Source organism: Pelodiscus sinensis, chromosome 1, assembly GCF_049634645.1.
Source record: "Pelodiscus sinensis isolate JC-2024 chromosome 1, ASM4963464v1, whole genome shotgun sequence".
Taxonomy (NCBI): Eukaryota; Metazoa; Chordata; order Testudines; family Trionychidae; genus Pelodiscus; species Pelodiscus sinensis.
This window is the reverse complement of record NC_134711.1, coordinates 15077355-15140501: the sequence shown is the minus strand read 5'-3', so window position 1 is coordinate 15140501 and position 63147 is coordinate 15077355. Positions and strand designations below refer to the sequence as shown.

The 63147-nt window shown below is 44.6% G+C and overlaps 2 protein-coding genes and 1 non-coding gene across 7 annotated transcripts; 2 read left to right on the top strand and 1 right to left on the bottom strand.

The window, feature by feature from the left end:
• Positions 1-14635: 14635 nt before the first annotated feature.
• Positions 14636-25873, bottom strand: MEIG1 (meiosis/spermiogenesis associated 1). The gene is made up of 3 exons (XM_075926117.1): positions 25740-25873; positions 21575-21746; positions 14636-17818 (listed from the first exon to the last, which is right to left on the bottom strand). Exons 2-3 carry the CDS (start codon positions 21710-21712, stop codon positions 17690-17692), a joined length of 267 nt encoding a protein of 88 aa, XP_075782232.1. The 5' UTR covers positions 21713-21746; positions 25740-25873; the 3' UTR covers positions 14636-17689.
• A 3270-nt stretch (positions 25874-29143) lies between these two features.
• Positions 29144-61141, top strand: DCLRE1C (DNA cross-link repair 1C). 5 transcript variants are annotated; one of them, XM_075926110.1, is made up of 14 exons: positions 29144-29248; positions 33461-33512; positions 35333-35417; positions 40840-40899; positions 41557-41612; positions 43846-43947; positions 45729-45801; positions 46061-46201; positions 46819-46920; positions 49708-49844; positions 50187-50241; positions 52509-52597; positions 57247-57347; positions 58701-61141. In XM_075926110.1, the coding sequence occupies exons 2-14, from the start codon at positions 33466-33468 to the stop codon at positions 59699-59701; spliced, it is 2049 nt and encodes a 682-aa protein (XP_075782225.1). In that variant the 5' UTR covers positions 29144-29248; positions 33461-33465; the 3' UTR covers positions 59702-61141. The 5 variants fall into 5 exon arrangements, with proteins under 5 accessions (XP_075782225.1, XP_014425993.2, XP_075782214.1 ...); XM_014570507.2 differs by lacking the exon at positions 29144-29248 and adding an exon at positions 31046-31228 and having other exon boundaries at positions 58701-61140; XM_075926099.1 differs by lacking the exons at positions 29144-29248; positions 33461-33512 and having other exon boundaries at positions 35333-35441; positions 40840-40894.
• On the top strand, positions 35536-35702 carry LOC112544813 (U1 spliceosomal RNA). The gene has a single exon (XR_003088146.2). It is a non-coding gene; the product is annotated as a U1 spliceosomal RNA (small nuclear RNA).
• Positions 61142-63147: the final 2006 nt, after the last annotated feature.

Sequence of the window (63147 nt, the reverse complement as noted above, 5' to 3'; positions counted from 1 at the left end):
GTGAAATTTGACCAATAGTGCTTGGGGGGGTTCTCACTGCCTTACACTAAATGTATGCCACTGCCACGCCTTTAAACTCAATGGAATTATACTGGGCTCAGTCCAGTATAACCAGTGAAAATCTGGTGCTTGGTCTCTCTGGATTGTAAATTATTATTGCCTTTGTTATATATTTGCTGGGGAGAGATACAGTTGTCGGATCACACAACTAGGAGACAAGAACCTTAACCGTTGACACTACAGTGCCAGACAATCAAAAGAGAGATGATAAAATAATTCCAAAGTCTAACCTTGGTTTGACCCTGACTGTCCCTCTGTAGCACTCAGGAAATCACTTAGGTCACAATCTTCAAACATATATTGGTGCCTTCTTATTGAAGTCAAGAAGGTAGATACCTAAATACCTGTCATAATCTTGGCCTTAGAGCCTGATTCACTGGTGCCCTGCACCTTGTTTTGTCCTCTCTCTGTGCAAGATCATGCAGCATTGGTGTGTCTGTTAAAGTCTCAGCTCTTGCAGTCAGGCATGTACTACTCTCACTGTTCAGGAGGGTTGGTTGGTTGGTTGGTTGGTTTTTAATTGTTTTTCCCTATTGTGGTTGTGAAGAAAAACTTGAAAATGTGAAACGTAAAGACTCAACAACATCAGGCAAATGAAAAGAATCCCAAACATTATTTTTTAAATCTCATGCTTTTAAGCCAATATCATAACAACATAAGAATGGCCATACTGGGTCAGACCAAAGGTCCATCTAGCCCAGTATCCAATCTTCCAACAGTGGACAATGCCCAATGTCCCAGAGCGGTAGTGAACAGAACAGATAATCATCAAGTGATCCCTGTCCTGTCATCCATTTCCAGTCTCTGACAAACAGAGGCTAGAGATACCATTCCTGGTATCTCTACCCATCCTGGCTAATAGCCATTCATGGACCTAACCTCCATGAATGTATCTAATTTTTTTTGAACTCTGTTAAAGTCCTGATCTTCAAAACATCCTCTGGCAAGGAGTTCCACAGTTGACAGGCTGGCATGAAGAAAAACTTTCTTTTGTTTGTTTTAAACCTTCTACCTATTGATTTCATTTGGTGACCCCTAGTTCTTATGTTATGGGAACAAGTACATAACTTTTTCATATTCACTTTTTCCACACCAGTTATAATTTTATAGACCTTTATCATATCCCCCCCCTTAGTCTCCTCTTTTCTAAGATGAAAAGTCCCAGTCTTTTTAATCTCTCTTCCTATGGCACCTGTTCCAAATCCCTAATAATTTTTGTTGCCCTTTTCAGGATTTTGGACCTCCTGTGCCAAAGTCAATGTAGAGGTGTATTACAGTAGAACCTCAGAGTTACAAACATCATGGGAATGGCAGTTCATGACTCTGAAATGTTTGGAACTCTGAACAAAATGCTGTGGTTGTTCTTTCAAACAACAGCTAAACATTGACTTAAAACAGCTTTGAAACTTTAATATGCAGAAGAAAAATACTGCTTTCCCTTTTTTAAAAAAAAGTAGTTTACATTTAACGCAGTACTGCACTGTTGTTGTTTTTTCTTTTGTTCTCTGCTGCTGCCTGATTGTGTAATTCCAGTTCCAAGAAATGAGGTGTGTTTTTGACCCACTTCCAAATCACTGCTCTTCTCCTACAGTCATGAACCTTTAAAAGACTTCAAGGATTTCTTGCCCATCTGGTGAATTCCACTGAACACCATCAGGTTCCTGTAAATTTTTTAAAAAATATTGCATTCTTGCAGGGACAGGAGGAAATGTGAAGGGTTAGAACTTATAGATGAGCCAGGCAATAAAAAGGCTACAAGTAGCAATCAGCTGTTACGTATCACTGTTCATTGTTGTCTCCTGATCCCCTCTCACTATGGAGTCCAGAGTGCAAGGATCCTTTAATCCACCCCTCTGCCTGCATAAAAGAATGTACAGTATACATTTAACAAGCTCTTGGACAGCCCACCTCTGTAGGTTCCACTTTTCTGGCATGATATTTCTGCTCTGGTAGTTTTGCAAGGGGAAGAAGGCTGTCAGGCAGGTATGCAATTCAGTTCATTGTTCGTAATAAGTTTCTTTGACTCAGTACAAGTGTTCTGTACATAGGAGCCACCTAGTATATTTGATCAGCATCTTGTATTAGCCACTTATATTCATTGCATTAGAACATGAAAGCGCTGTAACTTGAAAGTCAAATAACACTGGGATTAAATTCTAATGGTGCTATAAAGAAGTAATCAAACTATCTTTTACCCTGCCTCTGTTCTGATCCAAAATACAGAAAAGTCATTAACCTGGTATTCTCTTCCTTAACCTCTCAAGCACTCATACATGCAGACATTATTGTCCAGTAAAGAGTATTTCTGAGGCCAGAGGGAAACACACGTCACGCCATTTTGATTCATTTTCAAAATTGCTGGCCAGAGAAAGGGGTGCCTTGGCTGACAGATGACATGTGAAAGGTAGAGAGTGTTAGATTTCACAGCACAGGGAAGTTAAATAAAAACCTAAAATACTCTTGCAAGAAGGTTGCAGTGTAAATTATTTTATTTCTTAGACTTCAGAACCTTAGCACACAAGGACCCAAAATAGGCAGTTCCCAAAAACAGAGATTCATAATTCACCCCACCTTACTCAAAGCAGACTGTCAAAGACTGATTACATGCTTCCCTACAGAGCAGTGGTGGGCAACTTGCATTCCATGGGCTGCCCATGGCTCGTCAGGGTAAGGCACTGGTGGGATGAGAATTGTGCACAACTAGATCAGTAGGTGTTGGAATCCTTTGGGTGGTAAAGCTCCTTATTAATGTTATTGCTTCATTTGAGAAAGGGGTCCAAACTGTAAAATTTGGCTCCATACATGGATGCAGCTTCATTGCCTCCCATGAAGTTGACCAGATCACAGGTTTTACTTGGTGTGTATTATAGAATTAGGACAGAAGCAGGCTCGTATCCAAACTCGCTCTACATCTTGGGAATTGGCAACGGTGATGTCAGAAAATATAGTTGCACAGAGATTTCCTGGTGGCAAATGGAACGAGAAAGAAGAAACTCCTGATAAACCACATAAAGTGGAAGTGCTGTAAAGCTGGCTAGTCATTTCAAAGATTGTCTGGTTCATTGAAATCACCCAGTTTCCATTATAGGAAGAGCGAACCGCTTTATTCTGTAGATATGTAAATAGTTAACAGGTGAAGTGCCCAAGAATATATAGCATAGTTGCTAGGTTTTATAGAAGCAATACAACTTGTTATCATGGATATTACAAATGGCTTCTGTGCCACTCTTTACATCAGCTTCCACAGAAGTGATTTTGTGCCCACGTTTGTTTATCTTTGACATAATCTGACAAATGCTCTTTCTGTGTCTCCCCCTGCTAATCTTATTTCAGGGCTTTGGGCAACTCCAGCTATTAAGACTATACTAAGAATATTTAAATAAAAAGAAGTATGTTAACCTGCTTCTGTCTGAGTAGGATTTGCGAGAAGCTTCCTTACTCTTAGAAACCCCTGCTGATCTATGGATGAGTATTCTATCTATAAGAGAGCTCAGAGCCTCTATTTACCATAAAATCCAGATATCAGATAAGATTCTCTGAGAAAATGCCTTAGCAGTTGTCACTTTAAAAATAACCCTAACCCTGCCAACACTCTGGTCATCTGAAGAAGTGGGCTTCATACCATCTACATGTTTTGTTAGTCTTTAAAGTGCTACTAGAGTATTTGTTGTTTTTTTTAATTTTTCCTGTTACAGACTAACTTGGCTACCCCTCTGAAACACTTTAAAAGTGGCAACCAGCCTCTTGGCCAGACCTCAGCCCATTCTTGTACCCAGCCTCCCCTCTTTCAGTTTGAAACTTTAGGATCTTGTAGGGGCACATTAGAGACGGGGTCTGAAGTTGCTGGGTTTCACATGATTGGTATGAAGATCAAGCAATTTCCTTCACTCCTCCAGGCATGTGAACGTTTAGGGAATGGGACACTCCTTGAAGTCAGTGGGAGTTGTGTAATGTATTTTACCCACAGCAAGCAAAATCAAGCATTTTGCCCCCGAGGCAAAAAGCTGTTGCAGACTGCTTAAAAGTACAGCACAGCCCTCACAGAATAGACAGAGTGATGGGATCTGGTGGTCGTTTATTGTGGGGTGCTCAGCGGCCCCCCTCATCATTATTCAGGCATTCCTGCTAGAGGCCTGTCTCCATCACAACAACTCCCACTGGGCTGCTCTTTGAGCTGTCAGACTCGCTCACTGCAGAGCTGAAGATTCACACTTCCCACTCCTACCTTGTGAGGAGCTGGATGGCTGTCTGCCTCAGGGCCTGAACAGGGGCAATTCCTGGGCTGTGTATAGGGTTTGTAGGCCTCTTACCTTTCTCTGACTTGCTCTACAATGGTGTAAAAGGCCTGGAATCATTTCTGGGAGCATCAGATGGAGCTGAGGAAGGGAGCTGCAAAATGTTAGAGATGAGATGTAGACTAGGGATAGAACTGTTCAGGGATTTGAAGGGGAGGAATCTCAATGTGATAAGGAAGAAGATTGATACTTAAAGAGGGCTATGTTGTTTTCATAGTTTAATGTTCCAGATGGTATGTTACTTCTTAAATAAAACACCCTCTCTCCAATTTAAGGTCTCACATTTCACTCCTGGACCACTTGATTGTATACCAGAATGTTTTAGCAAGTGACACATTTAGTTAGTAGGTAGCAGCAGATGAAATGATGCATCTTTTGAACAGATGACACAGTGGACTCAATAGATAATAGTTTATAGCAATTGACTGGGTGAGTGATGTACTTGAATTAATACAAGTGACATCTCTTGGTCAGTGAATGATGTATCTGATTCAGTAGCTGATTCCACTTTCTCAGTAAAACATACAAATTTGGATCATTAGGTGAGACATCTGCATCTCTAGACAATCTCTTCTGCTGATACTGCATCAACTTCACCTCACTACTTAAGTGGGAGTTGGATGTACGTACCAGTATCCTATTTCACTAGTTACCGTATTTGTTTCAGTGTAATACAGCCACATTCCTTTAGAATTTTGAAATGAATGGTTCTTTGTAGTAGCAGTCCCCAGGGAAGGAAAGAAAAGGGTTTTAAGATAAAAGGAGTTTTACAGTGTTTATTGCTGAAACACTTAAAAAGGTCATTTACTTCGGTCAACACTGGAACAAGCATAGCAACGCAGAAATCCATCCATCCATCATCAATCCATTAGTATCAATAGAACTGCAACTTCAGCAGGATAATTCAATTATATTATTTTGATTGCATTTTAAATTTAATGGGATAGTCTTGGACCCAATCCTACAATCACATCTGTGTGAGCAACTGATATCAGAAAGGCTCAACACTGGTACAGTGGTCCAAGCAGTATGTACTTCTGTGTTTCCCAGATTTCTGAAATATGAGCCTCAGTCTTCAGGAAAGTGAAACCAATATGGAATCCCCTGCAGCCTACCTTGTGTTATTAAAGTGCTACTCATCTCAGTGATCCATTTCCTGCTTGTCCGCACTGATGATATTCTATATAATCTATTTTTCCTTTCTTGCTTGTTTGGATAAGCAGTATATTTAACAATACTGATGCTGACAGTCAAAGAGTCGCTACTGGCATCTAAGTTAACACCTGTGGCAGCTGTTGTTTCAGGCTTTTTGCTAACTCAGGCAGCCATCCCTATGCCAACTACAGTTTTTATGGGCTGTGCTTGCAATGACAATAGCTGAGAGGTTTATTTTAAAAAACTACAAGACATCACAGCTTTTATGCTTCTTTTGCTATTCCGTTTGGCATAATTCTTTTTAACAGTAGGAAACGTTTTGTGGATCTTTCTAACAAAAAGAATTAGGACCACAAATTTCTGAAGAATAAAATCATGACAGGTATGGAGAAAGTGAATAAGGAAAAGTTACTTGTTCCCATAACATAAGAACTAGGGGTCACCAAGAGTCTGTCTACACTGCTCCGTAGCTCGAAATTGCATATCTTATTTCAATGTTATTTTGAAATAAGCTGTTTCAAAATTTGGCACTGTCTCCACAGCACTTACTTTGAAATAAATTGCTATTCCGAAACATCCCTTATTCCTCGTGGAATGAGGTTTACAGAGACGTTAGAATAGCAAGCCCATTATATTTTGAAATAACAGGCATGCTCAAAAGACACAGAATAGCTTCAGTGTAGATGTAGCCAAATGAAATTAATAGGTAGAAGGTTTAGAACAAACAAAAGGAAGTTTTTCTTCACGTAGTTCACAGTCAGCCTGTGGAACTCCTTGTCAGAGGATGTTGTGAAGACCGGGACTTTAACAGGGTACAAAAAAGAACTAGATACATTCATGAAGGTTAGGTCCATCAATGGCTATTAGCCAGGATGGGTAGGAATGGTGTCCCTAACCTGTTTGTCAGAGGTTGGAAATGGATGACAGGAGAGGGATCACTTGATGATTAGCTGTTCTGTTCACTCCTTCTGGGGCATCTGACATTGTCCACTGTTGGAAGATTGGATACTGGGCTAGATGGACCTTTGGTCTGACGCAGTATGGCCGTTCTTATGTTCTTTTGGAGAATACAGGAGCTATTTTCTACTGCACTTTTGAGTCCAAGTGGAATGTGGCTACGACTACTCTAATCATTAACTTTTCATAACAAAAGCCCATATCATCCCTCCCTTAAGGAAATGCTATGGAGGAAGAATTCTACACGAGGCTCTCCTCACTGAGATCCCTATTTTCCCCAAAAGGGGGCAAAGTTTGCCTCTTCCTATAGAAAAGGCCATTGGCTGGTCTCCAAACATGGCAGAATCCCAGAGCTTCTAGACTGGCCCTTCCGTGCTCCTGGGACACCATGGCTCAAGACTCTCCTGGCCATAGTATCTTTTCTGACTAAACCATGTTGGACTGATAGGATATTGTGCATTTCCCCGACCCCTGCTTTGGTCATGCCTAGGGATGTAATAGTGTAGTCGATTAACCAATAAGCAAAAGCTTATAGGTTAATTCTATAGACTACATGCATTTCTCCCTCTCCCTCTCCCTTCCCCCCAGTAAATTTTTTAGCAGGCTGGCCAGCAGCTCGACTCAGTCTTGGCTTGTACTACTTCCGGGACTATCACTGCTGCATCTCTACATTTAAAGTGTATTAGGAAGTGGGTTGGCAGGCAGCCCAGCTCAGTTCCAGATTGTACTGGGTCCGGGAGCTCAGACCCACAAGGACAGGGACTGCTGCCACCCTGCACTGCTGCCTCTGTATTAGAGGCAGCAGTGCAAAGCAACACAAAGGAGCTGGTCCACAAGGGGAGCTGGTTTTTAAACTGCCCCTGATACAGAGGCAGTAGCTTGGAATGGCAGGGGGCTCCTTGGGAGTGGCCCCACCCCCAGAGACTATAGAATAGTCAACTAACCAATAAGAATTCATGAGGTTAATTGACTATTAAATTAACCGATATTTAACATCCCCAATACAGACATCTAAGATACTGATTTGATTCCCCCCTCCCTAGTTCTGTCTTATCTTTATGCCTGCTATTACAGCCCATGCTTCACCCAAATCCTGATTCTTCTCCCAGGTCTCCATGTTTTGTATTTAATTGTGGGCTTTGGTCACCGGCCTCTTTCAGACCTAGTTAAAGACCTCCTCATTAGATTAGCCAGTGTGTATATAAATATGCTCTTCCCCTTCTTCATGAGGTGGACTCCATATCTACTAAGCCTTGAAAAAGCATCCTGTGGTCAAGGAAGTCAAAGCCCTGCTGCCAATACCATCTCCTCTGCCAGGCATTCACCTCTAGGATGCATCTGTCTCTGCCTGGGTCTCTACCCTTGACCAGAAGGATCAAAGAGAACACCGCCAGCACTTTGAACTCCTTTACCTGTACTTCCAGAACCCTTTAGTCACTTCTGATCTGCTGGGGGTCGAACCTTGCAGTATCATTAGTGCCCACATGGGTGAGTAGAATGGAGTAGTAGTCAGAGGGCCAGATGATCTTCAACAGTCCCTTCTTAATGTCTCAGATATGGGCCTCTGACAGGCAACATACTTCTAGCCACCACTACTCTATGTTTCCTCCTCAGAATGGAGGCTGCAAACCTTCCAGCTTTAGTGGTACATGGCGTCTCCTCCTCAGCCTTAGGGGCTGATTCCTCATTTCTCATATCCGGGGCAGCATAACCATTCTCCAAAATCATGGTGGGTGGGTTGAGAGTAAAGATGGAGCACTATCTGCTGTCAGAAGTAACCAGTTGCCAGTGTCCTCCCTGTGACACAGCCGCCTCTCTTTCCTCTAGTGGTTAGAGTCCTCTGTAGCTGGACAGCTTTGCATGTCTTCATACAAGTACTTGCTCAAGGAATTCCTTGTGAGGATGGATGCCTAGCCACCTCTTCCTGTAGCTCGTCCACAAGCTTCTTGAGAGATTCCACCAGCAGGCACCTTTCACAGTAGACTGTTTCCCCAAGCTGGTTTTCTCTGAATGGGAAATGCAGGCCACGGTCTGCAAATCCACACCAGAATCTGGATAGAAGCATCCACAGTTAGGTTGTCTCTCTGGATACAGACACAGGTGGAGAAGTGCTAATAAAGCTGATACAGCCCTCCCTAAACCATAGCAGTTATATTGTGACTCCCTCCTATACATTCCCTTGTTTTCAGTCCCCTATTTGCTAGCTCTCCCGGTCACTTAACTTCTGGCTTTTAAGGCCTTCTCCTTCAAGCAAACTCACTCACCTCAAGATTAATACCCAGACCTTGTTTGTTCAGCAGGAATATCTCCTTCTCAAGCTCTCCTATTTCCAGTCCCCTGTTGAGGACTGCAATGAAGTCAACGGCAAGGTTAAATCCCCAAATATGAAGCATGGTCTTTCCATATCAGAAAAAGCAGTTTCACTTTTGCCATAGACAACAACCAAAAGTGAGCTATGAGAACTTCCTTGCCCCTTATTAGCACTAATATGTGTGTCAACTGGCTGGCAGAACCGAAGCTTCTTGGATTACATCTCTTCAGACCCATGTTGCCACAGCGTTTGTTCCCTAGTTTGGAGGGAGGATCATTCAAGATCTGTCTGGCTCCAATAATTTGCACACATTTAAGACAGTAGAGTAAAAATTTAAAAACACCTCAGTGATTTAGGACCCTATCTACCTTTGGGAATCACATCCTTAGGCACTCTCATTGAAAGTCAATGGTGCTTAAGTGCCTGAAATCTAGATTCCTCACTTCTGTCTCTCTTCCCATTCCCCAGCTCAGACTGCTTGCAAGCACTCACCATTCCCTCTGGTAATTAGATGCTATTATAAACTGAGTTTCAAATATACTGCTGTAATGACAAATGTCAGAAAGTGAAAAGCCAGTTTTCTCTAGTCATTAAAATCTTATTTACACTGGGAAAGCTATTGTCCTGTGGGGATTACTTACACAATTACCACATGAAAAACAGCTTCTTTCCTTGTTTCCCCTGTGCAGTATCAGACAGAGGATGCCACGAAGGCCAAACTTTTAAAAAATGGATGTGTAAAGTTAGGCCCCATAATCTATATTTAGACACCTAAATAAATGTCTTTATTTACAGAAGTGCTGATTTCAGTGGGAGCTGCTGGGCACGCAGTCATATATTAAGAAATGGATCCAGGTCATGAGGGAGATGGTGGACAGCAAAGAAACAGAGAGTAATTCCATCACATGAGAGCTGGACTATAAACTGTTCAGAGCAGGATGTGTGTTTTTCTAGGGTGTTTGTACCACAACTAACACAACAGAGCTCTATTCCTAACTGAGGACTTTCGGGTACTACTCTAATATAAATGCTAAATAATAAATAGCTTGATTAAGTCCTAAACTAGTAAAAGTGTTCATAGTCTAATTCAGGAGTGGGGAACCTAAGGCTTGGGGGGCCGGATGAGGCTTGCTTGGATCTGGCCCCAAAGGCTCAGTGCTCTCCACCTACCATTGGGAAGCCCACACTAGCACTCCAATCCCACCAGCCCTCTTGGAACTGGAGCACACAAAATATACTAGACTGGGCCTCCATAGACTCTGGCATACAAGGAAAATGTGGGGAGTGTCTTTCTGCTTCTCAGTAGGGAGCCACGTCAATGAGAGGTGTTTTTTTGTTTGTTTTTTGCTTCTCACTCGTGTGGACCCGAGTGATTTTTCTATGGGCCTATAGTCCCTGACCCAAAAAAGGTTCCTCACTACTGGTCTAATTAAATATAACATCTTTGTAGCAAGAAACCCACCACAGTAGCATTTAACTTCAAAAAGAGGAAATACACAAAAATGATGAAGCTACTAGTTAAATGGAAATTAAAAGGAACAGTCAAAAGAGTGAAATGCTGGCAATGCACATGAAAGCTTTTTAAAAACACCACAACAGAGGTGTACCCTACTTATATATCCCAATTTTTTTTAAAAAGAGTAAGAGGAACAAAAAAAGAAAATTAAAGCCACAATAACTAAATAGCGTAAAGGAGGTGAATAGAGACAAAAAGTCATCCTTTAAAAATTGGGAGTTAAAATCCTTCTGAGGAAAATAGAAAGGAGTATAAACTCTGGCAAGTTGAGTATAAGTATAAGTATAATTAGACAGGCTAAAATAGAAATCAAAGAGTAACTATCAAAAGACACAAAAATAAAAGCAATTTTTAAAGACCATCAGAAGCAGGAAGCAAGCCAAACAATCACTGGATGATCCAGACTGAGGCCACTGGATGATCCAGGTGCCAAAGGAGCATGCAAGAAGACAGGGCTGTTGCAGAGAAGCTAAAAAAATCTTTACATCAGCCTTCACTGGGGAAGAGAGGAAGCTTCCTACATCTGAATTATTCTTTTGAGTTGACAAATCAGAGGAACTCTATAAGACTGAGTTGTCAACAAAGGAGATTTTAGAACAAATCAATAAATTTAACAGTACAAAATGGTATTTACGTAAGAGTTCTCAAGGTACTCAAATATGAAATTGCAGAACTACTAACTGTGGTGTGGAACCTCTCTCTTAAAACAGCCTCTGTACCAGATGACTGGGGGATAGCTGGACAATTTTTTTAAAAGGCCCCAGAGGTGATCCTGGGAATTACAGGTGGTGAGTCTAACCAATACCAGGCAAAATAGATGAAACTACTCTAGTAAGAACAGAAATACAAGACACACTGATGGACATGTGTTAGGAAAGAGTTAATATGGCTTTCGGAAATCATGCCTCGCCAATCTATTTGAATTCTTTGAAGGAGTCAAGAAACATGTGGAGTAGTGTGATCCAGTGGATATAGTTAATACCCTTCCAAATTCACAATCCATTTTGGTCATTTCAGAGTCATAGGATTTTATGATTTCAGATATGTGAAATTTCACAATATTGTTATTATTTAGATCCTGCCCCAAAAGGAAGCTGTGGGGTAGGAGGAGTACAAAGTTATTGTCGGGGGCCACTGTATTGTCAGCCTTACTTCTTGGCAGCTGCTGGGAGCAGCACTGCCTACAGAGCTGAACGGCTGGAGTGTGCAGCTGCTGGCTGGGAGCCCAGCTCTGAACACCACTGTCAGTAGGAGCACAAAAGAAAGGATGGTAGAGTATGGTATTGCTAGCCTATAGTATTGCTACCCTTACTTCTATGCTGATGCCTTCAGAACTGGGCCCTTAGCTAGCAGCCACATCTTTTCAGCTGCGCAGAAGTAAAGGTGACATGGTATGGTAGTGCCTCCCTTGCTACTGCACTGCTGCTGGTGACACACTGCCTTCAGAGATGGGTACTTGGCTATGATCCCCCTCATCGTAACTGATATTGCAACCCCCCTAAACTCTTTTTGGGTCAGCCCAACTCATGTCTCTCTTTCTCCCCTCCCCGTCTGAGGAAATGCTGGTGCCCCTCCCCCTATGAAATATGCATAGTATGAGAAAAAGTACAAAAAGACCGTATTTCACAGGGCACCGGATTTCAGGAGCTTTTCACAGCTGTGAATTTGGTAGGTCCCTAGCCACTTGGACTTTCAGAAAACCTTTGAGAAGGTCCCTCATCAACAGGGGCAGCGAGTTCTCTGGGCACATGGTGCCTGGGGTTGAGGAATATTCCTGACCCAGGAGCCTGGCTTCAGAAGAGTTTGGAGTTGGGTCTCTCTCCCGATCTCTGCATGCCTCCCCCAGTATATCCCCTAGTCTGTATCTATCACCGTAGGCAATTTAAAAGGGCTCGAGGGCCTCCACCACTGCCACCGGCTGTGAAGACGTGCTAGAGTGGCTTCTTTCCTGCTTGCTCTGAATGACTGCTGGCATGTCCCTGTAGCCCTGGGGAAGTGCCCCAGCCTAAAGCCCTCCTATGGTGAATGGGAGCTGTGAGGTGATGCTTGTGGGAGCGACACATGGAAACTCCCCGGTCTGGCTGCCTAGGAGCTGCTGCCAGAGAGGGGTGCCCCAGGTAAATGCAGCACTCTCCTTCCCTCCCCCACACTTCTCTCCCAGAGCCTATACTCCCTCTACCCCTTCCAAACTCCCTCCCAGAGCCTGCACCCCTCACTCCACTCCTGTACTCCCAACCCCTGCCCCAGCCCAGAGTGTGCACCTACCACCAACTCCGTCCCAGAGCCTGCACCCCAGACTTCCTCCCACATCCAAACTTCCTGGCAGAGCCTGACTCCTCATCCCTCCTGTATCCAAACTCCCTTCCAGAGCCTGCATCCCAGGCCCCTTCTCCCACTCAAACTCCCTCCCAAAGCCTTAGAAACTGGGAGAATTTAGGTGATGGAGGAGTGTGGGGTCTGAGCACTACCAAAATTTCAATAAACCTGCCACTCCTGCTCCTCAAAGGCATTTAAGAAAAGTAAGGAGTCATGAGATGAGAAGGAAGGGCCTCTCATGGATAACTAACTTGTTAAAATATAGGCAACAAAGGGTAGCAATAAACAGTTTTCAGAGTAAAGAGAGTTAAATAGCAGGTCCCCGCCCCAAAGATCTGTGGTGGTACAAGTTCTGTTCAACATATTCATAAATGATTTGGAAAAAGAGGTGAACAGTGAAGTGACAAAACTTGAAGGCTACGTCTACACTGGCCCCTTTTCCGGAAGGGGCATGTTAATTTCAGAAGCCGTAATAGGGAAATCCGCGGGGAATTTAAATATCCCCCGCGGCATTTAAATAAAAATGTCCGCCGCTTTTTTCCGGCTTTTAAAAGTAGGAAGTAGGAATAAGATCCTCCGGAAAAGGGCGCTTTTTCCGGAGGATCGGGGCCAGTGTAGACGCTCTTTTCCGGCTTTTTTAAAAGCCGGAAAAAAGCGGCGGACATTTTTATTTAAATGCCGCGGGGGATATTTAAATCCCCCGCGGATTTCCCTATTACGGCTTCTGAAATTAACATGTCCCTTCCGGAAAAGGGGCCAGTGTAGACGTAGCCGAAGATTATACAAAATTACTCAAGTTAAAAGCTGACTGCAAAGAGTTAGAAATGGATCTCACAAAACTGGCAGACAGAGCAACAAAATGGCCAATGAAATTCAATGCTGATAAATAAAATGAAAGGCATATTGAAAAACAATCCCCAAACTATACAAAAAATGATTTGGTCTTAAATTAGCTGTTACCACACAAGAAAGATCTTGGAGCCAAACTATTGAGAAAGGGATGGATAATAACAAAAAATATCAGAATATCATTATATAAATATTGTAAATAGTGTGTGCAGTTGGGGACACCCCATCTCAAAATATATAGAATTGTAAAAAGCATAGAGAAGGGCAAAAAAAAATTATCAGAGGTCTAGAAAAGCCTCCATGAGAGATTAACAAGAATGAAATTGTTCAGCAGGGAAAAGAGATGACTAGGAAGGATATGACAGAGGTCTATAAAAATCAAGAATGGTATGGAGAAAGCGAATAGGGAAGAGTTATTTACTCCTTCACAGAACAGCTGAATCAAGGGTCACTCAATGAAATTAATAGACAGCGGGTTTGAAACTAACATAAGGAAGTACTTCTCCACACAATGCACAATCCGTGGAACATGTTGCCAGGGGATGCTGTAAAGGACAAAAGTATAATTGGTTCACAAAAGAACTAGATAAGTTCATGGAGGATAGGTCCATCAAAGGCTATTAGCCAAGACAATAAGGGACATAATCCTTTGTTCTGTATGTCCCTAATCACCTGGTACTGGATGAAGAGGATAGATTATGAGACAAATTATATTGTTAACTGCAACTTTAACTGTAATCAGAAATGTTCAAGGGCACAATTTACTTCTCTCTCCAACCTTGTGTTATTTCCCTCTAATGTCACATTCTCATTCAACTGCTTATGGCATAGCTCAACATTGGTGCCAGCCTCTCAAAATTCAACAGAAGATCAATGAATACCAACAGTATGTTTTTTTCTCATGCTACTCAATTGCTACAATGAGGAATGTCTGAGCAACACTATTTCTTTTTTCCAAAAAAGTTGACAGTAAATTTAAGGTACCATAGGCCCAATTCTAACCTCATTTACACAGCTTAACTCCAGCAGGATTCCAGTGAAATCAGATACATTGATAGAAATGAGACCAGAATCTGGCCTTGTGATTTATGAACACATTATGGAAAATGAAGAAAGAATACACTAAAAATAGGAACACATTTTATATGTGGAAAAAGAAATAAATAAATCCCCACCTTTGTTTATTAACAGTCTTTAATTTTCACAAACAAAACTAATACTGTTAATTAAATACAAAAGACAAAATAAAGGATAGGAACACACATGTAATGCATTAAAGAAGAAAAACACATACTGAAAGCCATTAGAGTTCACAATTCATATATAAGCTTGATGTTTAGGTATAGTCAAAAAAGGGCTATATATAAGCAGCATTTTCTTACTCAACAGATGTGTTCTCTATATGTCCTCCAAATCCAATATTTTTACTTTTCTGACAACAAGACATGCTGTGTTTTTAATGAGGAGCTCTGCTTAAAAACTGATGGCATTATATAGTCCCCAAATAAGTTTTTACTCCTTTTTACTCTTGGTAGTACTGTAGTCACTACATTTATAGGAGTGGAGCTGGATTCTGTTCTGGCTTTCACATCACCAGGGCAATAATTATAGAACCTTTATTGATAACTAGAGAGTTAATAAATAATAATGCTTGTCTGTCATACAGATAAGGACACTCAGGCATGGGGAAGGTCAATGACTTGAGTCTCTGGAAGAGCAGGAAACAGGAGCCAAGGATGTAATCCTTGATCAATTAAGACAATAGCAAAGCATGCTTTAATGTCAATGGGGCCAGGAATTCACTCCAAGATTTTTGAGTCCTAGTTATATGCTCTGTCTAATGGATCACACCTGTATCTGTAACAAAATTCACTTCAGTTAGATGATAATGTGGGAACCAGAAAGAACCCAGAGTGACTCTGCCAGCTGAGACTGCACTTCATGTGGGTTTGGCAGTTCAGCTTTTGTCTGGTAAACTGAGCATATTTGATATAGAATAAATTTGAGATGGACTTCAAAATGCCATTTTGACAGTTATTTTGCAGGTAGACTCCTGCAATGGAAGATAAGGAGCTACAGTATATAGTACTAACAACTGGAGTATTATTTAATTCACATCAATTAATTGCTTTTGTTGCACAGACACCAAACCAAGCAAGATAGTTCAAAAAGATGGATTATACTACAGACCACTACATTTAGAATTCTGAGGTTTGAGCACCATTACCAGCAAATTGAGCAACACTGGAATCTATAGTTTCATTCATTTTTGTGATCTTCAAATGGATACAGCATTGTCAAAAATGTCATTTTTTTAATCCCATAGTAAACGCTCTTAAATTGTCAGGGTAAAAGACAGGCACTTCTGTGCTTCTATTTTTAATATCACACCATAGAGACACAAATCTCTCTCTTTTATTCAAAGCTTTAGGCTGCGTCTAGACTGGCAAGATTTTGCTGCCTGTCTACACTGGCCATGAGTATTTGCGCAAGAACACTGACTTTGTACTGTACAAAATCAGTGGTTCTTGCGCAAATACTCCAACGCTCCCGCTCAGGGATAAGCCCTCTTGTGCAAGTATTCTTGCGCAAGAGGGCCAGTGTAGACAGCTAAGTTAATTTCTTGCGCAAGAAAGCCCGATGGCTTAAATGGCCATCGGAGCTTTCTTGCACAAGAGAGCATCTACATTGGCACGGATGCTTTTGCGCAAAATATGTCTTTTGCGCAAAAGCATCCGTGCCAGTATAGACGCTCTCTTGCGCAAATACTTTTAACGGAAAAACTTTTCCATTAAAAGTATTTGTGCAAAATCTTGCCAGTCTAGACGCAGCCTTAGTGTGTAAGTCTGGAAAAATATTAATCCATTGACTCTTTTAAATAAATCTCCCTCCATGTAGCTGCTACCAACATTATCCCATCCACCAGACGGATATTCCAGGTTCACTATAGATGTTTCCTTAGAATGACCAATTAGATGGGTTATCCTAATTACAGTAATTGGTTCAATCATCCTAATTGCTTGTTATGAGTACAGAATATCACCGCAGTTTAACTAAACTCAAACCCCATTCATTTTAAAAGAGAAACTATGACTTGAAAGTTTTCAATAATGTTATACCATTCTTTTCCATTAAAATAACTCATTATTTTATATGTTCATGTGTTCTATACAATTTTTATACTGCCCTCATCATTCTGACATCCAAGTGCCTTCCAGTATAGCATTACATTTCAATTTTAGATTGTTTTTCCTATCTATGAGCATTACCTTACTCATCAAGTCAGATTTTATTTGACACTTTGCTGCCCAATACCCCCTTTTTCCCCACCATGTGTTTAACTCCTCACAATCCACTTTAGTTTTTACTGTCAAATATCCTATATCATTGGCTAATGTCACCAATTTGTTAAATACATTCTCCTTAATGTCATTAATACTTAAATTCTAACCCCCCCACAGATCTGTGGAATACCTCACTATTTTCTCCTCTTTGCTAAGAGAGAAAGACATTTATTGTGATCATTTCCCATCACATAAGCAATTTTTAATCCACAGCATGGCTTTGGCCCCTCCTACTAGGTCGTTTGATTTCCTTTAACAAATACTAATACTGGTTCTGACATAGACTTCCTCATGACCTTACAGATGTAACTTAACTTTTCTACCTCCGTTTTCTTATTTGTAAACTGATTATAATAAATGTTATTTATCTCCTAAGATTGTGGTTAGAATTAATTAGCTACTGCCAGTAAAGTATATTAAATATTTAATGCACTGAACCAGAGGCTTTCAAACTTTGGGTCACTTCAAGGTAAGCCACTAGCAGCCAGGAGATGCTTTGTTTACCCGAGCATCCACAGGCATGACCACTCACAGCTCCCATTGGCTGGGAACAGCAAACCATGAGCAGCTGTGCCTCTGGACCCTCAGGTACACAAAGTGTATTGTGGCATGCCAGTGGCTTACCCTGACAAGCCACAATGCAAGGGTTGAAAATAATGCACTAAATAATGATTAGCACTTCTAATTATTCAGATCTCATCAAAAGCTCTGTGAAAATCCAGTACTGACAATAGATTATTATTCCTCCCAAAAATACCACTTTTGCTCTATTTAGAAATGGACAAATTAGTTAAGAAACCTTGTTTAATTCCTTACATTTTATAAATATATAGATTAAAGCAACATACTTACAGCAAAATAAAAAAGTGTAATTGGGATATAACAATTAATAAGCATAAACTTTCACTTTATGGACTTCTTTGTCTTCGCATTCTCTTTGCTTATTGTAATAATAAAAAGTATTGTCTCTTCTCTGAAGTTTTTTCACAAATCCTGTTTCTGGCCAACGATCCACCTGAAAACAGAATGAGGAGAATATACACTCATCTTCTAAATATGCTGACACTGAGAGAAAACATCCATGAAGATATTGTTATATGCATCGCATTCTGATGAATAAATTGGTTTGCAGTTGACTAGTGCTTTATGATTAAATTCAAGTATCAGAGGGGTAGCTGTGTTAGTCTGAATCTGCAAGAGCGGCGTGGAGTCCTGTGGCACCTTATAGACTAACTGAAGTGTTGGAGCATAAGCTTTCGTGGACAAAGACCCACTTCGTCAGGTTCCTTTATGATTAAATTGCTTCCCAAAAAACCACAAAACATTAGAAAACCGGTTTCTAGCCAAAATTCAGTATGGCACAAAAAACACACAAACAAAAAAACCAGCAATACAGGGAGTCCCCGAGTTACGCTTTCTCGCCCCGGAGCTCGCAGGCAGCGGGACCGCCCAGAGCGCAGTGGTCCCGCCACCTCGACCTCTGGGGTGAGGAAAGCTGCTCCCGGTGCCCTGGTCTGCTAGGGATCGTCTCCAGCAGACCAGGGGCACCGGGAGCAAAGCCTCAGAGGCGCGGCACCCCGCTGCCACTGCGGCTTTGCTCCCCGTGTCCCTGGTCTGCTGGGGGGGGGGGCGCGGTTAGTGCACCCCTCCCCCAGCAGACCAGGCTTTTGTTGTGGACCCTGGGGCAGAGCAGCTGGGGCGCTGCCGGTTGGTCCCGCAGCGCCGCTCTGGGCACTACTGGACCAACCCGGCAGCACCCCAGCTGCTCTGCCCCAGGCGTCCCCAAGTCAGCCGCTGCTGAAACTGACCAGCGCTGACTACAGGAAGCCCGAGGCACAGTTGTTCTTCCCGGGGCTTCCTGGAATCAGCCGCTGATCAGTTTCAGCAGCGGCTGACTTGGGGACGCTTGGGGTTCTTAAGTTGAATCTGTATGTAAGTCAGAACTGGCGGTCAGTTTCAGCAGCGGCTGAATCTGGATGCCAGTTCCGACTTACATACAGATTCAACTTAAGAACAAACCTACAGTCCCTATCTTTTACGTAACCTGGGGACTGCCTGTACTTCACTATGTCAGAAGAATGGTCCAAAAGGGATGTGATGGAAGCTGCAGCACTTACGTCATCTAAAACTGGGATGGACAAAGCTGTTAGGAAATATGGTGCAAGGAAAACAGAAACAACCCTTCTCTGGTGCAGTGGAGTATATTAGACCTAATCCAATAGGTCTTTTCCATCTCTAATGTCTAGGACTCTCCTTTAGTAGCCAATGGATACTAGAGCCTTCCTTCTACTGTATAAACAAGAGTCAGTGATTAAAAAATGTGAATGGCTGAAAGATTCCACTAGTTATGGAAGAATTATGTGCATATAAAAGGTTCTTCAGCACCTTTTTAACCATGAAAAATATTTCATCAGCATTTTCAAAGAAACAAATGAGCCATTATGTAAAATAAGAAAAGTTAGTGTCAGTGGACCCAATCCTGCAAGGTATCGAGCACCATCACCTATGGCTTTCAATTCAGTACCTCAGATGATATTTATTACCTTGTAAAAAGTGCAGACATTCAATTATTGTAATTAAAGAGCTTTTGGGAGCTCCCATAGCATTAGATAAGCATATGCAGCATGAACAACAGAAGTATTTCCTATTGTCTTGAAGCCTAAATATTAATTTCTCACTACTGATTTACAATTATGGATGCCATTAGGGATGTCAAATCAGATCACGTTCAAATTATGTCTCATAAATGGTAATTTTATTACTCAGCTTGGTACTTAAATATACAGCTGTGCCGGCTGCTTGGGTTATTTGTCTAAATGGAAGTACTATATAATATTTCTTGTCTCTCTACTCTTGGATCTTGTAGCCTCCATAATAAAGTAAAAGGAAGCCATATTTCAAAATATAATTAGTTACAATATAACTGATGCTAATTCTAAGGAAATCTGATATAAAGAGAGCTCCGCATAGTTTTTAAGTTGAAATGTCCCTCTGCCAATGAAATCATAGTTGTATTGTTTTGTGGCTTGTACCCAGTAGCAGTCTTGTAGTTTGTACAATTTATTAACTAAAGAGATCCTACCATTCTCATGGACTTCTGTGTAGGCACTTATACTACACTCTTCACCATAGTATCTGAGCTCAGTATCTTCTTTCACACTTCCATTTTAAATAGGGTATAATTAAAATATGCATTTTAAAAAAAAATTGCCTAGTAGTAACTTTTCAAAGACCACATTTACATGTTTACAGTACTGATGAAGGTAAAAAAAGCAGTTGGTTCACCAATTTCAAAGGCTTGAACGTGCATATCATATTGATTTAAAACACGAAATTTGGTGAGATTGAACACCAATACATTTTAATCTGTTTCTAATATTTTGAAAATGCTTCAAACGGTTGATTTTTAAATAATGGAAGGTGGCTACAAGGCATGAGAAGTACCAATTATTTTCTTTAATGCAAACTGTATATTTCAAAATAATTATATGTTAGATCTGAGCAGGTTTTTAAAAAGAATTATGAGGTACTACATAATTTAAGAGATTAATAATGAAATACAGAGCCTATCACCTGTTGGTTTGCTGGTTGGAATCCAGAGTAGATTAGTAGTGGTCTGGCATCTGGTGACTAATTGGTAGTTTATGTAATATACATCAAAGTTTTCAATTACTTGTGTACAGGATTGACTCATTGATGGTCAATAGAGTAGAGGTCAGTAGAGGGGTATCTGTATTGTAAACACCTTCACTACACCAAGCATTCACTTTCTCCACTGTTGACATTTTCAGCAGAGATGCTAAGTATTGCATGTACAGGGAATATGATCCAACTCCTACACAATTTAGGGATGTAAGCGAGTAGTCGAATAGTTGACTTATCGGACAATCGAGTCAACTACTCAACTACTTGGATTCCCCCTAAACTTTGCTGTCTCTGTATCAGAGGCAGCGGGGGGAGGGGACAGGGGCTGCTCCGCATCCCGCAGACAGAGGTTGTTTGCCGGAGCAGCCTCTGTTCACAGCCAGCCCCAGCTGCCGTGGACAGGGGCTGCTTCGCAGCAGCAGTCCCTATCTGCAGGGGATCCCAGGTTGGCTGCAAATGCAGGCTGCTCTGGTAGTAGCTTCTGTCTGTGGGGGGTCCTAGCTCTCCACCTACGAGCCCAGCTTTTACTACACTTAAACTACAGATCCACAGCAGGGGTAGCTCCTGGACCTGGTGTAAGCCAAGACTGAGCGCCTTCCCTTATCGACTAATTATGTAGTCAATACAATTTGTATCAACTACACGATTAGCCAATTACCCGCCTATTAACATCCTTAATGCAATTCAGTGGTAAACCTGCCACTGATTTCAGGGATGCTGGATTGAACCCAAGGAAACTGTACCATCTTCTCATCCTTAAAAAGTGATATACTACATCAAGGGGTGTGCCCATTGGCAAACTAGTGTGTGGAAGCCAGCTGTGAGCTATATACCTTTCACCAGCATTAATGAAAAAAAAACCTCCATTATCTAACAAACGCTCTGAAACGTTTAAGTATGTAACTGATGGAGAGGCAGCACACTGCAGGCCAAGTAAATTAAATTTATCTGAAAACCGGTTATTCTACACTTCTAAAGCTATCTAAAGAAATAACATTGAATTTGACTAAAACCAAAAGCAAATGAAATGACATACACTGTGTGCCTCCTTTTTATTTCACTATTTAATAGGTAATAGGAAATAGAAAATTAAATTATATAGCCCCTGCACAGTTATAAATCTTACCATATCAACTTGCTTCACTTGTTTATATTCAATTTCATCCCTGTATCCAGCTTGCTGAAATCTGTATAGATTCTCTACCTCATCTGACCATTTTTTGGCACGACTTATAGATTTTGGTTTGATGTCAGCGCTAGCCATGGCTCCGGGAATTTCACCAGATATTTTGCTGAAACTAGGTTTTAAATATGATACATATAAAAATTGGAGCAAGCATATTGTTAAAGTTCTATAGAGAATGGGCAGAACAAAATTGGTTAACATAGCAAAAAAGTTATATATAGGAAAATAAAGAAAATCCAAACACCCCAAACCCTTGAAGTAAAAACTAGCATATTAAAAATGTCCAGAATCACATTAAATACACAGTGTTCTCTGGCATAAATCCATATAAACCGTATTTTAGTTTTGGGGTATGTAAACTATCATAATGCCATTTTCCAGAGTATGCTCAAATTACTGATGATGGTGCTCCCTGGAATTCACCTGACCAAACTGATCTTACACTAACTCCACTGACATATCAGGGGGTAGCCATGTTAATCTATAACTTCAAAAACAACAAGCCGTCTTGTGACACCTTAGAGACTAACAAATGTGGCATTTTAGAGACTAACAAACCCACTTCACCTGATAAACTGGAGTGGAAATTATAGAATCCAGGATGCATATAACAGCACAAGTAGTTACATGGCAATTGCAGGACCAGTGTTAATGACACTAATTGAGTCAGGCTAGATGTGTCCCCTATATAGTTTATGATGTGTGAATGTGAATATTAAAGGTGGAGGAAATAGCCATTGTAGTGTGCTAATCAGTTAATATCTTTATTCAAGCCCAAGTTGATAGTGTCAAACTTGTAAATGAATATGATATTGATAAGGATAAAAATTATTTTGGGTCACGTGTCCCCTGACTTTTCAGAGCAGCAACTGACTACAAAACCTGCCTAAAAATCATATGCACAACTGACTCCTTATTCACTGTGTGGTTCAATTCAGAAGTCAGTCCTCCCAAATAACTACAGAAAAGACATTGGCAGCAGTTATTTTGGAGTGGCTGTGGTCTGCATGTGTATCTGCCATAGTAATTTACAGTGGATTCTTTGTACAGTAAGGCCATCAGCAAACAAGGAAAGGGTTATAATGTCAGTTTGCATGGGGTTTAGCCCTTTTCTAAAGATGCTGTCATGTACGCCACAATTATTAGGTCTCTTTAAATGCCAATTGTTAGTTACTACCAAGAATTTCTTCTCCTTGCACTATGGGATTCCAAAATACAAATTAACATGCTTGCCATATGTTGGTAGCTGAGCTGTGGAGATATGTCTTTTGATTGCACTTTTTTACTACATAAGGAAACGTAACCCAGTGGGAACTAATAAGCATTTTAGAATGCTTCTGGAAGATGTATAAATTGTAAGTTACAAAATAGAACTGTTACACTTCTGCTAACCAACTGAGCATGCAGATAGACAGACTGAAGCAATGCTGGCAAATGAAGTATAAGATTGGATCTTAATGGGGGCAATAATACTAAAGATCTATTATAACTACTGAAGTGTCACTAGGTTTAGCTGTTTTCTGAATGATATACCAACTTCATGTAACAAATGCCTTTGTCCAAGAGAAGGGCAAGTGGACATATGTTCCACATTCTGACCAGTGTTCCCTCTAAGCTGCACAGCAGTACAGCTTCACAGATGATTAATCAGACCCATGCAGGGAGCCTGGAGCCTGAGTCTCTGACTGGACAGGGCTGATTAATCACCTATGAAGCTGTGCTGCCTCTGCAGCTTAGAGGAAACACTGATTTTGATGATCAATTAATTCAGGTGAATTTTCCACAAAAGCTGTGAAAACACAAGCCATGCATATACATAAAGGCTCATATCCTCACAGGTATATAGGCTTCTAACTTCTTGATTTCAATAGAAGTTAGGAGCAGGAATACCTTTGAGGATCTGGGCCAAAGTACCAAGTCAGTGCATGAATTTTCAAGCAGAAATGGTTACCAAGGTTTGCAAAGTTTGTAAAACAGCCTATCTTCTGAGATTTTATAATTCTGTCTTATGTTTTGAACATATTCAGGGCACCAACACCCTGTAGGAACGTCCTTTAAAAAACAAAAACAACCCTGATATCTATTAGGGATGTCAATGTATAGTCAACTGAACTATTAACCTGGTCTTATTGGTTAATCCTGTTGACTACACGCACCCTCCCCCCCCCCCCCCACCTTGCTGCCTCTGTATCAGAGGCAGCAAGGTGGGGGGAGGCTGGAGCATGGTATCCTGTGGAGCCGCCTGCCCCCCAGCCCCTGCACTGCTGCCACTGATAGAGAGGCAGCCTCATGGAGGATGAGGGGGGAAGCCAGGAGCCAGTACACACAGGAAGTCGGCTTTCAAGCCAGCTCTCCATGCATATCGGCTCACATAAACCCTCCTGCCACCCTGTGCTGCTATCAGAGGCACCAGTGTGGGGGGAAAAGGCAGGTGGGAACCAATACATGTGGGGAGCCGGCTTTTAAGACAGCTCTCCACGCATACTAGCTCCGTGGACCCTCCTATTCCTCTCACAGAGGCGGCGGCGGGAAGAGCAGGAACCAGTGATCTGCGGGAGCTGGCTTTAAAAACTGGCTTCTCGCATGCACTGGCTCCATGGATCCACCTTCCCCACACCTCCACTCTCCTGCCTCTATCACAGGCTGCTCCATGGGATGCCAGCATAGTTTGTCAGTGGGGAGCTTGGGCTCCCCACAGACAGGGGCTACTGCCACCCCACACTGTTGCCTCCATATCAGATGCAGCAGTATGGGGTGGCAGGGAGCTCCCTGGGAGTGGGGCAGAGAGCACATTGGCTACTGGCCCTGCCTCCGGGGACTATTAAATAGTAGTGTAATGGCTAACATTTGATGAGGTTACACAGTTATTCAATTCATCATCTAACATCCCTACTACTTATTAATTTCACTTGGTGACCCATAGTTCCTGTGTTATGGGAGCAAGTAAATAACTTTCCCTTAGACTCCTCCTTTTTTCTAGACTGAAAAGTCCCAGTTTCATTACTGGAGGCCCCCGACTTGCGCAATTGGTTCCAGGGGAAGCATCGCACATTGGGGGCGTCGTAACTCAAACCCTCATTTACGATCGGTGCTGTGCGCAGTCGTAAATGTGGGCCAAGGACGTAAGTCGGGAGGTTATTGGCCCCTTCCACACTTACAAAAATGGTTGTAAGTGCGGGGGGTCAGAACTCGGGCAGTCACAAGTCAGGGGCCTCCTGTAATCTTCCCTAATATGGCAGCTGTTTCATGCCCTTAATCATTTCTGTTACCCACTTCTGAACTTTTTCCAATGCCAAGATGTCTTTTTTTAAGATGGGGCAACCACATCTGCATGCAATATTCATGATATGGGCGTATCATGGATTTATATATAGGCAATAAAATATCCTCTGTTTTATTCTCTACCACCTTTTTAATGATTCCTAAAATTCGGTTTGCTTTTTTGACTGCTGCTGCACACTGAGTGGATGTTTTCCAGGAACTAGCCCCAATGACTCCAAGATCTCTCTCGGGTGGTAAAAGCTAATTTAGTCCCCATCATTTTATACCGCTAGTTGGGATTATGTTTCCTAATATGCATGACTTTGCATTTATCAACTTTAAAATTAATCTGCCACTTGTGTTGCCTAGTCACCTAGTTTTGTGAGATCCTTTTGAAGTTCTTCACAGTCTGCTTTGGATTTAACTACCTTGGGCAGTTTGGTATCAGCGGCACCTGTTTACCCCATTCTCGAGATCATTTATGAAGAAGTTGTATAGGCTTGGTCCCCCTGGTTACCCCTCCCCAGGCTGAAAACTGACTGCGTAGTTCTGCCCTTTGTTTCCTATAGTTTAAGCAGTTACCAATCCCTACGAGAACCTTAACGCAGGGGCTTTACATTGAATCCTCCCCCGCAGCCCCAGGAGCTTTCTGGAGAATCCCCCCTGTCAGGGCTCCAGGCGCCGGGGCCTTTTAAGGAACCCCCAGGCTGCGGGAGGAGGGTTCAGCCGAGGCCCGGCTGCTAGCGGCTACCGCCTGCGCGCCCCCTGTTCCCCTCAGAGCTCCCGGGAAGCCGGGCGGGCTCCACCTGCGGCGAGGAGCAGGGGCCCCCGCGCGGCCACTCACCCGCGGCCTCGCTGGCTGGCTCCCTCCCTGGGGCCGGGCGCCGCCTCTTCGGCTCTCGCGGCGGCGCTTGTGCGGGCGCCTAGCAACCGCCGGGGCCGCTCCCGGGATGGCGGCGGAGCCGGGGCCAACCGGCGGCGAACCCGGGCGCCGCAAGCCGCGCGCCCCCTGTTCCCCTCAGAGCTCCCGGGAAGCCGGGCGGGCTCTACCTGCGGCGAGGAGCAGGGGCCCCCGCGCGGCCACTCACCCGCGGCCTCGCTGGCTGGCTCCCTCCCTGGGGCCGGGCGCCGCCTCTTCGGCTCTCGCGGCGGCGCTTGTGCGGGCGCCTAGCAACCGCCGGGGCCGCTCCCGGGATGGCGGCGGAGCCGGGGCCAACCGGCGGCGAACCCGGGCGCCGCAAGCCGCGCGCCCCCAGCGGGCCAGCGCCGCAGCGCGGGAGGAGGCGGCGGTGGCGGCGCCGGGGGTCGCGCGCGGCGGACCAGTGTCTCACGCCGGACACGGGTCAGGCGGCGGGGTGGGGACCGTCCCTGGGCGGGTGGCCATGAGCTGAAATGGCAAGTCAGGCTCATGCCTAGCCCTTCCAGCCGTGCGCCCCAAAGCCCGAGGGCAGGACCTCTCCCCCGAAAAGGGGTACAGCCTGCTCGGCCCTGGAGACCTTGGCTAAAGGGCTGCCTCCTTTAGAAAATCAGGAGTGGTGTGAAGAAGGTGAAGAAGGAAAAGTTATGTACGTGTTTCCCCCGCATATAAGAACTAGGGGCCACCAAATTAAACGAATGGGCAGCAGGTTTAAAACAAATAAAAGGAAGTTCTTCTTCACGCTGTGCCTAGTTAATCTGTGGAACTCCTTGCCTCAGTGAAGGCTAGGACTATAAAAGGGTTTAAAAGAGAACTAGATACATTCATGGGCTACATCTACACTGGCACCCTTTTCCGGAAATGCTTAAAACGGAACAGTTTTCTGTTATAAGTATTTCCGGAAAAAGCGTGTCTACATTGGCAGGATGCTTTTCTGGAAAAGCACTTTTTCCAGAAAAGCGTCCGTGCCAATGTAGACACGCTTTTCTGCAAAAAAGCCCCGATCGTCATTTTCGCGATCGGGGCTTTTTTGCGGAAAACTACTGTGCTGTCTACACTGGCCCTTTTCCGGAACAGTTTTCCGGAAAAAGGACTTTTGCCCGAACGGGAGCAGCATAGTATTTCCGGAAAAGCGGCTGATTTCTTACAGTAGATCGTCAGTGCTTTTCCGGAAATTCAAGGGGCCAGTGTAGCCAGCTGGCAAGTTAGTCTGGAAAAGCGGCTTTTTTTCCGGAATAAGTGGCCAGTGTAAACACAGCCATGGAGGTTAAGTCCATTCATGGCTTTATTAGACAGCATGGGTAAGGAATGGTGTCCCTAACTTCTGTTTTTCAGAGGGTGGAGATGGACGGCAGGAGAGAGATTGCTTGATCGGTACCTGTTCAGTTCACTCCCTCTGGGACACCTGGCATTGGCCACTGTTGGCAGACAGGGTACTGGGCTGGATGGACCTTTGGTCTGACCGAGTATGACCGTTCCTATGTTCTTATGTTCTCCATTTTTAAGTGTTCTCCTGCAGACATTTAATTTCGGTCTTGAGTGGGGTAGGCCAAAGTTTGTGACCTCTACCCTCTTGGGTCACTTCTGAAAAAGGGAGTAAATGACTTGACCAAAGTTACACCATGAACCAAAGGTAGAGTTGGGGAAATAATTCAGGTTCCCTGACTTCCTGTCCTCTTCATTAATTCCTCCCTATGTGATATAAAATACCATGTGATGACAGCTGCATAAATATCTAAAAGATTAGTGATTAACAATAATTAAATTTTTCTTCACTTTCAACAGGGGACTGAACATGCTGTAAATAGAGAGAAAAGCCCAGATCCTCAAAGGCATTCCTCCACCTTGTCCAAGAAGCCTGGCAAGTCTGTCAGAACCCCTGTTAGTGACACTTTAGGATTTTAATTGCTGGGTGATCAAGTCAACAACCTGTCAATGGTTTTGTCTTGCCTGTGAACCCAAACTGTGGTTGGTCCTACAAAGACTTGTGCCCAAACCAACTGATACTGTAGCTGCAGCTCTGCGCCAAGGCCACAGCATGGCAGCCTCAGCTTTCCCCTCGCTGGCTGCCAGGGAGGGCTAGGCCAAGGCTGCCATGGCCCTCTCCCTCCCAGCCACCAGGAAAGGCCATGGCTGTGGTGCGGCAGCCCTAGCTCTCCTTTTGGCCACTGGGGAAAGCCTGGCCGAGGCCGTGGTGTAGCATGGCAGTCCTGGTTCTTTCCCAGGCCACCTGGGAGGACCGGGCAGGGGGTTGGGTAGGGTATGGCTCCAGGGGTGGGACCTCAGGTGGAAGGGGCACGGCTGGTGCTTCTCTTCCCTGTGCCTTCATCCCCAGCCTGTGGATGCAGATGACATGATGACTTAATTCTGTCAGCCCACAGGAAAAATATATATCAAGAGAAAGAGAGAGAAAAATAATTTTGTGTATTATCAATCCTAGTGTAAATAATTGTTATCTGTATGGGCGAGCAACAACTGTGCATATTTTTCATTGATAAAGAGGGTGATGTTATAAGCATTCTCTGGCTACGTCTACACTACGAGTTTTCTCGGCAAAATATGCTAATGAGGGACTCATTTGCATGAGTTGTGATCTTATTTGCATATTTTCTGCCGATCCATTTTTGCGCTGGGGTTTTTGCGCAAAAACAAGCAGTGTGGACAGGGTTTTTTTTGCGCAAGCCCCCCTTTTTCCACAAGATCGATATGCCTCCTTTTTTGGGGCATAAGGATCTTGCGGAAAAAGGGGTTTTGCACAACATGCGAAAAAGTCCCAGAGCAAAAACGGATTGGCAGAAATAGGCAAATGAAATAGTGACTCATTCAAATGAGTCCCTCGTTAACATATTTTTTGCCAAGAAAACTCGTAGTATAGATGTAGCTTCTGTGTAAAACTTTTATACATAGTAGGCAGATTTATTTGGAGTTTCAGGAGGTAGCCGAGTTAGTCTGTTACAGAAAAAAAAAATGGTCTGGTAGCACTTTATAAACTAACAAAATATGTAGCTTTCGTGGGCACAGCCGGTCATCTGAAGAAGTGGGCTGTGCCCACGAAAGCTCATGATACCATTTACATGTTTTGTTAGTCTATAAAGTGCTACCAGACCATTTGTAGATTTATTTAGAGTTTTGGTCCCCTTTGAGAGCTAGGGTAGCCAGATCGTTTCAACGAAAATACCGGACACACTTAACATTACATCACAATCTACATTACATCTGTCATGATTATGAGGGTTACCCAGCAGCCTTGGGATTAAGGGGTTAACTACACCTAGCCAGGTGGAGTGACCAGTAGGAATCTAGGTAGGACTTTCAAACTGGGACAAAGGAATTTGGCTTTTTTCCTTTCTCCTTTTGTCTCTCTGTGGGAGTCCTCTGCAGCTACAGAGAGGGACAAGCATGTCTTTCTCTCTCCAAGACACCATTCTTCATTTTCTGTAAGTAGGGTAAAGTTTAGGTAGTTTCATTAGGCTTTATTGTTTTAAGGATTGGGTATGGGATCTGAGATTTGGCACTGTTTAAAAGATGTTTTGGCTTTTCTTTGTAACTAAGTTCTAGGCCCATGGAGTTTCTCCATGGCTACGTCTAGACTGGCCCCTTCTCCGGAAGAGGCATGCAAAGCAGGCAAGTCAGAATAGGGAAATCCGCAGGGGATTTAAATATCCCCCGCGGGATTTAAATAAACATGGCTGCCGCTTTTTTTCCTGCTTGGGGAAAAGCCGGAAAAGAGCGTCTAGACTGGCGCGATCCTCCGGAATAAAGCCCTTTTCCGGAGGATCTCTTATTCCTACTTGCCCATGAGTATATTTTGTTACCTTCCTATCTAGTCATTATACTTGCAACAGGAATATTGTTGTAATAATAAAAGTTCTTTCTTTTCTTTTTATTAAGCTGGCAGTGGTTAATGGTGTGCCTTGATTTTTATTTTAGGGGTGAGATTTCCCAAATGATCTTTCCCCTGATTTCTTTATCAACATTTGGGTGGTGTCAGCGGAAGTTTTATTCCCAAGATCTAGGTTTTTAAGATTTTGGGGGAAGTTTTATACCAAAGCCTGGTAGATAAGGCTTTGGGGTACACTTGCTGGCCCCCCCTTCTGCATTTATCATGCCAGAGTGGGGAAGGAGCCATGACAACATCTTATTTAGAAAATACCAGACATTTATATTTTCTCATTTATATTTTCTCAATTTGCTTCCCGAACAGAAAGCTCAAATACTGGAGTGTCTGGTTCAAAACCAGACACCTGGCAACCCTGTGGGGAGCTGTGTTCTTGGATGTTGTCAAAGGCCGTACAGTTGAGTCCTCCTGGAGCCGAGCTTGTTCAGCATACATGTTGCTTTGCTGGGGGGCAGTAATCCCTACTCTGTGCGTTGGCTAGGGGAGACCAGAGCTTCTGGCTCAGAAGGACAAGGTGGTGGAGCCCCAGAGGGCAGGAAGGCAGTGGCTTGATCAGCACACTGGGTGACAACCCGGGGACTTCTGTGATCCAATCAGTTTTGAGAATTCAGTAGTTTGCCCCTCATCCACAAAATAAACTAGTGTCATAACAACAAACCAATTACTAAGATAACTTACTTATAATTTGCAATTACTGAATTAGTTATAAATACAACCAATCACTAATGGACTAACCAATTCACGATTGCCTCTAAGGTGTTAGTCTCCAAGGTGATGTAGGACCATTTGTTGTTTTTTAATTTTTTTCAAATTCATGTCCGTGCAGTGTTTGATGCTTTGTAACTGCAGAAGGTGGGGAATGAATTCATCATTTGTAATTATCCATGCTTAATACGATTCCCTTACTAAGAGTCATTATTAATGATGTTGATGCTAATGGAATCAGTTATTAATTTCCTTAATTCCTTATGGATAAATCACTGGGCTTGGGAGCGAGCAGACTTGAAGTCGGGGGGGGGGGGAGGGGGAGGGAACCAGATAGCAAGCATGAAAAATCAGAATAGGTGTGTGTGGGGGGGTGATATGTGCCTATAAAAAAAGTTCCGAATATCCGGACTGTCCCTATAATGCCAGGCCATCTGGTCACCCTGCTTGAGTCTGGTGCATGCCTCCCCAGCACGCCGGACGGTGGAGAGCCCGTCAGCCCGCGTGTTCACACACAGCAGCGACTCCCAACCCGCGGGCGTAGAACAGCCTGAGTGTGACTGGCCCTTTAAGAAAAGGCTCCGCCCCGGCCGTTGCCTTGTTGGGTTGCAGCGGCGGCGCTTGTGATTGGTCCGGGTGGCAGCCAATGGGGCGGGGGGCCGAGGACCGGCGGGGAGCGACGTGCGGAGCAGGCCGCGCCGCGCCATGAGCAGCTTCGGGGGCCGGATGCGGGAGTATCCGTGGCTCTCCATAGACCGCTTCGACCGAGAGAACCTGCGCGCGCGGGCCTACTTCCTGTCCCACTGCCACAAGGGTGAGCGCCTCCCCTCCCCCCCCCCCCCCCCCCCCGCCCTCGGGACCCCGCGGCCTGGAGCGGCGCCGCCTGGCGTCTCTCTTCGTCAGTTAACCGCATCAGCCTGAGGGGCCCTGCTGTGTTAACCCGCTCGCTGCGTCCCTGGCCGCCGGGATGGGCAGGGAGGGGGGGTCCCGCGATAATGGCTCTGGGCACCTGGCATGGCCCACGCGGGCTAGACGGACCTTTGGTCGGACCCAGTAGGGCCGCTCGTGTCTCCCCCTTATTGTTTCCGTGCGGCATGTCTGCGGTGACCATCTCGTCCAAACCAAAAACCAGGACTCATCATCTGACCCAGGATTTTTTTTTCTGATTTATGAATGTATTTATACCCAGTCATAGAACTGGAAGGGATCTGAGAAGTTATTGAGTCCAGTCCCCTCCCTGCCCTCATGGCAGCAGCACACACGCACCGTCTTCATCCCTGACAGGTGTCTGTCTAACCTGCTGTTCAATATCTCCCGCAAGGGAAATTCCGCAGCCTCCGCAGGCAATTTATTCCAGTGTTTAACCACCCCGACAAGAAGTTTTTCCTACTCTAACCTAAACCTCCCTTTCTGCAATTTAAGCCAATTGCGTCTTGTCCGATCCTCAGAGGCTAAGAAGAATTTTTCTCCCTTCTCCTTATAATGCCCTTTTAGATACCTGAAAACTGCTCTCATGTCTCCTCTCAGTCTTCTCTATTCTAAACTAAACAAGCCCAATTCTTTCAGTCTTCCCTCTTAGAAGACTGAAAGAATTTAAAGGTTTAAAATCTAGACCTTTAATCATTTTTGTTGCTTTATGCTGGACCTTCTCCAATTTTTCCACATCTTTTTTGAAATGTGGTGCCCAGAACTGGACACAATACTTCAATTGAGGCCTAATCAGCACAGAGTAGAGCGGAAGAATAACTTCTTGTGCCTTGCTCACAACACTCTTGTTAATGCATCCCAGAATCATGTTTGCTTTTTTTTGCAAGTGTCATACTATTGACTCATTTTTAACTTGTGGTCCACTATGACCCCTAGATCCCTTTCTGCAGTATTCATTTCTAGACAATCACTTCCCGTTCTGAATGTGTGAAAAGTCTTACAAAAGTATAAACATTAAATCATAGGGTGGTGAGTGAGTGGACTGGGAGTGCAGAGTCTTAGCAGGGCAGTGAGTGAATGGGCTGGAGGTGCAGGGTCTGAGCATTAGGGAGAAGGGGGGCTGCTTTCTTGTGGCTCCCAACACCGTGCCCTGGGTACCACCTCCCGCTGCTTCTATTGGCCAGGTTCCGGAGCAGCAGGAAAAGCCTCCAAGAAGCGCATCCCTGTGCTGCTTTTCCCCTAGCTGGAGGAGGGGGAGTGGTAGCAGGCACATCTGCTTCTAGCTGTGCTTTTTTGGATCCAGTGGGGAGCCTCGCAGCTTTCTCTACCCCCACTGAAATATTTGTAGAAATACTGGAATTTCTGGGATGTTTCAATGGTTTATGGCAGGGGTGGGGAACTGCCTCCAGCTTGCCTGGATCTGGCCCCTGAGGCTCAGGGCTCCCCTCCTAGCCTGCTCCTGCACTTTTCCTCTTACCCAGACTCCACTCCCTAAGACTGCTTTTCCTCACCCCCCCTCCTACACACTGAACCCCTCATTTTGGCCCCAGCCTAGAAGGGCCCACAAAGTCTACTAGCCTGGGACCCCCTACGCTCTTGTGTGCAAGAGGAATATGGGGATTGTTTTTCTCCTCTTAGTCAGAGGCCACATCAGGGAGGCTTTTTATTTTGTTTTTGCTCTTCTCACTTTTGTGCAGTCCCTGACTGATTTCTCTGGGTTAGCGGACCCTGGCCCAAAAAAAGGTTCTCCACCCCTGGTATATGGAGACAATGGGACAGAATATTTTAAAATCAAGACTGTCTGGAAAATCCAGGTGGTATGGTTGGCGTAGGCATGTCTGTTTTGGGACTTTGTCATGCAAACTTGCGTGAGGGCTACTGGAGAATTGAATGAGCTCGCAGCTGGCACAGTAGTCAGCCTGCCTGGAGCTCATTGTAAGATCAGGGCCTGAGATTGTAAACACTTCACCGGGCAGGAATCAGAATTTCTTATTTTACCATATAGGATTATGCTATAAATAATGTCACTAATTTTTTTTATTACTCTTAAATATAAAAACTGTGATGTTTTGTAAGTTCTTAAAATAAAGTAATTCTAGACTTCATATCTTACTCTTAGATCACATGAAAGGGCTGAGAGCACCATCCTTGAAAAGAAGACTGGAGTGCAGGTAATGACACGCAAGTAATACGATAGGAACCTATCTCTTAAGTATGGATATTAGATATAGTGTAATTGAATAGATGTGTCACTGCACAAAATATTATCCGTTACATGACTATTTGATAGTGCCCAGGAGCAGGGCCAGCAGCCAGTGAGTTCCTGGGGTGCCCCCTGCCACCCTGCACTGGCAGGTGGAACCAGTCCATGAAGGACCCTTGTAGACTGGCTGCCTGCCACTCTATGCTGCTGACCTGTCCATGGGGGACCCAGGCTCAGACAGAGTCCGTGGGATGCGGAGCAGCCTCTGTTAGCAGGGAGCTTGGACTCCCTGTGGACAAGGGCTGCTTCGAAGGAGCCTCCCCTGCCCCACCTCCCAGCTGCTGCCACTTGTGATAGAGGCAACAGCGCGGTGGTGACGGGTAGCAGGTGGCACCATGGAGCCAGTGCTGGAGGAAGTGGCTTTTAAGCTGACTCCCTCCTGCACCTGCCTACCCCACCACTGTAGAGGCAGAAAGAGCATGGCCTACACATTGACATCCATACTCTTATGGGCTGGGGAAATTCAAGTCTACATACTTTCCTTGAAAGGTGACTTGGACCTAGAGACAACCCCACTGCAGTGATCTTTTCCTTTTTCCTTTTTCCTTTTTCCTTTTTCCTTTTTCCTTTTTCCTTTTTCCTTTTTCCTTTTTCCTTTTTCCTTTTTCCTTTTTCCTTTTTCCTTTTTCCTTTTTCCTTTTCTTTTCTTCCAATGCTTGCATTTGCACTATGATTCTTCCACTTTGTTTCTATGCCAAAACCTCCCCCCCCCCGGTCAAGCAGCATTACATTAATTTTCACAGTATGTACAAAAGCTGTGTTTCTACTTTTCTAATAAGAGTGTAAAAGTTCAGATATTGCACATTGTGTTATAATTGGAAAGAAAAGTTTATTACATATTACACTAGTCTAGAAGCTTTAGTCAGGATGGAGGGGATCCCATTGTGTAATGTGCTGTGCAAACACATAGAATATACAACTTAATTTAATACAAATAGATATAGCAATGTCAAGGAGTGAGATAAGAGAGGTAATGGTACAGGGCTACAGATGTTTCTGTAGGCTAGTTTTGCACGCAACTTGCTATTTTTGTAGATTTTTTTTAAAAAGGAGCTGTGGACTTTGTAGTGATGCAATATGAAAGTCTTATCAACCTGAGTTTGGATTGGCTTCCACGCAAATCATCCCATTTGAATGCCAGTTAAATATCATATAGTTGGTATATGGCACAATTTCTGGAATAGAAATGCTATCCCAAATGCTTATGGGATAGTCGACAAGATAGTCAGAGGCAGCAAGTGTGGGGAGAAGAGGTGGGTACTTAAAAGTGGCAGCACTGCTCGGAGCCCGATGTCAGCTGGGGACTCCCATGGCTCAGTGCGGAGTGCTAGCTTTGAAATGTACAAGACTCTCCAGCGGGGGCTCTTGTGCACTTCCCGCTGGCCCTGCTGGGGCTCTTGTACATTTCAAAGGCAGAATGTGGAAGTGCTTATCGACTAGTTGATGGAAATTCCATCGATTACTCAACTAGTAAATTAATCGCTAGTTAACATCCTTAGTTTGTACTTTGTATTACTTTGCATATAAAGGTAGGAGTGTTGGCTACTGCAAGCCCTACAGTATCATATTCACAGAGGGAAATAATTTGTAATATGATATAAATAGCATTTTTATATTCTAACTAAAAATGGAATGACTTCTATGGTTTGGTAAAAGTGAGTGCTGGACGCCTTGATTGTTCCATGTTTTCTGTTTTGAAAGCCTTACTGATCTATTTTCTTCTCTCAGTTTGAAAGTTCACTTGTACTGTTCACCGGTAACCAAGGAGTTGCTGCTGACAAGTCCAAAATACAAGTTTTGGGAGAATCGTATTGTAAGTTAACTTTTGCATGTTAATGTGAGTGTCATTAATTGTTAATCAATCAGACTTTGTACTTTTCAAAATGATGACTTGGAGGAGGAAGAACTTTTACTTCAAATTGTCCAAAGCAAAATTTACCTGGCAGGGAAGGAGATACCATGATCATGAGGGTGGTTTTCCCAGGGCCCAGTTCATCCATTGCACTTTAGATGTGCCGACCACTATGATTTATCCAAATGCAGGAAACTCAACTGTGTAATTTGTGGTAGTGGGGAATTGCATTCGCACTTTCCCCTGGAGGGGAAAAAAAAAGCCAGTCTCAGCGGTGATGCTGGCATCCAGTTCTGTGTTCTGTCTGTTTAGTTTCCACACCACCCCATCCCATTCTTTCACAGGTTATGGCTGCACCACAGATTACTTTGGTATGATTTATCACACTCAAGGATATAAGTCTCACCCCTTCCCCAGAGTCTGATGTAAGTTCCACTGACCTAAACTCTGGTATAGACCATACTACATCAGTGGGAGAGCTTCTCTTGCCGACATAGTTACCATTTCTCACAGAGGCAGGAGTTATTAATCTGGTCGGAGAGCTCTCTCTAATCAGCTAGAGAGTCTTCACCAGAAGTGTTACAGCAGTGCAGCTGCACCACTGTAACTGATGTAGTACATTGGGTCCCTGCTGTATGTCAGGATTGTGTTCTTGGAAAGGATGTCTGATACCAAAAGGATGTGTACTGGGGACCCGTAGTGCAGCAGTGGTGTAGGCAGCGGGAAACACTTGTAGGAGTGGGCAGTGACGGAGGGTTAGGAGTGATCTGGTTGCTCCTTCCCCCACCCTTCAGCTAGTTTTGCGGGGGAGGAGGAGAGGACAGATGCTCTTGCCAGGGGATCCCAGAAAAATGAGGGGGCTCCATAAAAATGTGTGCCCCCCCCCTCAACTTGGTGTTCAGGACTTGCCCCGCTCTGCCTAGCACTCCATCTGTGGCATGGGGGCTTGGGAGCTCTTGAGCTTCAGCCTTGCTTGCTCAGCAGAAGGGCTGGCTGAGCAGAGGGGGCCCAAACCCATAACCCTGCTCTGACTAGAGTACTGGTGCTGGGCAAACCCCTATGCCTCGACCCCACCCCCCAGCTAGAGTGCCGATCAGGTGGTGTGGGGCAAGCACTGAAGCAGGAGAAGAGCTGGGACCAAGGAGGTGGGGTAGGACATTAAGTGGCCCACCCGTGGCTATGCATGTCTGTCCATCATCAGAGCACGTTCCCCTATTGATTCATCTCCATCCCAATCTGTCACTTGCAATTTACAGTACTGCTTGGGCAGATTGGGACTGACATGAATCAGAATCCGTTCCCCGAGGATGAGCAACAGATATGCAGAACAATAGATACGAAACTTACAATGGAGAGACTTATACTGTGGACCCACTGTATAGACATTACCTCAGTGTCTGTTGTGTGCTCTTTGGAACTGCACATTTATTTCTATTCAGCTAGTAGTTCTGTCTTTCTCATCACAAACTTATCAGTTCTCTTGATTTTTTTCTCTTTTAATCTCCTCTAATCATGATGCTGTGATAGTTGGGAGGAATGCTGGCCAGCACTTGGTGACTACAGGGTTAAACTCAGGTACCTCGGGGGTGTTGTCAGGAAGCCAGAAGAACCAATGGGATCCAGTGCTGAAATGTGTATTGTAAAGATTACGTGCTTTATGTTTCTCTTTGTGTGAGTTTTAAGCCAGGAGTTGGGGAAAAACAGGATGATTTAAATCCAGGCAGAGCTACCATGTCTCCAAGGAGTACAGGGCATGGAAGTGAACTGGGCTGTGAAGGGATTGTGAGTAAATGGGGGAAACTGGTATATTTAGTCTGTCAGGTTATTTCCTTTGTTTCATTAAGCTTCTCTGTGTGATATCCATGTGCCATGCCTTCCCTTCCCCAGTCACTGTGTCCAAGCTGCAGCCCGAAGAGACTGTTTCTTTGTGTTTTATTCTGTTCCTTTCTCAGCTGTTTTGTAACACCCACCAACCAAGTATGCTTTATTAAGTATATCTTTTTGTTTTGTTACTAAAATCACCTTTTTTAAGGTGATGATTTGATTCTTGTGTCCTGAATACTAACAGGAGATCTGTGTATGTCTCTGCTTAGACTCCGCCGCCGCTGCAGCTTTGCTCCCGGTGTCCCTGGTCTGCTGGAGACGGTTCCCAGCAGACCAGAGGCACCGGGAGCAAAGTGGCAGCGGCGGCGGAGTCCCGCGCCTCTGAGGCTTCTGCCGCTGCCGCTTTGCTCCCGGTGCCTCTGGTCTGCTGGGGACCGTCTCCAGCAGACCAGGGACACCTGGAGCAAAGCTGGGAGGTGGAGGGGTCCTGCACCTCTGAGGCTTTGCCAGAGCAAAGCCTCAGAGGCGCGGCACCCTGCCGCCGCTGCGGCTTTGCTCCCTGTGTACCTAGTCTGCTGGGGGGAGGGTGCAGCTAGTGGCCCCCCCCCCCAGCAGACCAGGGAGACGTGGAGCAAAGCCCCGGGCCTGTGGTAGAGTAGGTGGGGCGCTGCCGGTTGGTCCTGCAGCACCGCTCCTTGGCACTACTGGACCAACCCAGCAGCACCCCAGCTGCTCTGCCCCAGGAGTCCTGATTCAGCCGCTGCTGATCAGTTTCAGAAGCGGCTGAATCAGGACACCTGGGGCAGAGCAGCTGGGGTGCTGCTGGGTTGGTCCTGTAGCACCAAGGAGCGGCAGCGCTACTGGACCAACCCAGCAGCACCCCAGCTGCTCTGCCCCAGGCGTCCCCAAGTCAGCCGCTGCTGAAACTGACCAGTGGCTGACTACAGGAAGCCCCTGCCCCGGGGCTTCCTGGAATCAGCTGCTGATCAGTTTCAGCAGCAGCTGACTTGGGGATGCCTGGGGTTCTTAAGTTGAATCTGTATGTAAGTCAGAACTGGCGTCCAGATTCAGCCGCTGTTGAAACTGATCAGTTTCAGCAGCGGCTGAATCTGGACGCCAGTTCTGACTTACATACAGATTCAACTTAAGAACAAACCTACAGTCCCTATCTTGTACGTAACCCGGGGACTGCCTGTATATATATATCTATATCCTTGCCTCTGTGATTTTCGATCAACACATCTGACACAGTGGTTTTGACCCACAAAACTTTATGCCAAATAAATCTGTTAGTCTGTAAAGTGCCACAGGACTTGTTGTTTTTACAGATACATACTAACGTGGCCACCACTCTGAGAAATATTATATAGTTTTTAAATCTTTTGATAGTTCAAGGTGTTATGAATTTTGCCACTTGTGGTGTTAATACTACTAAAGTGACATACGTTCTTTACATGTCAGCTCCTTGCATTTTTGGCATGCATTTTGTGGCTAGGTAATGTACAGTTTTAATACACGTCTATGTATTTTGTTTAATCTTGGCTGGCTAGCTCAGAAATCCACCATGTAGCTTTGAAATTGTTCACTCACCATACGCCATAGATGTCTTACGGTTTTATGTTTAATGGTTTGTGTGTATCAATAATACAGACCACGATGAGACAATTTTAGTTCTGTTTAGCTTAATAAAGGCAAGGCGGGGGTGACTTGATTACAGTCCATAAGTATGTACATGGGAAACTAGTAAGTACAGTCTAGTGGAGAAAGATATAGCATAATCCACTGGCTGAAGGTAAAGCTAGACAAAAGTGTACACCTTATTGCCAGTCTGAATTTAACAGTGAAAATAATTAACCTGTGGAACTATTTACCAAGAATCATGGTAAATTGTTCATCACTGACCATTTTTAAATCAAGATTGGATGTTTCTAGGAATTATTTTGGGGCAGTTCTATGCCTGTGTAATACAGGAAGTCAGAATGGCGCCTTTTGATCTTTGAATCTGTTGTTATAACAAGCCTAGAATGCTGTGCAGGTTGGTTGCTTAGCTAAGAAACTGGGTTATCAAGTGTTGCAGCTTGCTCTTGGGGGGATGATGACTCTCTCTCTCTCTGTTTCTTCCCAGTATTGGATTTTTAACCTCTGGAGATCCTCTCTGCTTTTTGGCCTGGAAATATTTGGGAATTGAATACTGGCCAGAATTGAATAGGGTTGTAAGTGACTAGTCAACTATCCAATAAGCATATGCTTATCAGAGAGAGGCGGGAGGAGGGGAGCAGGAGCTGGTGCTGGGAGGAGCCAGCTTAAAAACCAGTTCCCCCCAACATTATCTCTGCTGGGGGTGGGGAAGGTAGAGGCACAACAGGAAACGGTGCAAGCGGGGAATGAAGCAGTCTCCACTCAGGCTGGTTCTGCTGCAATTCTGCTTTTGAAATGTATAAGAGCCCCAGTGGAGCTCTTGTAAATTTCAAAGTGAAGCCCCCGGTAGCCTGCACTCCCTGAGGGGATTCTGCTTTTGAAATGTACAAGAGCCTGGCAGGGCTCTTGCTACAGTTCAAAGGCGGAAATGTCCTTATTGACTAATTAATTGAATAGTCAATGGGATTTCCATTGACTGTTCAATTAATCTAAATTTAACAATCCTAGAACTGAACAGAAAACTTGAGAGCAGCAGAGGGGGAGTCTAATTAGCATCCTCTTTCTCCTTATCAGTAGTTCAGAGGGTTTCTGTACGGTATGTTTGTTTGAGGCACCGAGGGTATTTGGAAAGAGGATGGGGCAGAATAAGCGGGTAAACTATCTCCATGTTAATATGTAGAAATTCTAACAGCTTGATTTCCGAAAAACTGCTTTGTGGCTTCTTCCTTCAGAGGCGAGAGGATAGAGTTCAAGAGTCAATGGGAAGATAAAAGAAGCTGTGCTGAGGTGGCAGACTTAAAACTCCAGAGTTCTCAGAGTAACATGTTGGTGCCTTCTGGATTTTCTCTTTTGGGTCCTTAATGCAGAAAACCAAGAAGCTGCTCTCTGATCCAACTCTTGTGGGACTTGTGATCAAATCATGACAGTTCATATTGAAGCCCCAGCCCTGGAGTTGTGTTGCTTTATGAGAAGTGGCCTATCTCATGTTTTTGGGCTTTTTTGGGCAGAGGGGTAGAGTGTGTGGCAAAAAGAATCTGACTTAAGGCTGCCTGTTTATGTCGTTTTTTTTAAACACTTGGGGCTGGTGGCATTGCCAAAAAGCAAGCCATATAATACAAAGAAAGTCAACATAGCTTCTTTAAAAATTTCGGATGTCAGCTGTAACAGTCTCTTGATCCAGATGTGCTCAGCTTAATCAGAATCCATCCATTACATTTACAGTTGTCAGAATATATTTTTTCCATTGAAATTGAAAATACAAGTGTTTTGAGCGGGTTTATTTGTTATCGTTTCTCTGCAGACTTGGATTCCCTCTCCTGGGAATGTAGAAGTTTAAGATGTCTATGGAATATCAGCCTCCATAAACATACATTAGACACAATGTGTACAGCATTTTGAGGCATTTTTCTGTTTGTTGTAGGTTACCCTTGAAGTTGAAACGCCGACTCAGATTTCTTTACTTGACGAAGCATCTGGTGAGGTAACCATTTTAAAACAAGTATTTTAAACAATCAGTTTCAAGTTTTAAATAAATTAAAGTTGATATTTAAAAATCATAGATGTAGCTTTTTTTGCTCCCTTTAAATGGATAGAAATGAGATTTCCCGCTGCTACACCCTGTGGTTAGCCACTTAGATTTCCTTCCTCCATGTTTAGATCACTTATTTTTATCCTCTGCTTAGTGTTCTGTCTTTCTCCTATATCTGTGTTCTCGAACCTATTCTTTCGTCTCTCGTGATTTTTCCATTCATGAGTCTTAGGTTTAGCTCATTTCAAGGCTCGTTGAACTATATGCTCATGTGCACAGCATTTTGTCCTGCACATCCTGTCCAGGGACAGAAAAATGTGTTTTGAGATTGGTCCCTCAGTAAACAGGTTTGAAGGCACAGGAGAGAAGAGGAGTATGATTTGTCTTTGAGTTTCTGTGGGAGCTTTTATCAGTTGCTAGCAGATGACAGGAAAATCGCTGCCATCCAGGGTCTAAGACCAAGAAGCAGGAAGAATACACCTTTCCTTTTCCAAGAGCACTTGAAGTGACTATATAAACCAGTACACTTTTATCACTGCTGCTTCCAGTGTTACAGGTATCATCCCACAGCACTAACAGTAACCTGTTAAAATATTTCTTGATTTCTAGAAAGAAGATATAGTGGTGACACTCCTACCAGCTGGTCACTGCCCAGGATCGGTCATGTATGTGCTGTCAATAGATTCCTTATATTTTTTAATATATAGAAATTTTTTTTGTACGACTGAGATCACTAATTTCTTTTAGTTAGAAAAGTGGAAGATTAAGTCTCGTTTTGAATAGTAGCATGCAGTTATAGCAGCTCAGTCATCTTGGTCTGGAGCACAGATGGGCATGACAGCCTCTGTGGACTGGATCTGGCTCACCGCCGCCCAGCCGCTCCCCTGTCCCCAGGCTAGTTGAGACCTAGGGACAGGGGAGTGCGCAGTCTCCTCCCCTGCCAGCAATGCATGGCACAAGAGGGAACAGTCAGCTGTTTTGAAACAGCCAGGGTTCTTCCTAGCCGCTGTGCGCCCCTGGCAGGGCAGAGGGCAAGGCACTTTGCGCACTCCACCTGCCCCCAGACCCTGATTGACCTGGGGGCAGGGGGAGTGTGCAAAGTGTCCTCCCAATGCAGCGCCTAGAGGGAACCGCCAGCAGTTTTAAAACAGCTGGTGTTTCTCTCTAGGCAGTGGGGGGGAGAGGTGAAGGGCAAGACTTCATGTTCCCCCCACCCCCAGGCCAACCAGAGTCTGTGGGCGGGGAAAGCACGAGACATCTCCTGGCCCTGTCCCCTCTTGACCCCGCCCCCTCCAGGACAGCCCAAGACCACTTTAGAAATTTATGAAGTGGCCCCCTTTTAAAAATGATTGCCCACACCTGGTCTGGAGACAAGTGGTAGAACAGTAATTTGTTCTGAGTGGAGGAGTTAGGAAAACAATGCAAAATTAGGAATCATCATACATCAGTTTGACATGGCTTGGGAATTCTGCTGTTGACTTCATTGGGAACAGCATTGGGTCTTAAGAACTCAGCCCTGAGAAGGTACCAAGCACTTGAGCTCCCTGCGATTTCAATGAGAGTTGGAGGATTTAGCACCTTGCACGGAAGCCAAAATCTTTTTAGATTTTAAGTAGGGATGTGAATGGTTAATTGGTTAACTGGCCAGGCAACCTGTGGAGTGATGTAACTGGCCTGCTCTCGTGGGGAAATAGTACTGGTTGAACATAACCGTTAACTGATTAAACGGGAGTTTACTTCTCCAGTTTTAAGGCCAGAAGAAACAATTATGATCATATAGTCTGACTCCTGCATAACACAGACCACGGAATTCCACCCAGTAGTTCTGCACCAGGCCCAGTAACTAACTGAGCTAGCGTTTCTTTCAGAAAGACTTCCCATCTTCATTTTTAAAGAGGTAAAGTGATGCAGAAGCTATTGCATACCCAGGTGAATTGTTCCAGTAGTTAATTACTTTCATTGTTAAAAATCTGGCTTGTTTTGTTTGAATTTGTGTAGCTTCAGTTTACATAACTAGATTAAGTGTCTGGGTTTGTTTTATATCAAATAATACTCCAACGTCAGATATAGTTTCCCTGTCTTATATTAAGCTGCTTAAATCTTACTGTAATTCACAGTTGACATGAGAGGTGTTTTGCTTGGAAAAGAATGAGATATTCTAACTGACATTAAAAGAAAGAAACAATCCTTTTAAACTGTTTGGGGGGGGAGGGAGGGAGGGTGTGTGTGTTCTCAGTTTTTCCTTGTTACAAGATTCTTTGTTAGTCTTAGTGAGACATAACATACTTTTCCCCACTCCAGCAATTAAGTAACTTTTAGATAATGCAAGAACTTAGTAAAATAAAGCATCCTCTGCTCCAGTAAGATATTATAGTGAACTTGTTTAATTTTAAGTCTAGCTTTACAGGAAACCCCCAAGTTGCGACCTCCCTCTTCCTCCTCCCCCGCACTTACAACCATTTTTGTAAGTGCGGAAGGAGCCAAAAAACCCCAACTTACGTCAGCCCGCATTTATGATGGCACATGACGCCTATTGTAAATGAGGGTTTGAGTTACAACACCCCCGGCTTGTGACGCTTCCCCAGGAACCGCCTGTAATAGTACATTTTTGGGACTAGTGGCTACAATATACATATGGGCCCAAATTCAACCTTTGCTAATACCCATCCAAACTCCACCATCTGCAGTGAGGTTGGACAGGTGTGAAAGCAGACTTTGATTTACTGGGCCAAATCTAGTATTTCTGTAATTCAATTTTAGTGAAATTACTCCCAGGATACATCTGGCCAATTATGTTTACTGCATTGTGAGCTTTCTCTGAAACCGCATTTGCACAGATGTCACCAAATAAAATAAAAGTCCAACAACTGCAGTACTTTGTGTTGCTTTCATTTCTAGGTTTCTATTTCAAGGCCAAAATGGCACTGTCCTTTATACTGGAGATTTCAGACTAGCAAAAGGAGAAGCAGCCAGAATGGAGCTCTTGCATTCAGGGACCAGGTATAAAACTCATAAAAATCTTAAATTGATTTATTTTGGTGTGAGTTCATCTGGATGTGAAATTTAGACAGACTTAGGCTCTCTAGTCATGGATGTTCATGATTTATGCCCTCTTTTCCTTGCAACTCCCAGGTAATTTATGATTTTTTTTTAAAATGTAGTTCTTAGTGTGGTAGTTCTATAACTGACTCAGAAATATTTCCTAATAACTCCATGTTCCTCTTGATAAGGAGGCTGCTTTTCACAGATTTGTAAACTGCTGCCATGGAAGCTAGTTTAAAAAGCTCACTATGTTAGTACTATAAGAGTCTACAGAAAAATCTGAAATAAGACACAAATCTAACTTTAATGTGGTGTAAAATGTACTACTACATTTACCAGTGTTGCAATCTGAATTACAGGCAGTCCCCGGGTTACGTACAAGATAGGGACTGTAGGTTTGTTCTTAAGTTGAATCTGTATGTAAGTCGGAACTGGCGTCCAGATTCAGCCGTGCTGAAACTGATCAGTTTCAACAGCGGCTGAATCTGGACGCCAGTTCTGACTTACATACAGATTCAACTTAAGAACCCCAGGCATCCCCAAGTCAGCTGCTGCTGAAACTGATCAGCAGCTGATTCCAGGAAGCCCCGGGGCAGGGGCTTCCTGTAGTCAGCCACTGGTCAGTTTCAGCAGCGGCTGACTTGGGGACGCCTGGGGCAGAGCAGCTGGGGTGCTGCTGGGTTGGTCCAATAGCGCTGCCGCTCCTCGGCGCTACTGGAGCAACCCAGCAGCACCCAAGCTGCTCTGCCCCAGGCATCCTGATTCAGCCGCTGCTGAAACTGACCAGCAGTGGCTGAATCAGGACATCTGGGGCAGAGCAGCTGGGGTGCTGCCGGGTTGGTCCAGTAGCGCCCAGAGCGGCGCTACGGGACCAACCGGCAGCGCCCCAGCTGCTGTACCACAGGCGTCCGGAGCAAAGCCACGGAGCACGGGGGCAGCTGGAAAGCCCAGACGCGCCGTGGCTGTCCTGCTGCCCTTGGGCTCCGCGGCTTTGCTCTGCTTTGCTCCCCGTCTCCCTGGTCTGCAGACCAGGGGGACGGGGAGCAAAGCAGCGGAACACGCGGGCAGCGGACAGCCCAGACGCGTCTGGGCTGTCCGCTGCCTGCGTGCTCCGCCGCTTTGCTCCCCATCCCCCTGGTCTGCTGGAGACCAGGGAGATGGGTCCCGTTCGTAACTGCGGATCCGACATAAGTCGGATCCACGTAACTCGGGGACTGCCTGTATTTACACTTTCTTCCATTGACTTTATATATCAAACCTCTGAATCTGTGGTTTTGATAACAGCAGTGTTAATGACAGTTTTGCATGTATTAAAGAAAACATTGGAAATCCCTGAATTTCATAAATCACGGTATCTTGAAAATCACTGATAGACTTGTTTCTTCATTTGTAGTCTGTATGTTCATATTCACTTACAGGCTGAGAATATCAGTTTGCACAATGACATAAATACCATCATAAGTAATAGTACTAAATAAGATCTATGTATTGCACGGCTATTCTAATATCTATTTTATCTGGAGTTTAAACTAAAATATTGAATTGCTTGTACTTTTGCCTAACATGTAGGGAAATTGACTTGTTACTGTAATCAGTTTAGAGTTTGGCCTTTTGACTGACGATTTTCCAGAATGGAATTAACCCCCCTATAAATATTTCTGACTAGATCAGTCTGTGGAGCACACCTTGGTATCCTGATACAGTATTTGATATGACAATATCTCAATTCTCTCTTTCAGAGTGAAAGACATTCAGAGTGTATATTTAGACACCACTTTCTGTGATCCCAGATTTTATCAGATACCAAGCAGAGTAAGTGCATTCACACATTAGCTGGAGGCACATAAAGCCATTGATGTAATTTATTGGTGTTTTGTTTTTGTATAATTCTGAAAGGCAGCAATTATTTTTAACACCTTATCTAAAACAGTGTTTCTCAACCTTTTTTGTGCTGGTGATACTCTTTGGACTTAAAAAAAAAAAAAAAAAAAAAAAAATTTCCCTCCTTCCCTGAAATCTAGTTAACTTGGCTACACCTGCAGAGTTAAACAAACTTTTCTAATCTTTTTAGGAGGAATGTTTAAATGGGATATTAGAGTTAGTGCGAAGCTGGATCACTCTGAGTCGCTATCATGTTGTATGGCTAAATTGCAAAGCTGCCTATGGATATGAATATTTATTCACAAACCTCAGTGAAGAACTTGGAGTCAAGGTAACACTTTCATAATAACTGCTTTATAAACAACCTCAGTGCTGATTGTGAGCAGTATACTGAACTGGAAAATGCCCATTCAGAGGATTTCTACAGTACGGGAAAGGTTGCGTGCTTTCACTATACTAATGGTAACCTGGTAAAGGAGTTTTTGTGGTGCATAGTAACAGTGCCAACTAATAAAACACTTTTGACTCTGGAATTCAGAAGTCAAAGTAGATAGCAGCCACTGAAGTTAATCTTGACTTTTCAAGAGACTTATTCTACCTTTTACCCTATGGCAGTCCTGTGATGCCCTGTAAGGAACTCTCTAAGCTGCATATGAGTAGTAAGATCCTGGGATAGGTGGGTAGTGAATGTCACTGAGTGTGTTCAGGGAATTCCTATCTTTCCTAGAATACGTCTGCCTGTTGTAGACGTTGGCCAGCAATGTACCAAATCCTTACCTCTACTTCTCTTACTGATAATATCTGAATAATTGCCCATTCTCTTTTTCTTGATTTCTGCTAGTATTTCTGATAGCATATTTACTCCTGATGAGCAGTTATTTGGTGTATTCTAACTCCAGATTGTTAAATGCATGAAGCCACTTACAAGACTAAATACATTGTATGTAGGTCCATGTGAACAAACTGGATATGTTCAGAAACATGCCGGAAATCCTCTACCATGTTACCACAGATCGACACACTCAGATTCATGCATGTCGACATCCACGGGTGCGTATCATTTTGTAAATGAACTGCAAACTTTCTTTTTTAAAACAAGTGACTGTGGACACTAATATTAACAGTCTCGAGCAGAGATCCCCTCGAGGAAGCTCAGACAAATTGAAAGCTCAATCCTGAGGGGAGTAAGAAGTTGAGCCAGTAGTTAATTGACCAAAGTAAAGGAAATGTTAATTAGACAACAAAAGAATTTAGTCTCGTATTTAAAACCTAGTTATGACACTTTGAGAGGGTACCCAGGGCTTGAAGCACTTCAGAAACCACCTGCTCTTAGTGTGAGGAAGTCTGGTTTATGCTTGCTATTGATCTGCTCCATTGGCAACACAAACACTTCCTTCATAGCCTATTACACAGGCCAGACCATGTTCTCTTTCTACAAGTTAGCAATAGGCAGATCCTGATCCACTGTAGTATTCATGAATTTGCAGTTTCCATAGAAACCGTACACCGGAGTGGGCAAGATACAGCCCACAGGGCAGGTGCAGCCCACCAAGCCTTTCAATCCAGCCCTGGTCCCCCAATCCCTCTCACACCCTAGCCTCCTGCCCCAGGTCACTACCTAAGTCCTCTGCATCCTCTCCCGTCGTGCCCCCAGGTCACAACTCCCTCCAGTCCCGGCACCCGCTCCTACTTTCCTCTGACCAAAATCCTCTCCTGCACCCCAATCCCCTGCCTCATGTCACAACTCCCTCCACGCAAACTCCCTCTGAGACCCCACAGCCTCTCCTGCATCCCAGTCCCCTGCCCTGAGCTCCCTTCTACATCCAACCTGCATCCCAGACCCTCTCTAGAAAAGTGCAGCTCTTGATCACTTACAAAAATATTGATCACCCATCAAAAATGACTGCCTACCCCTGAACGAATTCCACTCAGATCACCACTGAACTTGCCACACAACATTTAGATGTGTTTATAGTGAAATTCACTAGAAATTTTATATAACAAGCCACAGAGATTCAATTCATAGCTGGTAGAAGTAATTAGAAATGGTTCCATATCTGTATATTTTAGAAATGTCTATCAGTTTGTGAGTCCATTTGTTCAGAACTCCTAAATGGTAGGAGCTAAGATCACTCTATTAGGAATGCAACTTCCTCTTATCCTAACTTAAAGCAAGGTCAGGGTTTGGTTCTGCCAAAAAGGAAGCATCAGGAATTGGGCTGTTTTCTAAAACAAGAGAGAGGAGGGCTGCAAATAGGAGGGGCACAGAAGAGGCTTTACTATCTTGCCTGCCACCTGACCAGCCCCAAGCCCTTTTTTCCCCTTCTGGCTCGTGGCCGCAGTTCCAGAGGTGGGATGGAAGGCCCTGGGGAGCGGGGAGGTGGAGAGACAGAAGGCCCTTGGCAACTGGGTTTCAGGGAGAAAGAACCCTGCTGGATAGGACCCCTGCTCTGAGTCCCTCCTTATTCTCCCCCCCCCCCCCCCCAACCCTCACTTTCGCACCTCCCACACTGCCATCTCCCTGCCCTGAAGGATCCTGGCAATGCCCAGTAAGTCTTGGAGTAAAATGATTTTTATTTTTATAACCTAGACTTAAATAACTAGGTTCCATTACATCTTGTGTAATGCTTGCCCAAAGTCCTTTTGGTGTTCTATAGCCAGGCTGGATTTGACCTTCTTTCATAAGACAAACACGCGGTTAGCTTGTCTCCTTGGTGAAGGTTCCAGAGTGTCTCTGATATTCCTAGACTTATCAGAAAAATCCTTTGTCCTTATTCCTAAAACAGGACATCCTTTGCTGATTTTTTTTCCTTATCATGGCTTTCCTTTCTTGTTGATTTGTTAATCTCTTGATTAGCTTCAGCTCAGTGTAGACATGTGATGAGGCAGGACAGTAAACACATGATCTGACAGGGAGATAGACGTCTGTTACCAACTGCCTGAAAGGCATGTTCCTGAGGTATGTCACCTCCTGGGCACCTGCCTTAATCCCAAATCTTTACCATCACTTTCCGTATAGATGCATAACGTCTTAAATATTATCTGTACGTACATTTTGCAATGATTATGACCAGTGGGCTACAGACCTTACATGCCATTCTTTGGTGAACTAACATGCATGTATTGGACCCAGGGGATCCCTGTAATAAAACCCTCTGTATGCCCTTTGCCCTCTGCCAGTTAGTACCAATAGGTTCCAGGTTTCACTAGTATCCAAAGTAAAAATCTCTTTCTCAAGAAGGAAAAACAAATTCAGATTAAATGGGGCATGTGAGGTGGCCAGGAGGGACCACAAGATCATCTAGTATGAGCCACCTAGTATATAAGGCCACCAACATCACCTAACAGCCCCACACTAAAGCCAACAATGGAAATGACCAAATTAATCTCACAGGAGACTAAACTATTGTAAGGTAATGCACATAAAGCAGAATACTGTAAAGTGATTATTTGCCCTGTTGCCAATAGGTGTACAAGTGCACTCCATCACGAAGCTCATGACCCTCAGGCCAGAGTACAAAATCTTGAAGCTGAAGTTCTGAGCTGGAGGAGGATAGATGGAATTAGCTTACAGGGTCATTGCAGGCAGGGCCCAATAGCACATCTGAGGAAGCCAGTCTGATAATGGGAAGGGACCAAGATGGGACGGAGGGGACATGGTCTTTCAAATCTCTCTTTCTGGTAGAAGAGGAGGAGGGTTAGTTGAAAGGTTGGTCTGGTCAAATATAGTATTTCTAATGTTCCCGTTCAAATGGTTCATTAAGACCTAATTTAATTACATAGGGATCGAAAGGGCACAATTGCATTGCCTCTGTTTCATTTGACACTGTCTGATAGGATGACGACTATCTTCGAGGGAATAGGTTGCCTTGTGGAATGACTTCCCAGAATGGAACCCCATTACGTATAATAAGTGTCAAGCCTTCAACAATGTGGTTTGGAGAGAGGACAAGAAAAACCAATATTATAGTAAGGTGAGCAAAATATTACCCAGGCATTTGGGCTATGAATAAAACCATTATTTGGATGCTCACTGTACAGCTATTTAGTCATCTCTGGAATTTGAAATAATTCCAAAAGTCCACTTATACTGCAACTGAAATAAGTTTGGCAATTTCGAGTTTATTGTAGTAAAATATGTTTACATAACAGTTAACTGCTGAGTGCTCAAAGAAGTGTAATTGAGGGTGTATGTTTTATTAGTCCACATTTATTTCTCTCTCTCTCTTTTTTTTTTTTTTTAATAGAGAAACAAATGACAAGTAACCTGCAACTGCTAACTGAAAGTAGTATTAATTTTGCCGTGTCTGTTTTAGGACTGGGGAGAGTTCATACAGAGCTTGCTTCTCTTTTCACTCCTCGTTCAGTGAGGTACGTACAATGGTGTTTGCTTCAGAAATGTATGTTAGAAGTCATTTTGAACACTTTAGAATAGGGGATTTTTCATTCTAACTTGTCAACTGAAAAAAAAAAAAGTGGCACAAGCTGCCTAGGGTTGAGAAGGACAGCATGTTGAAAAGGTAGGAATCAAGGTACTGTAAAAACAACCATGCTCCAACATCATTTCTCTAGCAGTTATGTATGTTACAGAATATAAGACAAAACTGTTGCATTACTAATGAGGATATAAAAATTTAAAAAACCTAAACACTAACCATGTAAAACCGATTGAAATTCAGTTGGTTACATGGTTAAATGTTCTGCAGGCTGCTGGGAGTTTAAGGGTGTATATATACACTACGGGATAAAATCGAATTAAGATACGCAACTTCAGCTATGTTAATTGCGTAGCTGAAGTCGAAGTACCTGACCTTGACTTTTGGTGCTGTCCACTCTGCAGGAAGTCAAAGGGAGCACACACTCTCCCTTCAACTTCCCTTACTCCTCTTGGAAGCAGGACTACTGGCATCGACCGAAGTGCACCCTCAGTTCGAATTAGCGTGTCTTCACTAGGCACTAATTCGAACCCTGGAATACTGATAGCGGCAGCTTTGATCTTCTCCGTAGTGTAGATATACCCAATTGGCAAGCTTAACCTAATCAGTTAACCTCTTACATCCCTAATTTCTAATGAGAAACATCTAGGTACTGCATTTGGCTTGTTCTTTTCAGTTGCTGGGGGAAAGAACAGAACATGCAGCTTTGCCATATATTGGCTGTCAGTGTTGATCTAAATTGTTCCATTGGGACAATTCCACCTCTTTGTTATCATCGCACTTTGTACAGGACCATGAATCTTAATTTTAAAGAATTATGCAAATGTTTCTTCCACAATTTAAAACAAAATCAAGTTAATGCTGACCAATAACTATCTAATCATGAATCAATATATATGCTATGGAAGACAATTCACTTCGCTAGGGAAGTATATTTCAGTTTTAAAATACCAGTGACGTGATTTTAATACTGCAAGGGAAGGGGCAGGGAGACTTTAATTGGAAAACAAAACCCTAAGAAAAATTTTCTGTGTGTCTTATATAAACAGTAGTCGTCCATTTTGACAGGGTTCTAGAATGTGAGCTGTACTGATTGGTCAGCTTTTGATGCTGTTGGCAGTGCACATCCTGTGATTTATGTGCCATGGAGGTAGTCTTACAAATACAGGCAGTCCCCGGGTTACGTACAAGATAGGGACTGTAGGTTTGTTCTTAAGTTGAATCTGTATGTAAGTCAGAACTGGCGTCAGCCGCTGCTGAAACTGATCAGTTTCAACCGCAGCTGAATCTGCATGCCAGTTCTGACTTACATACAGATTCAACTTAAGAAACCCAGGCGTCCCCAAGTCAGCTGCTGCTGAAACTGATCAGCGGCTGATTCCAGGAAGCCTGGGGCAGAGCAACTCTGCCTCGGGCTTCCTGTAGTCAGCCGCTGGTCAGTTTCAGCAGCGGCTGACTTGGGGACTCCTGGGGCAGAGCAGCTGGGGTGCTGCTGGGTTGGTCCAGTAGCGCGGCTCCTCGGCGCTACTGGAGCAACCCAGCAGCACCCCAGCTGCTCTGCCCCAGGCGTCCTGATTCAGCCGCTGCTTGGGCGCGCTTGGGCTGTCCCGCTGCGGGTGTGCTCCGCGGCTTTGCTCTCCGTCTCCCTGGTCTGCTGGGGGGGTCCAGCAAAGCCGCTACACCCCCCCAGCAGACCAGGGACACCAGAGCAAAGCCGCCGCCTGGGCGGCTTTGTTCGTTTGCCCGGGAGCAAAGCCGCCCAGGCGGCAGCTTTGCTCGGGTGTCCCTGGTCTGCTGGGGGAGTCCAGTGGCTTTGCTGGACCCCCCCAGCAGACCAGGGGGACAGGAGCAAAGCCGCCCAGGCGGCGGGAGTCCCGCTGCCTGGGCGGCTTTGCTCCGGGGCAAACGAGCAAAGCCGCCCAGGCAGCGGGACTCCCGCCGCCTGGGCGGCTTTGCTCGGGAGTCCCTGGTCTGCTGGGGCGGTCCAGTGGCTTTGCTGGACCCCCCCAGCAGACCAGGGAGACCGGGAGAAGCTTTTCTCGCCCCAGAGGACACGGGTGGCGACCCGCCGCCCGTGAGCTCCGGGGTGAGAAAAGCCCCGTTCGTAAGTGCGGATCCGACATAAGTCGGATCCGCGTAAGTCGGGGACTGCCTGTATACATATTTCAGTGTATGTAATAAGCTGCTTTCTTCCTTGTTTAGATTAAGGATTTCTTGAGTTATATATGCCCCGTGAATGTGTATCCCAACGTAGTTCCGGTAGGTTCAACAACAGATGAAGTTATAAAAATGTAAGTATGTGGTTTGGCTGGCTGCTGTCAGCAACTATATTGGTGGTGGTTGAATTTGATTTTTATAAAGCAGCAAATAGCAAGCCACATTGTGCTTTGGCCAGAAAATCTTCCATGGTAGCCATCAGCTTTGGTTTCCTTTTCCTCCCATCTATTCATACTCTTCATCTTCTGTACTCTGCACCCTCATCCTGTTTAGGTTTCAAGGAGCTGTTGTGTACATTCTGCTCTGTTACTATTCTTAAGCTTGAAGTGTGGAATCTCGCCTACTACTTACATATTTTAAATTGCCTATGCTCCTTTTTAGACATCATCTTTGATGCTTTTATACTAGTTGTATTTGGGATATCCCTGTTCGCTGAACACAACTCCATATTTTGTCTCACCCCCTCTTAATAATCCGGCATTAGGAAAACTCAGGGGAACACTTCCTCTTTAAAAAATAAAATCTCCACAGAGACATGAACTCCTAGATTCTCTGTATGAAGTTCCAGTGTTTCTAATCCTGCTCCTTCAGTTGAGCAAATGATATGGAGGAGCTGTTGCAATATTAGCACAGAAAGCTGTAATGACAGAGGGAAAGGGGTAAGATTGAGGCGCTTGATCTCTGCTACAGAGGCTCTGTTACAAAGAGAAATGTTTTACTCATCAGTATAGAGTTTCTTCAAGGTCCAGCTTCAATCCCCATCTTCTTTTCCTCCAGCCTCATTTGATGAACAGAGGAGTAAAGGGCATTTAATTTGATAGCATCAGGAGTGCTGCCCTGTGATCCTGCTAAACCATATGCAGCCTATCAGGAAAGCTACACACTTTACCTTAGCCTCTAAAGTCACCAATAACTTCAGCACTTTTATTTTAGTAGCTAGCATGAAAGTCACAAAGCAGTGGTGTTGAAAGAATTAGCCAATTTATTGTTGCTTCTGAATTACTTAGGGTATGTCTACACAGCAAAGTTATTTCAAAATAACTTTACTAGCATCTACACAGCCAAACCGCTATTTCAAAATTAATTTGAAATAGTGAAGTGCTTATTTTGAATTTGGTAAACCTCATTCTACGGGGAATAATGCCAAATTCGAAATAGCTATTTCAAAATAAGTGCTGTGTAGACACTTATTTCGAAATAGGGGGCCTCCAGCCCTCCCAGGGTGCCCTGGTGGCCACTCCAGCCTCAACCAAGAACACTCCACTCCTTCCCCCCTCCCTGGAGACCTTAAAGGGGTTGCCTCTGGCCACAGTGCCTGTGCCAGCTCCAAGCCTACCAGCCCAGAGCCAGCAGTCACTGCCTCGACCCAGTGGCTCCAAAACATGAGCCAGCAAGCCACTGGCAGCCAGCCCTCCACCGCTCCCCAGGAGCAGTCTGCCAGCTCCCAGGAGCCTGTCAGGGCCCAGAGAAGGCAGGCGCCTTCCTGGTCCAGGGTGGAGATCATGGACCTTATTCAGGTTTGGGGGGGGGAAGGGGATGTCCCCAACATCCATGATCTCTTCACTAAACAGAGGAACGCAGCCATCTATGGCAGGATAGCTGCCAGCCTGGCCACCAAAGGCCACATGTGAACCCAGGAGCAGGTTTGCATGACAATCAAGTTGGTCCGGGGAGACCCCCACCCTGAGTCCTGAGCTTTCCCTCCTCCCATGTTTCCCCCTCCCTCCTCTCTCCCAACCTCTCTCTTCTCCTCTCCTGTCTCCTTTCCCCAGTCTCACCAGAGTTTCATTCCTGCCCGCCACCCCCCAGTTTTGTTAAATAAAGAGAGTTTGTGATCATGAAAATACATGTATTTTATTTGACATTAGGAAGGGGGGTTAGGGAGGGGTAAGTGGAAGGATGTGAGGGAAGAATGAGGCACAAGCCCTCAGTGGGGCAGACCAGGGAGGCTCTTAGTGCTCCTCAGGGTGGAAGCTCTCCCGCAGGGCCTCCTGGATACTGACAGCCCCCCGATGGACCTCCCAGATGGCAGCCTGTAGAAAGTGCAGCCAGGCTTGCAGCAACGTGTCCAAGAGAAGCTCCAGAGTGCCCAGGGGCAGCTCTGGCTCCATGTTGCAAAGTGCTGTGGTGTCCCAAGTGAGGGCAACCAGAGCACACAGAGACAAAATGCTTTGCTGTCCCTCATCGAGGTAGACAAACAAGCAGGGAAACCTGAGAACTGGCTGACCAGGGGGTGTCCCTTTAAGCACAGACCTCAGGCAGCAGCCCCACACAGTAAGTCCTGACCTGGTGCCCTGCCGGAACTGGTTCCGGCCGGCCTTAAATTCAATTCAGAGTCCACTCAGTGTGGACGTGCTATTTTGAAATAGCAAAATGCTATTTCGAAATGCATTTTGTGTGTAGACACATTATTTCAATTTCGAAATAAGATATTTTGAAATAACACTGTAGTGTAGACATATCCCACACTGGCTTAGCCACGAGATCTTGCATGATCTAAAAATAAAAAAGGAGTTATATTAAAAAATGGAAAGTAGGACAAATTACAAAGGATGAATATAGGCAAACAGCACAGGAATGCAGGGGCAAGATTAGAAAGGCAAAGGCACAGACTGAACTCAAGCTAGCTACGGGAATAAAGGGAAACAAGAAGACTTTTTATAAATACATTAGAAGCAAGAGGAAGACCAAGGGGAAGGTAGGCCCACTGGTCAGCGAGGAGGGAGAAACAAAATGTTCAATGACTTCTTTGTTTCGGTCTTCACCAAGAAGTCTGTAGGAATGCCTAACATGGTGAATGCTAGTGGGAAGGGGGTAGTTTTAGAAGGTAAAATTTAAAAAAGAACAATTTAAAAATCACCTAGAAAAGTTAGATGCCTGCAAGTCACCAGGACCTGATGAAATGCATCCTAGAATACTCAAGGAGCTGATAGAGGAGGTATCTGAGCCTCTAGCTATCATCTTTGGAAAATCATGGGAGACAGGAAAGATTTCAGAGGACTGGAAAAGGGCAAATATAGTGCCCATCTATAAAAAGGGAAATAAGAACAATCCAGGAAACTACAGACCAGTTAGTTTGCCTTCTGTGCCAGGGAAGATAATGGAGCAAGTAATTAAGGAAATCCTCTGTAAACACTTGGAAGGTGGCAAGGTGATAGGGAACAGCCAGCATGGATTTGTAAAGAACAAATCATGTCAAACCAATCTGATAGCTTTCTTTAATAGGATAATGAGACTTGTGAATAAGGGGAAAGCAGTGGATGTGGTATACCTAGACTTTAGTAAGGCATTTGATACAGTCTCGCATGATATTCTTATCAATAAACTAGGTAAATGCGACTTAGATGGGCTACTATAAGGTGGGTGCATAACTGGCTGGATAACCGTACTCAGAGAGTAGTTGTTATGCCTTTCCAGCAGGATTGTGAACCATTAATAAGTGGGGTTCTGCAGGGGTCTGTTTTGGGACCAGCTCTGTTCAATATCTTCATCAATGATTTAGATATTGGTATAGAAAGTACACTTATTAAGTTTGCAGATGATACCAACCTGGGAGGGGTTGCGACTAATCTGGAGGATAGGGTCATAATTCAAAATGACCTGGACAAATTGGAGAAATGGTCTGAAGTAAATAGGATGAAGTTTAATATAGACAAATGCAAAGTGCTCCACTTAGGAAGGAACAATCAGTTTCATACATACAGAATGGGAAGAGACTGTCTGGGAAGGAGTACGGCAGAAAGGGATCTAGGGGTTATAGTGGACCACAAGTTGAATATGAGTCAGCAGTGTGATGCTGTTGCAAAGAAAGCAAACATGATTCTGGGATGCATTAACAGGTGTGTTGTGAACAAGACACGAGAAGTCATTCTTCCATTCTGCTCTGCTCTGGTTAGGCCTCAGTTGGAGTATTGTGTCCAGTTCTGGGCACCGCATTTCAAGAAAGATGTGGAGAAATTGGAGAGGGTCCAGAGAAGAGCAACAAGAATGATTAAAGGTCTAGAGAACATGACCTATGAGGGAAGGCTGAAGGTATTGGGTTTGTTTAGTTTAGAAAAGAGAAGATTGAGGGGGGACATGATAGCAGTTTTCAGATATCTAAAAGGGTGTCATAAGGAGGAGGGAGAAAATTTGTTCATCTTGGCCTCTGAGGATAGAAGAAGAAGCAATGGGCTTAAACTGCAGCAAGGGAGGTTTAGGTTGGAGATTAGGAACTTTTTCCTAACTGTCAGGGTAGTCAAACACTGGAATAAATTGCCCAGGGAGGTTGTGGAATCTCCATCTCTGGAGATATTTAAGAGTAGGTTAGATAAATGTCTATCAGGGATGGTCTAGGCCAGTGGTCCTCAACCTTTGGAGGTTGTCGGGCGCCAGGGAGCGTGGCCGTTCGCCCGCCGGGCGACAGAGGGCGGGGACACTTGCGCCCCGGGGGCGGCCCCCCCCATAGCCGTGCGCCCGGGGCCGGCGCTCCCCCCGCCCAGCGCCTGGTGCCAAGCCAGCCCCGAGCACCTGGCGGGCGCATGGAAATGCCCCCGCGGGCTCCATGGCGCCCGCGGGCACCGTGTTGGGGACCACGGGTCTAGGCAGTATTTGGTCCTGCCATGAGGGCAGGGGACTGGACTCGATGACCTCTCGAGGTCCCTTCCAGTCCTAGTATTCTATGATTCTGTGATATTTTGCCATGTCTGAAGAATTCTGAAGAATTTTTCCTTGTTCTTCTCAGCTTAAAGCCACTATGCAAGTCATACAGTATAAATAGCGAGCCCCAATATAAACCACTTGGAACACTGAAGAGATCCAGAACAATGGACTTAACAGACGTAGGTATGGAAAGAGGACCCTCCGAGGATGGATGGCTATGGCAAAGGAGACAGGTTTGAGTCAGAAGCCTGCGTGAACCTGTTACTGTAATTCCAGTGTCAGTGGAAGTGAGATATTTCTGGCCACCTCCATCTGATCAAGCACAGGTAGCAACAAGCACTGAAATAGATAGGAAACTCTGTTTTTGTTGACTCTTTAGCATTTAGCTCCTTCTGATGGGTGGTTTATAAATGCTCATGGGCAGGGAAATATAGATTCAAATGAAGTTGGGCTTGAGCTAATGCCAGTTCAATAGAGGACAGAATCTTTGTAAAATAGAAAATTCTGTGATTGAGGGTAAACTTGCCTGGGCACTCAAGTACTGCTGCAGGTGTCTGGCCACATGAGCTAATACATCAAGACAGAAGTTAAAAATAATTCCAATAGTATTTGAATTGTGATGACCTACTGATTTACCATTTTCAAAACCACACTCAATTTAGTAACATAGCTGCAGCTCTTTGATCCATACTTATCATCCTTAGTACTTGTGAAATCAAGAACAGCAGCAGCTTTTACAGAACAATATTGTATCTCATCCAAGTTTTCCAAGTTAGAGTTCCATTCTACTTGCATGCAAAATTGACCAAACTTGTGTCATCGCTCATTACAAGATTGTGCCGTTCTTTTACATAAGGGGTAGATTGGTGGGATGAGTAATATTTTTTTCCTTCTGGGTGCACTCAAGCAAAATTTACTTTTAGTTAGTGCATGGAACACCGGTTCCCTTGAAACTACTGTGAGACTGTGATTTTGTAACCCACACACCTTCTGCGTGTGGTGCAGTATCCCACCTAGTGGTACTTAGACCACTTACAGAGAGAGGTGGATGAGTTTGCTCTACAGCCTTAGCTAAGTGCCAGTTAGTTCTCAGGTCAGGTGGTAGAGGCTCATGCACGAAGCTCCAGAGGTCCCAGGTTCAGTTCTGCTTGCAAGTGTTACAGTTGCTTGTTCTGTGCCACAACACAGCTGATTCTGCAAATTTTGTCAAAGTATACTCCATGCAATCTCACTAAAGTGTGTGAAGTCTTATCCATTAAAATGCTACAACTTAGCACAAAGAATCAATTATTCCCCTTGACCAGTAAGGCTATGGTGACAGCTGTGATAAGGGTTTCTTTACTACATTTTAGAATTGATACAGATCTTCATAGTCTTCCCCAGGCATGATAAACTGACTCATGGTTCCTGTCTATAGACAGAACTGCTTAAGTAATGGAATTTGTGTATAAATATTTGACAGCATTTGAGAAGTCCCTATAAATCTCCTTGCTAAAGTCTGCTCATTGTGATCTTTTTTTGTTCTTGTCCGGTCAGATGAGGGCAGTGACCTCTTCGATGCAGAATTGACTCCTATAAGGCATAAGATTCCAAAACAGCAAGTAGAGACAATGCTGCCAGAGACAAGAGCTTCATCTGAAAACTCCGAAGGAAACCCTAGTGAAAACAGGAGACCTTACAAAGCAACCATTATGCCTATGTCTTTGCAGGTAGACTTCATAGACTGTGAGGAATCAAATGGTGAAGATGATGATGATGAAGAATCTGAAAAATGTACAGTTTGGGCTCAAGCTGTAGCCCATAATCCAGACTCCACTGCAGTGCTGGGAAATCCAAATGAAGAAGCCCATTCAGACTTGAACTGTGCATTGACTAGTGGTCAGCAGGAATCTAATGCAGATATGCCACAGTGGGATGTTTTCTTTAAACGAGATATTAAAACTATAGATGATAGTTCTGAAAACGAGGACCATCTCCCGTCTTCCACAGATGTGGGTAGGTCCCAGTCACCAAACTTGTTCAGTGATTCAGATAGCTTGAGTGATTCTACCCATATCTCCTCACAAAATTCTTCTCAGTCCACCCACATATCTGAGCAGGGGAGCCAGGGCTGGGACAGCCAAGCAGACACAGTGCTCATCACCTCACAACAGACAAAAGGTGCAGATTTCAGCTTTTTGAACAAAGGTGGGAGCACAGCAACAGTTTCTGTGTCACATTTCATGGCCATGGATAATCAAACTGAGTCCTATAGGTGGAAGCTGTTGGACCAAAATACACCTGGCTCAGGTAATATTGGCTCTGATTTGAAAGGGAAAAACCAAGAGACGAATGAAGACACTAGTGCTGCTCAAACACACCATACACTAATTGAAGTAAATAATGAGAAATCTAAGACTCCTAATACAGAGTTAGAAAGAGACTCTCAGAGCTCCTCTGACTTTGATATTCCTTCAACCCCTGATGCTGAGTTACCAAGACCAGATAAGCTGTACAGTCTGTACAAAAAGCTAGCAGCAGGTGAAACAATACACTGACAAGTGAATTTCCTGACCTTAGGAGCTTCCCTTTAAAATATAGACGTGGGGTGGCCAATAATCTTTGATTGCGCAGGGATGGGGGGGAGGGTCAGGCCATGACTTTGGTATGTGGCTGTACTTTTCTATCAAGGAGGAGTGGGATCTGGAATGAAGGTTGGATCCAGAAGAGAACTGGAGTATGGGAGGGAGTTTGAGTGGAAGGAGTTATGACCTGTGGCAGAGGATGGGCGTGCAAGGCCTGGGAGGGGGGTGTCAGTGCAGGAGAGGATTCTGATCTGGGGGAAGGATGTAGCAGGGGTGCAGGTCTGGGAGGGAGTGGTCCTGGAGGGGTGCAGAGGATGTGGTGGTGAGCTGGGGCAGGGAGATGGGGTGCCAGATAAGTGACTCCTGGCCAGCAACTCAGTGGAACCTTCAGGGAGGCTCCTTGCCTACCACAATCCTGGAGGGGATGGGTAGGAATGCTTAACGTGCTGCCCCTGCCTCAAGCACAATCCCCACTGCTCTCTTTGGGAAAGACTTATTGGCTACGTCTAGACTACATCCCTTTTTCGTAAAAGGGATGTAAATTAGACATATCGCAATTGCTAATGAAGCGGGGATTTAAATCCCTCCTGCTTCATTAGCATAAAAATGGCTGCTGCTTTTTTTCGGCACGGAGCTTTGCTGGAAAAAAGCGCCAGTCTAGACGCTGATCTTGCGGAAAATAAAGTCTAGACGTAGCCATTGTATTTCCTTAGAAATCTCTTACCAGATTTAAGCAACACTAACGCTGTGTCTCCATTGGCGCGATCTTGCGCCAAAGCGGTCGCTTTTGCACAAAAACTTGCTGTCTGTCTACAGTGGCCGCGAGTTCTTGCGCAAGAACACGGACGTTCTAATGTGTGAAATCAGGGCTTCTTGCACAAGAACTGTGATGCTCCTGCTCAGGAATAAGCCCTTTTGCGCAACTGTTCTTGCACAAGAGGCCAGTGTAGACAGGCAACATGAATTTCTTGCGCAAGAAAGCCCTATGGCTAAAATGGCCATAAGAGCTTTCTTGCGCAAGAGAGCATCTACACTGGCATAGATGCTCTTGTGCAAAGGCACATGCCAGTGTAGATGCTCTCTTCTGGAAGAGTTTTTGCAAAAGAACTCATCCGCAAAAGAGTTATTGTGCAAAATCATGCCAGTGTAGACGTAGCCTTAGATACGCAGTTAACAACAACAAAAGTGGACAGGGCATCTTAGATTTGTGAGACTTGCAGCAATACAGTGGATGGAGAAGGAAACAAGAAATAAACCAAAGGAAGTTGACATGAGCACTATATGAAGTTTAGTTGAGCATTACCAAGTTGTCTCCAAGGATACGTCTAGACTACATGCCTCTGTCACCAGAGGCATGTAGATTAGGCTACCAGGCATAGGAAAATGAAGCGGAGATTTAAATAATCACAGCTTCATTTAAATTTACATGGCTGCCGCACTGAGCCGACAAACAGCTAATCAGCTGTTTGTCGGCTCAGCGCTGTAGTCTGGATGCGCGGGTGTCGCTATCAAAGGCATTTGTCGACCACCCAGGTAAACCTCATCCCAGGAGGCATACCTGGGTGGTCGACAAATGCCTTTGATGTCGACACCCGCGCGTCCAGACTACAGCGCTGAGCCGACAAACAGCTGATCAGCTGTTTGTCCGCTCAGGGCGGCAGCCATGTAAATTTAAATCGCTGCTTCATTTTCCTATGCCTGGTAACCTAATCTACATGCCTCTGGCGACAGAGGCATGTAGTCTAGACATACCCCAAGTGTTGGCAGGTAGCTAACCAGGTCTTTGAATCTGTAAATGTTTATAAAGATTCTTTGATATGAACAATTTTAATAAACTCTTTTTTATAAAACTCTGCATATAAAGAGAGTGATTTCTTTCCGATATAAAAGGAGTTCTATTTGTTACTCCACAGTCCAGAGCAGGAAAGAAGTCTTAAAAATATACTGTTTTTTGCATACTTTCAAAAGACCTATGGATGCATTCACAACATCTGCTACATGTTTCTGGCTACATCTAGACTGCACGCTTCTTTTGAGAGAGAGTGTCTACACAGCAAAAGCACATAGAAAAATCAGTGTAGATGCTATCTCGCATAAGGCCACCCAGAACCTGTTCAGGCAGGGCATTAGGTCACCAGTTGCTTCCAAGTGCTGTTGCCTAAGCCTAGCTGAGAGACGTGCTTAAAGGGACACCCTAGACAGCTGTTTCTCTGCTTCTGCCGCTTGCTTGCCTACCTCTCCGAGGGACAGCAAAGCTTTAGTGAGTGCGTGCTCTGGTTGCCTAGCTTTTGGATGCCACAGCATTTTTTTTTTTTTTGGCCATGGAGCCGGAGCTGTCCCACATGGCCATGCTGCAGTTTCTGCAGGCTGCCTTCATGGCTTTCCACAACCTCAACACTGAGCTCATTCCTGAGACCCTCTTCCTGTGTGTGGGAGCAAGACCCTTGCAACCGGACCCCACAGTGGAGAGATACTTTGGAGGCTGGACACCACTTCCAACTGGTGAGCGCCTGATCGTGGAGCGGTGGGACGAGCAGCAGTGGCTCCAAGACTTCTGCATGCAGAAGGCAACCTTTTTGGAGCTATGTGCTGGGCTTGCTACTGCCCTCCGAAGACACAACACCCACCTGTGGCTTGCCATCCCCGTGTGGCCCGCCATCCCCTTGGAGAAGCGGGTTGCAATCACTGTCTGGAAGCTTGCCATCCCAGATAGCTACTGATTGGTGGGCAACCAGTTCGGCATGGGAAAGTCCACCATTGGGGCCCACCCATGGAGGTAAGGCAGTCTAGGGGAGGCCTGGAAAGGGGGACCCTAGGGAAAGGGAGGCTGGGAGTGGGGGGGTAAGCCCCATCTTGGGGGGGGTTGTGCCATCCCACCCTCATACAGTCCTGCTGCTGGGGGAGGGGGTGGCTCTTTGAGTGGGGGGGGGGGAGGAAAGGGGGTGGGCACCTCCCAAGGGCTCAGGCACTCCCTCTCTTTCTGTTCTGTGTGTGTGTGTGTGTTTGTCTCCTCTTGCAGGTTATGAGGGCAATCAATTCAGTCCTGCTAAGCAGGTTTATTCGCCTGGGAGGCCTGGACCTGATTGTCGCAGGATTTGCTGCCCTGAACCGCTGTGGAGCCATAGATGAAACCCATGTTCCAATCTGCACCAAGTCATCGAGCAGCCGAATATATTAAAAAGAAAGGCTACTTCTCCATGGGGCTGCAGGCCCTGGTTGACCACTGGGGACAGTTCAGACATTTTTGTCGGATGGTCAGGCAGGGCACAAAACGCCCGTGTATTTTGCAATTCGAGCCTCTACGGGAAGCTGGAGGTGGGCACATTCTTCCTCCCAGCATGACTTTGCAGTTGGGGATATGCAGCTACCACTGTGCATCATGATGCCATGGCTGATGAAGCTGTACACAAGCCAGCTGG

Bases quoted from the DNA above. Each gene is read 5' to 3' on its own strand.
- DCLRE1C (XM_014570507.2), top strand. From the start codon at position 31,120: ATGAGCAGCTTCGGGGGCCGGATGCGGGAGTATCCGTGGCTCTCCATA. The intron at 46,921-49,707 runs GTGCGTATCATT...ACTGTCTGATAG, and splicing joins ATGCATGTCGACATCCACGG to GATGACGACTATCTTCGAGG. The intron at 50,242-52,508 runs GTACGTACAATG...TTCCTTGTTTAG, and splicing joins TTCACTCCTCGTTCAGTGAG to ATTAAGGATTTCTTGAGTTA.
- MEIG1 (XM_075926117.1), bottom strand. From the start codon at position 21,712: ATGGCTAGCGCTGACATCAAACCAAAATCTATAAGTCGTGCCAAAAAA. The intron at 17,819-21,574 runs GTAAGATTTATA...TTCTGTTTTCAG, and splicing joins AAGTGAAGCAAGTTGATATG to GTGGATCGTTGGCCAGAAAC.